The following is a 72,089-nucleotide window of genomic DNA, read 5'->3' as shown; positions in this document are numbered from 1 at the left end:
GCGGGGGCTGGACAGAGCAGGTAAAAACTAATACTGTATACTAAAAACCAGGGGGCCTCCAGCTGTTGTGAAACTACAACTACCAGCATGCCTGGACAGCCTTTGCCGGTCCGGGCATGCTGGGAGTTGTAGTTTCACAACAGCTGGAGGCACCCTGGTTTTTAGTATACAGTTATTAGTAATTCACTTGCCCGGTGCCCGGAACTGTATGTTCCAGGCGTAGGGCAATAAACATAGCCGGTGTGAGGTGAAAAATTCACTGGCGGTCATGAGGCTGCTGCGGGCGGGGAGCGGGTAGTCAGCGCTGTACCGCACCGCCGCAGCCTCTGTACTTCCCGCTGACTTCCCGCTCTCGCCCGCAGCAGCCTCGGGCGTATATTCGCCATATAAGACGCACCAACTTCCCTCCCCCCCCCGTTTTGGGGAAGAAAAAGTGCGTCTTATACGGCGAAAAATACGGTATATCATATATTTATCTGCTATTTCTGCAAATCACCTTATAAATCAGTTATAATAGCTTTGTTACAGTGTCTACTGTGAGTCCACTTCGTGCTCCATTATTGGTATAGGTTCTCTCCCTTCCTCCTGCATCCTTGCCTCTTCCAATTGGCTGCTGCCTATAAATACACACATACACATTGCACACATACATAAATGCTAATTAAACATATTCATGCAGTATATTCATACACATTACACAAAATACACACATGTAATTCTCCCAACACTCATACTTACTTATATTAGGCTAGGTTCGCACTTTACTTTTCTCCCCTACATGTACATTGGAAAATACTTGATAGACTTTTCCATTAGTCAAATGGAGGCGTAAAGTACCCTTTTGGGCCTCAATCTGGCAAGTATACATCAATATATCCCAAAAATGTTATACATAAAAGCATAGTGGACTATGTTATTTCAATAGATAATATAATTAAAAATAAATAAATAAAATGATCTATTACTGAATACTATATTAGCCTATGATGGTTGCCACTGTATGTATCCATTTAATAGATATAGCATTTGCTTTTCAATAGCTTTTCATGACTTATCCATTAAATATATATATCATTATAGCCATTGGGGGATGGATTCATTAAACAGATGCCTAACAGTGACATCGAATACCCATAGGTTGTAATGGCATCTGTTTAACAGATACATTGTTAAAAAGCTCACCATGTATGTGCTAAATGCATTCCATATTGGTCTATATGGGTGACAAATAGTACATCTAAGTTTCCATTTAACATATGTGATAGAAGCTGTTCCCGATATATATATGGAAAATGGAGGTCATTGTGAACTCGGCATTACTCTGACATACATACACATTGCCCACATATTTACAAACATTGCACATACTTACCTCTCCTGCAGAGCAGTTACATCCCAGGAGTGCAGTAGGAGCCCTGGTGAGCGGTGGATACAGCCTCTCTCCCTCTACTGTTAAAAGCCCCAGCTGCTGTAACATAAAGGAATACAGGCAACAATGGGAGGGAAAGACAGAAACTCCAGACACCCCTCCCCCCAGTTACACCGCTGCTACTGAATTCAAACTTAAAAGAAAATGTAATAAAAACACTAAATATTACCTTCCCTATAAAAACTATTAAAAAAATTGGTCATGTTTTTATAGCAACGAAGTTAGTCATGACCAGCAGTAGTAGCAATTCTTTTTGATGGCATACAAAGAAACAAGTGACTATCAGAGTATGAAAAACCTATAAAGGATAAAAATATCTTGATATCTGGCATTCACCAGTTAAAAGTAAAACAAATTACAATAAGAAAAAATAAGCCTTTTTGTAATACTATGTAGTTTTTTTCCCCCGTTTCCATAGTCTGATGCACTCTTTTCTCTTTGTAAACAACAAACAGAATTTTAGTATGAAATTGTTGAAACCACAGAAGAGATGAGCCCCAACTAGTGTGAGAGATACATCTAATTCTGCTTTAAATAGTATTCTGATTGTTTTGATATTATGCTGGAGCTGCTGTAAAATTTAAAAAAAAAAAAGGGATACTTACCTACCCCAGTCCCCCACAACTCCTGTTGCAGCTCCTTTCAGCCCCCCCACTGCTTGTCTTTTCTCCCTGCTCTGAGATGAGATGAGATGTTGGAGCAGGATCTGCCCGCTTAGCCACTTACTGTCCTTTTATGTTCTCCTATTACAAGCCACCTACTAAATGCTCCTCCTATTATATCTTCACTGGTGCAAAGTCTTTCCAAAATCTCTTTATAATGTTGCACTAGTATATTAAAGTCTGCAATTCCTTTAGGTATCAAAAGAACTCTTTTTAAGACTTTGCAAAAATGAAGATAGAAAAAAATCATTGCACTCACCACGTTTTAAATGTTGAAGTAAAGCAGGTTTTATTCATGCGTGCTGTACATACAGGTAGAATAGAAGGGAGGAGGGAGCGGACATCAGCTCTGTGGAGCTGATCTAGAGCGATGAATCGTTTCGCAGGAAGTCTGCTTGTTCACTCTGCTGGAAAGAGGATCGGCTCTGACTTATATATGCAGTGCCGATGACCTGGGAAGGAGTGCGCCGGTACCGGTTGATGACGTCAATGGACTAATGCGTCAAGGTGTGTGTGTGATGTGTACGTGAGAAGGTGATTAGGTAAGTGGGGGGAGGAGGAAAGAAGCTGCAGCTCGTGACACCGGTGGGCACGGCTGAGGATGCAATACAATCAAGTGAAATCCAAAGCCTGGATAATTCTAAGTGTAAACCAAAATTGGCAATGAGCTAAATATACTGGTATGCTATGCGCGCAATGCTATTTTAAGTGGTGCAGCACAGTAGAGTATCAGCACAGCGAGCAATCAATAAAGGAGGACAGTTGCGCATTATTGCACGCTATAAATTTGGAAAGGTATATAGAACAAGCAAATACGTGTGAGAACAATTCATAGGCAAGGGAGACAAAAATAAAGGAACATATGGGGAGAAAAGAATATGATTAGACTATGTAATGAAGATTAAAACTTTAAACACAAGCATTGAGTTCATTTTTTCGGTTCGTTTCTCAGTTTGGAGATCCAAATAGCTTCTTTCTGGCGTAAGGTATTGTCTTTAGTTTTTCCTGGAAAGGGGTATGTGACTCGCTCAATGTCTAGGAACTCCAGGCAAGTCGCTGGCATGTACGTCTCTGATGTGTTCTGCCAATTTGGGTACTCCGGTACCCAATTTTGATAGGCGTAGATGCTCTCTGAACCTTGTAAAGAGATTTCTGATCGTGGAGCCTATGTAAAGAGTCCGCAGGGGCAGATAATTATGTATACCACAAAGTCAGTTCTGCAAGTTATTAAATCTTTAACTCGTATGTTGACTCCTCCAACACTGTAATTCTCCTGTGAGAAGTTGAGGGCAGTACGAGCAATGACCGCACTTGTGGTTACCAGACGGGGAGGAGGCTGAGATCCAATTGTTATTATGGATGATGGAGGAGAATTTGCTACAAACTAAATGGTCTTTAATGGTTTTATTTTTCCTGTAGGCAAAGATAGGTTTGTTTTTGGCTGTGTCTCGAAGGTCCGGATCCTCCTCTAGTAGATGCCAATATTTTAGGAAAGTTTTTTAAAAGTGTCGGACATATTGCTGTGTTTAAACGAGAAGACAAAGCGTTTTTGTGCAACAGGATGGAGATCAACAGTGGTCTTGTTGATCAAAGAAAGACGTGGCTTTTTGTCTATACATCTTCGGGCAGCCTCAGTTACTTGTTTAGGATATTTTCTTTTATTCAGATGGTTAGTGAGTTGATCCGCTTGCTCCTGGAAGGTTGCGGAGTCACTGTTTATTTTTTTAATTCGTAATAACTGGCTGTACGGCAAAGCTGCTTTGGTGTGGTCCCGGTGGAAGCTGTCATGATGCAAATATAGCATTGGAGAAGACGGCTTTCTGTAGCCCTTGGTTACCACCTGGTTTTGGTCATGCCAGAAGAGAAATCCAAAAAGAAAAGCATTTCCTCTGTAGTACACAGCCCGTAAAAAGTACTGGAAGTAATTTACAAATCTGTTTAACATTCTGGCACCAGTTGAAACGTTTTTCATGAGAGTACCCCTTTAACGACCATGGACGTCTATGCTCGGCCATATGCCATTAACGGGGTATGACGTAGGCTCCTGACTCGAGCCCACATCAAACCGGCCAGCCCTCAACATGCGGGTGGCTATTAACCCTTTAGATCAGCTTTGACAGCGGTGTCCAAAGGTACCTTTATCCCGTCCCTGGTGGTCCAGTGGGGTGGGGTGGGGTGGGGGGGTGATCCACTGTGGAGGTAGCCGGAGGGCTTACATCTGCTCCTGTTCCTGCGCTCAGAATGATAAATCTTGGCAGGTCTAGGCTTTATCAATCGAGCGCAGAGCACACAGATCAGTGTGGTTCTATGGAACCACATTGATCTGTGTGAGGAATCAAATGATTTCTCCTAAAATTCCCCTAAGGGGACCCCTAAAAGTGTAAAAAAAAGTAAAAAAAAAGTTTAAAAACACACACATGAACCCCTTCCTTATTAAAAGTTAAAATCACCTCCCTACACGGTCAATGGCGTATGCGCAAAAAAATTCAAAACAGCGTATTTTGGTAACTTTTTATACCATAATAAAAGGAATAAAAAGCAATCAAAAAGTCTGATCAAAACAAAAATGGTACCAATTAAAACTTCAGATCACGGCACATAGCTCATACCACCCCGTATGCAGAAAAATTAAAAAGTTATAGGGGTCCGAATAGGACAATTTTAAAAGTACTACATAATCAAACCTGTAAAAGTAGGGTATCATTTTAATCGTATGAGCCTACAGAATAAAGATAAAGTGTAATTTTTACCGAAAAATTTACTGCGTAGAAACGGAAGCCCCCAAAATATAAAAACATTTTAGGTGAAAAATTGAAAGGGTTATGATTATAAAAAGGTAAGGATGAAAAACAAAAGTGCAAAAACAGAAAAACGCTTGGTCCTTAAGGGGTTTAAGTGCAACTCCGTATCCTGCTGATAAGTCTACGGATTTGCCACTGAAACTTCTGGCTAATTGGTAAATTGCTCACTTTAGCAGCAGTTAACTTCCAGGCTATGGAGTTGCCAGCAGTTTTAAACATGTACCCTTCAACCACAACATAATTCGAGTTGCCCTTTAAAGGGGTACGCCAGAGCTCCAGTGTTCTGAACATTTAGTTCAGAATGCTCGAAGCCAGAGGCCGTGATCGTGATGTCATGGCCAGATTCCCCTTGTAAAGTCACGCCCCCCACCAAGACCCTGTGGACATCAAATATGCATGATACGTATAGTAAAAAGGGGTATCCCAAGAATTAAAGGGTACCTTTCATCAAAAAAACTTTTGATATATTATAGATTAACCTCTTCAGGACACAGGGCGTATGGATACGCCCTGCATTCCGAGTCCTTAAGGACCGAGGGCGTATCCATACGCCCGTGGGAAATCCGGTCCCCACCGCTAGCCGGTTGGGGACCGGAGCCGGATGCCTGCTGAAATCATTCAGCAGGCACCCTGGCACATCGCCCAGGGGGGTCCTGAGACCCCCCCATGTCGGCGATCGGAGAAAATCGCATGTCAATTCAGACATGCGATTTTCTCCAATTCCGGGCTGATCGGGTCTCTGGTGACCCGATCACCCGGAAAAGAGGGCTGATCGGAGTTGTCAGCAACAGCCCCGATCAGCCTAAAGGATAGGAGTGAGGTCGCAAAGCTGTGATCTACTCCTATCCCCTGGCATTAGTCAGAACGGAGTTCTGACCAATGGCAGCGCAGGACAGGGGGTTGCCATTGCAACCCCCCGTTATGCCCGCCCCTGGATGTTGAGGGGCTCTGGAAAGAAGATGAAGGCCGTACCTGCAGAAGAAGATGCCTGGGGACACGGGATCTTTGCTGGAGCCTGCAGGATCCTGATTAGGTAGGGAATCGACAGTGGGGGGGGGGGGGGGGAATTGAAAGTGAAAGTAAATTGATCTTTACTGTGGCAACCACTAGGGGGACCAAACTGCAACTCCTAGCATGCCCAGAGAGCCAAAGGCTGTCTGGGCATGCTGGGAGTTGTAGTTTTGCAACATCTGGAGGGTCACAGTTTGGAGACCACTGTTACAGTGGTGCCCAAACAGTAGCCCTCCAGATGTTGCCAAACTACAACTCTCAGCATGCCTCGACTGCCCAGGCATGCTGGGACTTTTAGTTCTGTAACATCTGTCCCTTCAGATTTAGCAATTTTCATGACATTTTTGAAAATTGCTGCTCTACTTTGAAGCCCTCTAATTTTTTCAAAAAGCAAAAGTATGTCCATTTTATGATACCAACATAAAGTGGACATATTGTGTTTGTGAAGAAATATAAAATTTATTTGGAATATCCATTTTCCTTACAATTAGAGAGCTTCAAAGTCAGAAAAATGCTAAATTTTCAAAATTTTCATGAAATTTTGGGATTTTTCACCAAAAAAGGATGCAATTAACGCCAAAAATTTACCACCAAAATAAAGTAGAATATGCGTTATTAATTCGTAAAGTGACGGTGGTCATAATTGCGAAAAAGGGCTCAGTCCTTAAGGGGTATATATATGCAGAATAACTTTCCAATAGCATGTTATTAAAAAATATGCTTCTTTCTATTTAATTTTCCACTTTGAAAAAATGACCACTAAGGGTCTCCCTACTAGTCCTGGCCGCAAGCCTTTTTTTTTTTTTTTTGTTTATAGATTTCAGACTCATGCTGGAGTCCTAAATCTCAGACTGCAGCCCGGACACAGACAAGCTCATCACTGCTTCTTGCCAGGGAGCAGTGCTGAGCTTGTCTGTGTCCCGGCTGCAGCATATTTTTTAGTAACATGCTATTGGAAAGTTATTCTGCATACATTAATCTATAATATATCAAAAGTTTTTTTTGATGGAAGGTACCCTTTAAGTTTACTATGCCATATACTTTGCTGTATACAGCACAATGATTTTTTTTAATAACACGCTGCCAGCTACTGGATACAAAAATATACATATATTGGGCATAGCCTCCTGTCCAATTATTATCAAACAGTCCCAAATTTGTATTTTCTTTGAAAGTGTTCTTGTGCAGAAGAATGGATTGTCTGGGTCCTTCTTGTCTAATCTGTAAAATAATTTGAGAAAATGCGCCGGGAAAAGCCGAATGGGACAGAATTCTGATTGTCATCTTGAATCTTTGCAGTTGGATGTGGGCTTTATTTTTCTCTATCACATGCTAAAGTAAATAGATTGGTTATTGAAGTCTCCCTGCAGGCTTTATTTAAGCAATTGCAGGTGGAACAGGCAGGTAACATCACCAAAGGGAATTGATGTCAAATCCGCAACTTATATTCACAAATTATGTCAGCAATCAGTTGGCAAAATAAAGCAATTTCATGTGTATATTTAGTAAACCAACATGACAATGTCATATACAATTGGAGCTAATTAAGCAAACGATACCTTCCTATATAGAAGCCTTAAGGCTGCAGTACAGCACAATATCTCGGTAGCCAGTGACTGCATCTTTCTTAATCTGAATGATGGTTCTTCAGTCCCCACTTTTAAAAGAAATTTATGTCAAAATGTCATGTCAAAGTAGAGATGTGTTTTGCTAGTTAGTGTTTGATTGTTCTTTGCTCCTCCTGACAGAATCGTAGATGTGTATACTCCTTTTCTTGTGCACTTTCCCCCAATAGCATTGCACAGATAGCTGTAAATATCTAAAAAAGCAGCCCTGTTAGATGGTATTAATCTGGCACCGCAGTGACAACTGCTATCGACGCATGAAAAAAAAGACCCTTAATGAAGAAAATTGGAGAGGTGGAGCGGACGTGTTAGTTTGAATAATAGTGATGGTTAATTTAATGAGAAAGTTTATCCCAAAATTTAAACTGACTGTCAAAATAAAGCGTGAAAATGGTTATTTCAACTTGCTTAAAGATTATTGATAATTATCCTCCGGTAACTGGGTGACATTACTGCATCCGCGCCATTTAGATGGGAGTTTGCTGCAAGTCTAGCAGAAGTGTAATTAAAGCTGTGTTACATTAGGTTACATTACGCTCATTACTTGGAAGTTTCCCTGAGAATCTCAGGCACAGTAGTTATATTAGGGCCAGTAATAGAACATGATATTGAAAATAAATATGCTACACTGTGACAGCTGTGTTTGCAGGAACAAGGTTCTTTTAAAAACTATACTTGAACTAGGTGAACTATACATTAGGTGGCAGGCGCATTAAGCAGTGTAGATGTTGAGATTTGACCTTTATTTAAAGATATAATTGACTAAATGTCTCATAACGTGTATAGTTCAAATGGTAAGAATACATTGTGAAACCCAACTGGTATAGTTATGGTACAGATCTCAGGTTAGGCTACGCTCACTCCTGCATCAGAGATTCTGTAATAAAAGTTGGTAAATTTAGAGCAGAGTGCACATCTATTTTTTTATGGCCAGATGGATTTGGAGCCAAACTTGTGAGCTGCTGTATGCTCCACAGGAAGTTCTTTTCTTTTTGAATTTCCTTTCTCTCTGTCAGTGCTCTCTGCTGACACCTCTGTCCATGTCAGGAACTGTCCAGAGAAGGTTAGGTTTACTATGGGGATTTTCTCCTGCTCTGGACAGTTCCTGAAGGTGTCAGCAGAGAGCATTGTGGTCAGACTGGAAAAACATTCAAAAAGAAAAGAACTTCTTCTGTAGTATACAGCAGCTGATAAGTACTGGAGGGATTAAGTAGTTACTGATATCAGGCGCGGGGCGTGAGGAGGGTAGCCAGAGGGGATTACATTACCCTGGCTTTGATTGTCCAAGCAAGGAGTATGCCATTTTCTGTTTGTATAAACCTTTCTGTCACACAAAAGCTGTACCCCCTCTGCATTGTGTATTGAAGATCTTCGATGTACTGCTCCTCTTGTGCCATGACGCTACTATTGTTTATGTGTTAAAAAACTTAAATAAAGAATTGTTAATAAAAAAAAAAAAAAAAAAAAAAGATTTTTAAATAGAAGTTATTTACAAATCTTTTTAACTTTCTGGCACCAGTTGATTTAAAAAAAATAAAAAAAGTTTTCCGCTGGAGTACCCCTTTAACAGCCAGTCTGCGCTGGCAGATTGCGCAAGCACAGAACATGCCTACGGACACAGAGAGGAGAACATTTTCCTTCACATCCATGCTTGCTCTCCAGTAATTATTCCTGCTGCCCTGAGTGCCCAAATGCCATGCCATGTAATAATCTCAGTAAATTAGCACCGATCCAGGAGATCAGCGGTCATATCAGGCAGGGGTTGGCTCTGAAAAACAACCCTAAGACTCAAAATGTAAATTACACTATAGACCTGAACTCCATGTGCTAGAAGAAACAGGTATTAAAATATCAAATTAGACCCTATTATCACTGACATTCAATAAAAAGGTCATCATTGTTAAGGTGATGAATTATGCTTTTGCAACCCCCCCCCTATTCCAATACAGGTAAGACTGGAGTGGTACTGAGCCCCCAATCCACTTTGCTACTGGAATCAGGAATTGGTGTTTGAAGGGCCTGTTTGGATAGGAAAAAATTATTTCTTACTTCATTGATCCCCCCCCCCCCCCCCCCCACTTTTGCTCCAACACACTGCCTCCCTGTTTATTCCTACTTTTAGGTCCTGTCTCGACTCACAGGATCACTGGAAAGTCTGCTCTGCCATTCACTGGTTGACATGTGTTACGGTTGTGTCTTTTTTAAAAATAATTTTCCCACTGAATGACCCCTTTACTGGAGATCTCTGGCATAAATGAACTTATCCCCTATCCACAGGATTGAGGCTAAGTAGCTGATTGCGGGGGGTCTGAGCACTGGGACCCCCTGCAATCACCAGAATGTGACCCAGAGCTCAGTGAGGAGCACATGATGCAACTGGCACGGGCTCCATTCATTTCTATGGGAGTGCCGAAGAGACTCTCATAGACATGAATGGAGTGTGTGCCGTCTAACGGTAGATGACACACGCTCCTTACTGAGAGAGCCGGGGTCCGTTCCAGAGTTCACGACAAGCCTATTACAAGAGAAGCCTTTTAAAAGAGAAGACCCTGCTCTGTTCTGACGAGGGGCAACAAACCCGGAAACAGCGTTGTCTGCACTATCGTCGAATATGATAGCATTTGACAATATTATTTACTAAAGGGGCTCTCCAGGTTTCTAGAGTTAGCAGCAAATGACTGGCACAGCATGTTTTTCATCTTATAACTTGTTCTTCAATAAGGGAACCTCACAAGGGGCCACAAAAACAATGTACTTTAGGAAGTCAAAGACTGATCAACTCAAGCCCTTATCAATATAAAATGGGATAATGTCCTCAAAAACAAGAATACGGACACTAAATGGGAGACTTTTAAGAATATTTTGAATCCTCCCTGTAAGAGGTATATACCTTATAGGAATAAAAGAGTCAAGAATAAAAGAAAAACAATATGGATATATAAAAATGTTAAGCATTTAAAATTCTAAAACAGAACAGCAGTGAAGAAGCATTAAAAAGCTATAGAGAAAAATGTAAAAATATGTTAAAAAAAACACAGATTAAAGCCGCAAAAATAGAGACAGAAAGACTAATTGCCAAAGAGAGTAAAACTAACCCCAAAATGTTCTTTAACTATATAAATATCAAAAAGGTCAAAAATGAAAGTGTTGGCCCTTTAAAAAATGATGAGGAAGAAATTATAAACGGGGATCAGAAATAAGCAAATATATTAAACAAATTCTTCTCCACTGTATCCACTGAGGAAAATGAAATACCAGGTGAAATACAGCAAGATAAGGTAAACTCCCCAGTACAGGTCACCTGTTTAACTCAGGAAGAAGTACAGTGCCACCTACAAAAAATCAAAATATACAAATCGCCAGGTCCAGATGGCATTCACCACCGTGTTCTAAAGGAATTAAGTAATGTAATAGACAGACCCCTATTTTTAATATTCAGGGACTCTATAGTAACAGGGACTTTTCCCCAGGACTGGCGCATGGCAAATGTGGTGCCAATATTTAAAAAGGGGTCAAAAGGTGACCCCAGGAATTATAGGCCTGTTAGTTTAACCTTTGTTGTATGTAAATTGTTAGGGGTTTTCTAAGGGATGCTATTTTGGAGTATCTTGATAAAAATAAATGTATGACTTCATATCAGCATGGATTTATAAGGGATCGGTCCTGTCAAACTAACCTGATCAGCTTTTATGAGGAGGTGAGATCCAGACTAGACCAGGGGCAATCGCTGGATTTCGTCTGTATGTGGATTTTTCCAAAGCATTTGATATGGTGCCACATAATAAGTTGGGGCATAAAATGAGAATGCTTGGATTTGGGGGAAAATGTGTGCAAGTGGGTAAGTAACTGGCTCTGCGATAGAAAACAGAGGGTGGTTATTAATGGTACTTATTCAGGTTGGGTGGCTGTTACTAGTGGGGTACCACAGGGGGTCAGTCTTGGGTCCTATTCTATTTAATATATTTATTAATGACCTTGTAGAGGGGTTGAACAGTAAAGTAGCAATCTTTGCAGATGATACTAAACTCTGTAAAGCGGTAAACACTATAGAGGACAGTGCACTGTTACAAATGGATCTGGATAGGTTGGAGGTTTGGGCTGAGAAGTGGCAGATGAGGTTCAACATTGATAAATGTAAGGTAATGCACATGGGGAAGAAAAATCGTGCTGGGATTATGTATTAAATGGGAGAACACTTGGGACGACTGATGTGGAAAAGGATGCCCATGACAAGGAAATAATTCTACCTCTGTACAAATCACTAGTCAGACCACACATAGAATACTGTGTACAGTACTGGGCACCAGTGTATAAGAAAGATATAGTGGAGCTGGAGAGGGTTTAAAGATGTAATACGGGGAATGAGATGACTACAGTACCCAGAATGATTATCAGAATTAGGGTTATTTAGATTAGAAAAAGAAGACTTAGGGGAGACCTAATAACTATGTATAAATATATCAGGGGACCGTACAGAGATCTCTCCCATGATCTATTTATACCCAGGACTGTATCTATAAGAAGGGGGCATCCTCTACATCTAGAGGAAAGAAGGTTTCTACACCAGCACAGATGGGGTTCTTTACTGTAAGAGCAGTGAGACTGTGGAATTCTCTTCCGGAGGAGGTGGTCATGGTGAACTCTGTAAAAAAGTTCAAAAGGGGTCTGGATGCATTTTTGGAGAATAATAACATCACTGGTTATGTATACTGAATGGATAGGGACAGAACGTGGATCCAGGGATTTATTCTGATTCCATATTTGGAGTCAGGAAGGAATTTTTACCTCTAGTATGAGTTTTTTTTTTTTTTTTTTTTTGCCTTCCTCTAGATCAACTCAGTAGGGACTCATTAGGGTTATAGAATGAACTTGATAATCCCTGGTCTTTTTTCAACCTTATGAACTATGTCATACTACTTTATTTTTCACCTAGGTAGATACTGAAGTCTGAACTGTCTGTTCACAAAAAGGGCAGCCAAAATGCATTATTTACATGTAGACCCTAATTCCTTCAAGAAAGTAATACTCCATCTAGAAGTCTACAGTTTTAAAGTTTTACATCTAAGGGTTTTCCTTGAGGCATATTACTGGGTTAAACCTTGAGTCTTCTTATTTGATTAAAATGTGCAATATTTAAACATTAATATAACATAAAAAAGGATTTCAAGAATTCCGTGTAAGCTAAAAATAAAATGTTAAAGTAAGTAAGAAACAACGGAATCGAAAATAAAGCATAAAAATATTCATGATGGAGTGTATTTCACATCCCGCTGTGCAATTTCAAAGCACCAAACTGCATAGTCGTTCCGGATAGAAGGTAAAATAGTCCCCCCAGGGCGACCTCATGGTATGTTTGTTACTCCCAAAAGTAGAAAAAAAAAGCCTACTCTCTGCTAACTGATCAGGAGGTGTCATGTATATCCAGTCTGTTAGGATGCACATATTCTACAAGCCGTAGCTAAGTAGACAGGAGTAAATCAGGTCTGATTTATTGGTGACATGCTATCCTACTGCATCGATGTCTTGTCTTTGGTTTGCTGCAGAGCTCCTATTTAGGAAAGATTAATTTTGAATCTGTGTCACCCATGTGTCTCCACAGGTATAAGATCTGTCATCCAGACTGTCACTGGTAACATAAAGGAATCTTGCTTGGGAGTGCAGGATGCCATAAAGAATCTACAGCAAGAAGAAGAGGGAGCGAGACAGAGAGGGAGAACATGTGTTTTATTTTAAAGCCAAAGCACACAAGCAACAAGAAAATTGGTTTTGGCTCCGAACCTTGCTTATTTAGAGGTGAAAAACAGTCACACCGCTTATAAATATTTGCTCGCTTCCCACAGAATGTGGAAAGAGTTAAACAAAGATTGCCTGGCATTGATACATTAGGACCTCAGCGATCAGTCTTAATCTTGGCAGCTCTTATCAGCCGAGGAAGAGATTTTTAACAACCAAACCATAAGTAAGATAAAGTGTCAACAGTTTCCAGGAAGGGCTTTTCAATGAGCCAAGATGACTTGTCTTTGCTGCAGGCATTAGGACAACATATGTCATTGTGTTTGAGATTGAAGAGCAAAGAGATGTGCCATGTTGCTATGATAATGGTGCCAGTATTTTTAACTGTCTTAACTCTATCAGTGCCAAACATATGAGCTCTATAAGTGACATCTGTGCAGGTCATATGGTGCCCAGTGACCTCACTTGGGTAATTCATGGTACTCTTAGGGACTTATCACACTTCTTGTACTATACATATCAACTGCAGACTTCTTGCATCGTTCGTTTTGTATTTTGTGGGGTATTTATAATAGATATAAAGAAGAAAGTGTACCACAAAACCAAATTCAAAACATGGTTACCTACAAAGACTTGTGAAAAGTGTTGATCGGTTGGGGTCTGAGTGTTCAGACCCCCACCGATCGCTAGAACGAGAAGCTCTCAGCTGAGTGATTCTCTTTCTGGCCTTGTTGCTCTCCCTTTCTTCATTGCTGAAGATTCATTTTATAGTAAGTCTTAAGAGTGGCGAGATGGGGCTTGCAGCTGAGCTCTTCTCTCAGTTTGTTCTAGTGACAACAGACCTTGCCCAGTCAAGACTTTTGACATCTTTTTTTTTTTTATGATAGTGTGGTAATGGGGTGTGATGAGGGCAGATGTTTTTGACCTAGGGGAAGATGGCAGTAATCCCTTGTATTCATGATGCCAGGGCGTGGTTTATCTTCGATACCACCCGAAGGTATACCGGTAGATCCTGGGCTAGGCACGGGGGCAATAATGACTCTGACGCCAAGTTATAGATAAAGGTAGCTTTACTGAGGTTAGACAGGTGGAGAAGTCTATACAGTTCAGCCAGGGCCCACGGAAGTGACCAGTGACTCAGAGACTTTAAGGGCTTGCTGGGACTAGTAGATATGGTCAATTTAATGCAGGCCACGTTGACTTGACAAATGATGACTGTGACTGACTTGACTGATGACTGACAATGCTGAGACTGTGGTTACTTGTAGCTGCTTGTGGCTGCAGACTGGACTTGAGGCTCCTATGACTCTGGACACTCTCTAGGACTCGACTTGACCTCAGCAAAGACTTGTAAGGAAAGAGAGAGAGCTAGCTCCATCCAAGGCTTTTATGGGGGAAACTAGCAGGGAGCCCATAGGTCACCCCTGGGATCACCTGGTCACTGGTACCTCCTGGTACATGACAAGTCACATGGTAAACAGTCTTAAAGTGACAACGCTTTCTGAACACATTACATGGTATAATACATTAGAAACATATTTACATGGGGGGGACAGATGCAAGGGGGCCCAGGGGACACTGTAGCGAGGCTGCCTGACAGGGCAGCAAGGGTATGGGGTAGCACCTCCCGTAATGGGCAACCGAAATAGTAACACTATAATAATGAACAAATAATATCTTAAGCGATACTGGATGCCTTTTAAACACTTAGAAAATCACAATTTTCTTGTGTGGGTACAGTAGTAGAGGTGGTACTGTGCAGCAGCGATATGCCTCCTCTGTCCCAGGACTGATATATAGGGCTCTGCTTGTATTCTGAAGCTCTGTACATCAATCGGTGTATGCAGTTGAGCATGGGAGGGCCTGGTCTATCCGGTATTTGCGGACCTGCCCTGGTGGTATTATGCCGTTCCAATACAGTGGAAATATGTGGTTCTTCTGTGGTTTTGTTATTCAGATACTATGTGAAGGTGACATATAATTGCAATTAGGGGATAATATTTGGCCCTTGTATAGTAGTATTACATGGAATGGTATGACTGTATTTTTAGAGACTTTGTACAGTGCAGAGAAGGCACAGAATGCAGGTGTTTTTTGCATTGTTTCACTGCTCTGTATATAATCTGCTCTGTCCTAGTGCTGGGAGATCATCATTAAGGACAACTTGACAAAAAATCATGGAGGGCTCAAATTTGCATGGATATATGCTCTTTACTGTTTTTAAGCAACTCCCCCATGTACCCCCCCCCCCCCCATATAGTTTCTTTAAAACACTTCAAAATTTACATCCCCCTACTCCATTGAGATGTGACTGACATAGGAGTAGTTTACTAGTGACTAAAATAGGAGTAGTAGTATACTGGTGACTGACATAGGAGTAGTAGTACAGTGAGGTGACTGGTAGGAGTAATACTACAGTTAGGTGACTAATATAGAGCAGTCATACAGTGAGATGACTGATAGTAGCAGTAGTACAGTAAGGTAACTTACATAGGAGTAATAGTACAGTGAGGTGACTTACATAGGAGTAGTAGTACAGTGAGGTGACTGGTAGGAGTAATACTACAGTGAGGTGACTAATAAAGAGTAGTCATACAGTTAGATGACTGATAGTAGCAGTAGTACAGTAAGGTAACTTACATAGGAGTAATAGTGTTGTGAGTTGACTTACATAGGAGTAGTAGTACAGTACTGCACAGTGAGGTGACTGATAGGAGTGTTAATACATTGTGAAGCCTAACACAGAAGTAGTAGGAACGTGATGTGATTGATAGGAGTAGTAGTAATGTGAGGTAAGTGATAGGAGCTGTAGTACAGTGAGGTATCTGACAGTGGAGAGCAGTGAGTAGGTGCTATAGTAAGAGATACAACAAGAACACTATAAATATCATGCAAAACCTCTAGTCACACACAGCTCTACTACGCTGACTAAACCTCTCAGCTCTGCTTCCCCAGAGGTCACCTGCACTGACTCACCACCTCTGAACCTGACCTGTGAGCAATATGAAACTGTGGTGACCCACGGTGATGGCGGGACCACGAGTGTAGCGGTGTAGGTGGATGGGGCAAGATGGTATTAACCCCAGGGGCAAGGTGTTATTAACCCCTAATATTCATGACACCAGAGTGTTTTTTGGGTACCGGAACCACCCAAACGATATCTCTGCTATTCCAATGGCTAGGCAGTGAAAGGTGAGTCCACAACAAGGTTAAGGTTTAACAGAGGCTTTACTGAGTTAGGACAGGTTTTATTATCTTCACATCTAGGTCAGAATCCCAGAGAGTTGGCCAGGAACACAGAAGGACCTCACAGCTTGCTGAGACTAATTATACTTGTAATAGACTTTAGAATCTTGACTTTAGGCTGGACTTGACTAATGATAGTTGTGACAGCAGACATAGATGAGATGACTTACTGACAATGTGGCTGGTGTGCAGGCTTTATGGCCTCCAGATGTACTGGACACAGGGTCTGTGATGTCTGTGCTTTGCTGTCCTGAGCAGAAAGAGAGAGAATTGTAATGGCCACCCCCTTATATAGAGGGAGGCTGAGCCAAAGCCCATTGGTCAAGCTGCGGGTCATGTGTCAACCTGGTGCCCTCTGGGTAACATGTGATAACATACACAGGAGGACACCTGTACAGGGATTTTTTACTGCACTACCTCTGGTTCTTGCATTTCCCAGCTTCCTGTCTGTCATATCTGTGGATCAGGTTGTATACTTTATATTTGTACTTGACAGAGAGTTTTTGTGATAATACGGATATATTTGTGTTATTTGGATATATTCAGAGGTGGTGTTAGAACTTTACTATAGATACAGGTGTCCTGGGAGGAGTCCAAGGGGCTCCCCCCTGTTGTTGGAGGGCATGTTTATGCCTTTTTAAATGTTTTTATGGAGGTTGGTTTGTTGTCTGATTAGACATATTGTAAGTGTATTGTGTATTTTCTATTAAAGATTTTCTTGTACATTTATTCGCGTGTGATCTTTATGGTGTACTGTTTTGTTCTTTGTATATGTGATAACATAAACATAACATGTGACAACTCACAGGTCCTTTAGATGACCTCTCACAGGTCCTTTATACTAACTATACATTAATACACTGACTACAATTCTATGACAATTAATGACAGTATAGTAACAGCAGGGGAGACACGGCAGGAGAGCCCCAGGTCACTGAGGGACAAAACCTGACAGGGCCTAAGTGTAGTGCAGGACCATGTCCTGTACTGGGGCATCACAAAACCATCCAGCAACTGCTGTCAATTGTCCTCCTCAGAACTATGCTCTTTTTTCTTGCTTTTTCTGTCACATTCGGCACGTGTCATGCACTCATTGGGGAGTAAATAAAAATTCAGACAGTTTGGACACTATGAATGGCTGAAAAAAACACCATATTTTTTCCAACTGTCCATACATTTGCAAGAAGTTGACAACCCTGGAAATCCCATTTGTGGCCCACAACTAGTGTTATCTCTGGGGACAGCAGGACAGGTCGGGCATACTGTGCTGTACAGCAGATGTGGCTGACAGAGGATGTGGCTGCCAGTGTTCAGGGAGAAAGCATCTCAGTTTTCTGCTCAATCCACGTTTAGGATACGTTCACACGTGCGTATTTTTGCTGCAGATCAGCTGCAGATTTTGCTGACCATTGAATTCAATGGATAGTAAAATCTGCTACAGCAAATCTGCAGCAGAAAATATGCATGTGTGAATGCACCCTTAGGGTACGTCCACATGTGCATATTTTCTGCAGCAGATCTGCTGCAGATATTCCTCAGCAGATTTTGCTGCCCATTGAAGTCAATGGGCAGCTACATCTGTAGCAAAAATACACATGTGCCGTATTTTGCTGCTGCATATTTTTTTTTTATTGAAGTCAATGGGTAGCAAAATCAGCTGCATATTTTGCTAGCCATTGACTTCAATGGGAAAGAAAATACGCAGCAGCAAATACGCAGCAAAATATGGCATGTGGGAACATGCCCTTAGGTTTTTTTTCTGGCAGTTTTTGGATATCTGCCACTGCAGTTTTTGAGCCAAAGCCAGAAATGTATTCAAAAGGAAGAGGACATATAAAGGAAGGACTTACACTTCTCCTCCCTTATGGATCCACTTCTGACTTTGTGGAAACTTAGCCTTAGGGTGCGTTCACACATGCATATTTTTGCTGCAGATCTGCTGTAGATCTGCTGCTGCAGATTTTGCTGCCCATTGACTTCAATGGGCAGCAAAATCTGCTGAGGAGAATTTGCAGCAGGTCTGCTGCAGAAAATATGCACGCTAAAGGTACGTTCACACATACAGATCTGCTGGAAATGTGATACTGTGTTTAATAATTTAGTTACATTGAAATCTACAGTAGATCCTGTACTTGTAAATTTACCCTTAGGGATCTGTTGTGGATTTGAAGTTGCAGATGTTACGCCGAGCGCTCCGGGTCCCCGCTCCTCCCCGGAGCGCTCGCTACACTTCCCTCACTGCAGCGCCCCGGTCGGTTCCACGGACCCGGGGCGCTGCGTTACTACCTCCGGCCGGGATGCGATTCGCGATGCGGGTAGCGCCCGCTCGCGATGCGCACCCCGGCTCCCGTACCTTACTCGCTCCCCGTCAGTTCTGTCCCGGCGCGCGCGGCCCCGCTCCCTAGGGCGCGCGCGCGCCGGGTCTTTGCGATTTAAAGGGCCACTGCACCGCTGATTGGTGCAGTGGTTCCAATTAGTGTTTACACCTGTGCACTTCCCTATATCACCTCACTTCCCCTTCACTCCCTCGCCGGATCTTGTTGCCCTAGTGCCAGTGAAAGCGTTCCTTGTGTGTTCCTTGCCTGTGATTCCAGACCTTCTGCCGTTGCCCCTGACTACGATCCTTGCTGCCTGCCCCGACCTTCTGCTACGTCCGACCTTGCTTCTGTCTACTCCCTTGTACCGCGCCTATCTTCAGCAGCCAGAGAGGTTGAGCCGTTGCTAGGGGATACGACCTGGTCACTACCGCCGCAGCAAGACCATCCCGCTTTGCGGCGGGCTCTGGTGAAAACCAGTAGTGACTTAGAACCGATCCTCTAGCACGGTCCACGCCAATCCCTCTCTGGCACAGAGGATCCACTACCTGCCAGCCGGCATCGTGACAGTAGATCCGGCCATGGATCCCGCTGAAGTTCCTCTGCCAGTTGTCGCTGACCTCACCACGGTGGTCGCCCAGCAGTCACAACAGATTGCGCAACAAGGCCAACAGCTGTCTCAACTGACTGTTATGCTACAACAGTTACTACCACAGCTCCAGCAATCATCTCCTCCGCCAGCTCCTGTACCTCCTCCGCAGCGAGTGGCCGCTTCTGGAATACGACTATCCTTGCCGGATAAATTTGATGGGGACTCTAAGTTTTGCCGTGGCTTTCTTTCCCAATGTTCATTACACTTGGAGATGATGTCGGACCAGTTCCCCACTGAAAGGTCTAAGGTGGCTTTCGTAGTCAGCCTGCTGTCTGGAAAAGCCCTGGCTTGGGCCACACCGCTCTGGGACCGCAATGACCCCGTCACTGCCTCTGTACACTCCTTCTTCTCGGAAATTCGAAGTGTCTTTGAGGAACCTGCCCGAGCCTCTTCTGCTGAGACTGCCCTGTTGAACCTGGTCCAGGGTAATTCTTCCGTTGGCGAGTATGCCGTACAGTTCCGTACCCTTGCTTCAGAATTATCCTGGAATAATGAGGCACTCTGCGCGACCTTTAAAAAAGGCCTATCCAGCAACATTAAAGATGTTCTGGCCGCACGAGAAATCCCTGCTAACCTACATGAACTCATCCATCTTGCCACTCGCATTGACATGCGTTTTTCCGAACGGCGTCAGGAGCTCCGCCAGGATATGGACTCTGTTCGCACGAGGCGTTTCTTCTCCCCGGCTCCTCTCTCCTCTGGTCCCCTGCAATCTGTTCCTGTGCCTTCCGCCGTGGAGGCTATGCAGGTCGACCGGTCTCGCCTGACACCCCAAGAGAGGACACGACGCCGCATGGAGAATCTCTGCCTGTACTGTGCTAGTACCGAACACTTCCTGAAGGATTGTCCTATCCGTCCTCCCCGCCTGGAAAGACGTCCGCTGACTCCGCACAAAGGTGAGACAGTCCTTGATGTCTACTCTGCTTCTCCACGTCTTACTGTGCCTGTGCGGATGTCTGCCTCTGCCTTCTCCTTCTCTGCTGTGGCCTTCCTGGACTCTGGATCTGCAGGAAATTTCATCTTAGCCTCTCTCGTCAACAGGTTCAACATCCCGGTGACCAGTCTCGCCAGACCCCTCTACATCAATTGTGTAAACAATGAAAGATTGGACTGTACTATACGTTTCCGCACGGAGCCCCTTCTAATGTGCATCGGATCTCATCACGAGAGGATTGAACTGTTGGTCCTCCCCAATTGCACTTCTGAAATCCTTCTTGGACTTCCTTGGCTTCAACTCCATTCCCCAATCCTGGATTGGTCCACTGGGGAGATCAAGAGTTGGGGGCCCTCTTGTTCCAAGGACTGCTTAAAACCGGTTCCCAGTAAACCTTGCCGTGTCCCTGTGCTTCCTCATGTAACCGGTCTCCCTAAGGCCTATATGGACTTTGCGGACGTTTTTTGCAAAAAACAAGCTGAGACTCTACCTCCTCACAGGCCTTATGATTGTCCCATTGACCTCCTCCCGGGCACTACTCCACCCCGGGGCAGAATCTATCCTCTGTCCGTCCCAGAGACTCTTGCCATGTCTGAATACGTCCAAGAAAATTTAAAAAAGGGCTTTATCCGTAAATCCTCCTCTCCTGCCGGAGCCGGATTTTTCTTTGTGTCCAAAAAAGATGGCTCTCTACGTCCTTGCATTGACTACCGCGGTCTTAATAAAATCACGGTTAAGAACCGCTACCCCCTACCCCTCATCTCTGAACTCTTTGATCGTCTCCAAGGTGCCCATATTTTTACCAAACTGGACTTAAGAGGTGCTTATAATCTCATCCGCATCAGAGAGGGGGATGAATGGAAAACGGCATTTAACACCAGAGATGGACACTTTGAGTATCTGGTCATGCCCTTTGGTCTATGCAACGCCCCTGCCGTCTTCCAAGACTTTGTTAATGAAATTTTTCGTGATCTACTATACTCCTGTGTTGTTGTATATCTGGACGATATCCTGATTTTTTCTGCCAATCTTGAAGAACACCGCCAGCATGTCCGTATGGTTCTTCAGAGACTTCGTGATAATCAACTCTATGCCAAAATAGAGAAATGTCTGTTTGAATGCCAATCTCTTCCTTTTCTAGGATACTTGGTCTCTGGCCAGGGACTACAAATGGACCCAGATAAACTCTCTGCCGTCTTAGATTGGCCACGCCCCTCCGGACTCCGTGCCATCCAACGTTTTTTGGGGTTCGCCAATTATTACAGGCAATTTATTCCACATTTTTCTACCATTGTGGCTCCTATTGTGGCTTTAACAAAAAAAAATGCCGATCCCAAGTCTTGGCCTCCTCAAGCGGAAGACGCCTTTAAACGACTCAAGTCTGCCTTTTCTTCGGCTCCCGTGCTCTCCAGACCTGACCCATCTAAACCCTTCCTATTGGAGGTTGATGCCTCCTCAGTGGGAGCTGGAGCTGTCCTTCTACAAAAAAACTCTTCCGGGCATGCTGTTACTTGTGGTTTTTTTTCCAGGACCTTCTCTCCGGCGGAGAGGAACTACTCCATCGGGGATCGAGAGCTTCTAGCCATTAAATTAGCACTTGAGGAATGGAGGCATCTGCTGGAGGGATCAAGATTTCCAGTTATTATTTACACCGATCACAAGAACCTCTCCTACCTCCAGTCTGCCCAACGGCTGAATCCTCGTCAGGCCAGGTGGTCTCTGTTCTTTGCCCGATTTAATTTTGAAATTCACTTTCGGCCTGCTGATAAAAACATTAGGGCCGATGCTCTCTCTCGTTCCTCAGATGCCTCTGAAATTGAACTCTCTCCTCAACACATCATTCCTCCTGACTGCCTGATTTCCACTTCTCCAGCCTCCATCAGGCAAACTCCTCCAGGAAAGACCTTTGTTTCTCCACGCCAACGCCTTGGGATCCTCAAATGGGGTCACTCCTCCCATCTCGCAGGTCATGCGGGCATCAAGAAATCTGTGCAACTCATCTCTCGCTTCTATTGGTGGCCGACTCTAGAGACTGATGTGGTGGACTTTGTGCGAGCCTGCACTATCTGTGCCCGGGATAAGACTCCTCGCCAGAAGCCCGCTGGTTTTCTTCATCCTCTACCTGTCCCCGAACAACCTTGGTCTCTGATTGGTATGGATTTTATTACTGACTTACCCCCATCCCATGGCAACACTGTTATTTGGGTGGTCGTTGATCGATTCTCCAAAATGGCACATTTCATCCCTCTTCCTGGTCTTCCTTCAGCGCCTCAGTTGGCTAAACAATTTTTTGTACACATTTTTCGTCTTCACGGGTTGCCTACACAGATCGTCTCGGATAGAGGCGTCCAATTTGTGTCTAAATTCTGGAGGGCTCTCTGTAAACAACTCAAGATTAAATTAAATTTTTCTTCTGCATACCATCCTCAATCCAATGGACAAGTAGAGAGAATTAACCAGATCTTGGGTGACTATTTACGACATTTTGTTTCCTCCCGCCAGGATGACTGGGCAGATCTTCTACCTTGGGCCGAATTCTCGTATAATTTCAGAATCTCTGAATCTTCCTCCAAATCTCCGTTTTTCGTGGTGTACGGCCGTCACCCTCTTCCCCCCCTCCCTACCCCCTTGCCCTCTGGTCTGCCCGCTGTGGATGAAATTTCTCGTGATCTTTCCACCATATGGAAAGAGACCCAAAATTCTCTCTTACAGGCTTCTTCTCGCATGAAGAGATTCGCAGATAAGAAAAGAAGAGCTCCTCCCATTTTTTCCCCTGGAGACAAGGTATGGCTCTCCGCTAAATATGTCCGTTTCCGTGTCCCGAGCTATAAGTTGGGACCACGCTATCTTGGTCCTTTTAAAGTTTTGTGTCAAATTAATCCTGTCTCTTACAAACTTCTTCTTCCTCCTTCTCTTCGTATCCCTAATGCCTTTCACGTCTCTCTTCTTAAACCTCTCATCCTCAACCGTTTTTCTCCTAAATCTGTTCCTCCCACTCCTGTTTCCGGCTCCTCGGACATCTTCTCTGTCAAAGAGATTTTGGCCTCTAAAAAGGTCAGGGGAAGAACTTTTTTTTTAGTGGATTGGGAGGGTTGTGGTCCAGAAGAGAGGTCCTGGGAACCTGAGGACAATATCCTGGACAAAAGTCTGATCCTCAGGTTCTCAGGCCCCAAGAAGAGGGGGAGACCCAAGGGGGGGGGTACTGTTACGCCGAGCGCTCCGGGTCCCCGCTCCTCCCCGGAGCGCTCGCTACACTTCCCTCACTGCAGCGCCCCGGTCGGTTCCACGGACCCGGGGCGCTGCGTTACTACCTCCGGCCGGGATGCGATTCGCGATGCGGGTAGCGCCCGCTCGCGATGCGCACCCCGGCTCCCGTACCTTACTCGCTCCCCGTCAGTTCTGTCCCGGCGCGCGCGGCCCCGCTCCCTAGGGCGCGCGCGCGCCGGGTCTTTGCGATTTAAAGGGCCACTGCACCGCTGATTGGTGCAGTGGTTCCAATTAGTGTTTACACCTGTGCACTTCCCTATATCACCTCACTTCCCCTTCACTCCCTCGCCGGATCTTGTTGCCCTAGTGCCAGTGAAAGCGTTCCTTGTGTGTTCCTTGCCTGTGATTCCAGACCTTCTGCCGTTGCCCCTGACTACGATCCTTGCTGCCTGCCCCGACCTTCTGCTACGTCCGACCTTGCTTCTGTCTACTCCCTTGTACCGCGCCTATCTTCAGCAGCCAGAGAGGTTGAGCCGTTGCTAGGGGATACGACCTGGTCACTACCGCCGCAGCAAGACCATCCCGCTTTGCGGCGGGCTCTGGTGAAAACCAGTAGTGACTTAGAACCGATCCTCTAGCACGGTCCACGCCAATCCCTCTCTGGCACAGAGGATCCACTACCTGCCAGCCGGCATCGTGACAGCAGATTTTACAAGGCAAGCACTTTATTGACATGACAATCCAAAATGTGAAAGAATTGCCTTGTAATCCGCAAATTAAGATTTTACAACTTTAAATCTGCAGCAGATGCTGTACCTGTGAACGTACCCTAAGTTCACACTGTATTTTGCTGCGGTTTTCCACAGGCGATTTTGCTAGCTACTGCCTTTAGTGGGTAGCAAAATCTGCTTAATAAAATCTGCAACAAAATATGCACATATGAACGTACCGTTAGGGTACGTTTACACGAGCGGATCCCCAGCATATTTTACGATGTGGATCTGCCGCTGAAGGACCTCTGTATGGTGCCTTTACATGTGCCTGCTCTGAGTGGCAATACACTATGAGCAGACACACTGCCATGTGCAAGTCGCCACGTGCATGCGCAGTGTACTCGCCCATCGCAGCAGCTCTTGGCCTAGCTCATAGAGCAGGGGGAGCGGCAGCGATGTGTGCGAGTACACCATGCATGTGCGGCGACTCGCACATCGCTTCAGTGTGTGTGCGAGTACACCGCGCATGCTCGGCGACTCGCATATCGCTTCAGTGTGTCTGTTCGTAGTGGCGTATTGCTGCTCAGAGCAGGCACATGTAAAAGCGCCATACAGCAGTCCTTCAGCGGAGGATCCGCAGCGTAAAACGCGCTGGGCATCCGCTCGTGTGAATGTACCCTTAGAATATATTCACATGCATTTTCTGCGATTGTTTCACAGTTTTTCCATAATTTCGTACAAATCAGTTGTTGTGAAGCTGTATGTGAAATAGCTGGCATAACAGCCAGATGATCAGATTGTGTTTTATTATATATAGACACACACCAACACATGTATGCACACAAGCACATTTACAATTACAAGCACCCAAGTATTGACCTAAACAGCAAGATACATACACAGGCACATGTATACATGTATAAATACACACACATAACACATGTATATACCTACGGTCACATACACAACCACACAGGGATATATATATATATATATATATGGTAAAAAATCAAGTCAATGCAGCACTCCATTTAGGTGAAAAAGTGGCAAACCTTTTTATCCATGAAAAAAAGGTGATTTTTTTTACTAGTTAAAGGATACTAGAGGACCTTATCCTTATAATTGCCTGCCCCCGCCACCTTTTTCATGTCAATTATTGAGTGCTGCTGAACTGCATACATACAATATATGTATACTACACTACAAGCGGTGCTACGTTTCGGCAACCTCACGCATGACAATGGCAACGTGAGGGTGCCGAAACGTAGCACCGTTTGAAGTGAACAAAGACCACTTTTTTTACAACCTGTAGTGCCACTGCTCTTTCCATTGATATATAATATATATATATATATATATATATATATATATATATATTATAACAAATATGACAAAAACACTGACATAGGTACATGTATACACATACAACCTTGCAAAAATTATGGAAACCAGACAATTTACAGGTTGCTCCAGCTTTTTTTCATAGCAAATACAGAAATCCCATTTGGCAGACAAAACCATGTTTACAGCTTAACGTTCTGGCTTCATGAGATGTTCCTCAAATAAAGGGAAATTATTTTATTTAATGGTAGATATTTTTCCAAGTAAAGGAAAAAATATGGAATAAAAAACAATTGCCAGTATTAATGTCTTGCTCCTCTTTTGGCTTTTTACGATGCTTGAACTCTTTGAAGCCTGGACTTCACAGGGTTGTCCAGGGACTTCTTTTAAGGCCATATTCACACGATGGAATTTCAGAAGAAAAATTCAGTCTGGAGATTGTGCTGCACCATGCACAAAACAGAATTTTCATCTGCCACGGAAATTCCGATTCCAGCCTCCATCAAAAAACATTATCTTTTCAATAATTGATTTTTTCATGAAATGTATTTTCTGGAACCAATAATGTGTCCAAAATGTCTATGTCCAGTTTTGCATTGACTTGCGGAGGTAGATCCTATCTCAAGAAAACTCTTCTTCTAGACCATCTTGAACTATATTCACTGGTAAAGAACTTACAATATTGCAGATGCTTGTTATCTATTACTGTTTTTAGAAATCTTCTCTATCCCCCTCTCATTTTCAATGTCATTTTTAAAAATTTTTCAATTTGCATTCATGCCCATTTCCTCCGAACCTGGTGATGAATAATCGTGCCAGCGCTCTGCTTTCACGCTCTGTTTAACAAAACTAGTTTTTTCTCTTTTTCCCTTCTTCATACTAGGGTTGCACTTTTAAAATAATGGTAAACCCAAAGAAAATCATTTCTATAAAACTCCTCTATAAAAAGAGAAGCTATGCCTTAAAAATAATTAAACTTAAAAGTTATAAATCAGCTTGTTCTGTAGTCTCTGTCTCAAGCCTCCGGAGGCTTCTTCTCCGCTATCTAACCGTAGATGCGGCTTCTTATATTTTTGGGACAAAAGGCATTTTTATTACAGTAATTTATCACAGAAATAAAAGAGGCTCTTCTGAAACACTGAATAATTTTGAAAGAAATATGTTTTTAAAATTAAAAATGCAGGATGTGTGCACACCGGGGTCCCCCGGGAGGCATTTCTGCAAGTACTGTAACTGCGCAGATAGTTTTAATGCGGTTGCCTTCCATTATTTAAAGTGTGATTGTATTTCTCCTGCTCGCAGCTTTGTCAGCTATAAATAAAAAATAAGGGTTGAATTGTATTGAGTATCAGTAAGCACCTCTATTATTGATACTTAATGTGACTTTGAAAGAATATGGCATAAGCTTTATTTTGATCTTAAACCCTTTTGGCTGCAATGTGGGAAGGAAAAGCTGATTGTCAGAATCTGAATGTGTCTTGTTATTTGGAGTCCTCAGGTAATACACACTTAACCTGTGCGAAGCAACAGAACATCTAAAAAATGTTCAGTAACACGTATAGTAGTAAAGTCTATTGTTCTTTGGAAAAAAAAATGTGTAATGTACTTGTTCTGGATCAGACCCTGTTTAAAAAATCATACCTTTCCTTTCAGGTTACTTAATGATAAGCTGTCGTGTGTATACATGAGGAGTATCACTGCTTATGCCTATTATATAACTGGTATATGGCATTTTAACCAGGTTTCTGCTTTGCAGGCATCATTGCTAATTTCTATAAACCTATAAGTGCTACCTAACATAATTACAACTCCAGTATAACCCGAAAAAGGTACAATCTTTATTAAACAAGTATAAAAAAAAGAATAAAAAAGACATAGTATCCCTAACCTAAGAAAAAAGCACAAGGTGAATCCATATGACATAATCCATAAGTATTTGATGATATAGTTATGACCTTAGTACCGCTCCAGCATGATTAGTTAGACTGACCTCACAGTAGAATAATATCAAGCATAGAAATATAATATTATGGTAAAAGACCCATATCTGGAGCAGACATGGTACCATGTGTCATATGGGGACCCAGTGCCGCCTCGACACCATTTCGTAGTTTGCACTACTTCGTCAGGAGGTACTACCATGGTCAAGTATTTAACTGTAGCTCCTCCAATCAGTGCACGGACTGAGTCCCGGAATCAGAAGTCCCGATGCTGCCATGTCACCTATCATCCATGATCACATGACTGTGACCACTTCCGCCTTTAGTAGTCACCTTGGCGTCCGACTTCTGCCAGGGCACTTCGTGCATGTTAATGGGAACTATCCCATATTATATTATATTTTCTCAGTTCATTGCTAATATTCACTTCCCCTGAGCAAGTGGTTAGAGCCTAAACTCCATGATGTCTCACATACATTGCACAAACAGAAAAGGATATCCTTCAGTTAAATATAACCGGAACGCTAAATTATAACGCGGTCTGACCATGGAGAGAGTGAGCTCTTTGTTTCTATGAAAAACATACATTTATTTTAATCTTCTTGACATCATGTCAGACAGTACATAAAACAAGAAATCTTCATATAAAGCTCTTAGTCCTTAGCATAAGTAAATAATGTAGGAGGGTTATGTAAGCATGTCCATAAATCTTTTCTCACCAACTGGGATTTCTTCCTAAGTGCTTCCTCCAACATGGTGGATCCATCTTGAAATATCCTTTTAAGATGGCCTCCTCTGTTTGCTTCCTCTAGCTGTCATCCTCCTTGTGCTGGAGGGCTGTACAGGACTTCCTGGAGACCTTCATCCGTTACTCCCTGCATCCTGGCTTTCTCTGGAGCAACTTATGCTCAAATGATGGGTGTGTCCATCATGATTGAAGGTGTGTCCTTTATAAATGTGGGCATGTTTATCCTAATTGATCATGTGTCTACTATTCATAAATATACAAATATGGTTTATTAAAAGTATATATCTCCTCCTAGTGGGTTGGCTGAATTTATATATTTAACTTGTGGGTGTCATGGCTATGTTGTTATATGATTGGATACTACTAGCTCTACAAATATGGTACTTCTCTGATGTCTTGACATGACTATTCCCCTACTACATATATACTGAAATAATATATAGTGTGTCATGTTGTCTATCTTTATGATATCATGATATCCTTTGACAACTGGTGAGCACGTGGCATGTACTTGTGATATTGAAAAATAACATACTTTTTATCACCTTCTCCCCTGTATCTCTAGAACACACCTTCAGAAACAGCAGCAGCATGGGGACATTAAAGAAGAGTACTGAGAAGTGTATGCTGTAAATTAAGCTTTGAAGTGAGTTGTAATGCTCTCTGCAAGTTCTTGCATAGTCTTTTCCAGGTTCTGTGTGCTTCTGGCTCTCTTTAATTCCTCCATTCCCCTCCCCTCTTCATAGACTGGTTTTGACAGCATGTAATCTGTTCTCTCAGTGAGCTGACAGAGGAACAGGAAAAATGTGTTTAAAAGTTTCGTATATTCGCAGTACTATTTCTAAATTCAAAAGTTTGTTGAAACAACAGTGGCCTTTTAAATAATTTCAGAAGGTTTTACTGATAAAATAAATGAATTAAGCTTGAGGACAATTTTGCTTAGAGGTGGTGAAAAAAGGTCATTGGATCTTCTAAACAATGCTTGGATTGGCATAAACTTTTTTTTTTAATTGACTTGGTTGAAACTCGAATTGATCATGCACAAAATAGAGCCACATGTATGAAACATGTACAGAGCTTCTACAGCAATTTTAAACTACTTTGTTTAGTTTAAAATTGGGGAAATTGGGTATGTTATGAGCAACCCCTTAAAATGAATTTTTTTATTTTTATTTTATAAAACTAGTGGTTTCACAATAAAAAGTATTAGTATTATGCTGCACAATAAAAGTATTAGTATTATGCTGCTATACTGCTTCGAAATTATTATATTTTGTTCTTAATGACAATATTGCTTAGAAGTGGACGAAAATGTATCACTGGGAGAAAGCCATAGCAAGGTTGCAATTCATTTAACTGTGTAAACAATACTTGGTTTGGTATAATTATTGTTATTATTTTTTAAATCTATTTAACATGGCTGAAAGTCCTATTGCTCTTGTACAAAACAGCTCTGGGGGAGATTTATCAAAACCTGTGCAGAGGAAAAGTTGATCAGTTGCCCATAACAACCAATCAGATCGCTTCTTTTTTATTTTTGAAAGGGCCTATGAAAAATGAAAGAAGCGATTTGATTGGTTGCTATGGGCAACTGGGCAACTTTTCCTCAGCACAAGTTTTGATAAATCTCCCCCATATATAGAGGTTGTATGTAGGCAGAGTCCCTGTGACAATTCCAAACCTGATGTAGCCTTGGTGAGTGCTAAATAAAGAAATAAATAACTAAATGTATCACGTAAACAAGCATATTCTGCTTTTTTGGAGCTACAATTCTATCCGGTTTGTCTAAATACTGTTTCTCCATATGGTGGACATCATTGTAAGATTTAAAGATAATGGCAGTGACTACCCTGAACATGCGCAAAGTGCCCTATAGTGTTGGGCCTATTTTACAGCACAGCTTTTTTCATCTATTCAGCATTTACTATGTCTATGCGTTATTGTTCCATGCTGCTCTAACGCTACATCCTATTGTGTGACTGACAGGTATCAAAATAAATATAGGACAATAATGTTGAAAAATTAGGAAATGAAGAAATAAAACTACATGAAATCTACACAGTACCTACACAGTGATCTCTCAAGTAAAAATGGCAAATCATATAAATATGTGTCTATTGTTTACCTCAATTAAACATGACATGAAATGATCAAATGTAACTAATAACTAAGTGGTTGCTATGTGGCATAAAAAAGCCTGAGGTTTCCTTGCCCATATTGTTTAGCCTTTAATATTGAATATGAAAAAATTTATTTTCTTAGGGTTATGACCATGTCAAGGGGATCCAGCCTTCCTTTTTTATTTACATCATGTCCTTTATTACATAAACCATGTACAATATCTAGAAGCTGAGGGAGTCATTGGGCACGTTGCTCAGAGTGGCTTCAGGACCACGGACAGCAATGAGAATCTACTAGTTAAAATTACAATATACTGAAGGATCAAAAACACCAAGGACAATACAATGATGTTTATTTCAAATGCAAACATGTTCATAAAGGAAATTATTCTAAACAGAAACCATAAGATAATGAGCAACTTTGTCACTTTGCTTTTATACTTTAAAGGGGTACTCCGTTGCTTAGACATCTTATCCCCTATCCAAAGGATAAGATGCCTGATCGCGGGGGTCCCGCCGCTGGGGACCCCCGTGATCTTGCACGCAGCACCCTGTTAAAATCAGTCCCCGGAGCGTGTTCGCTCCGGGTCTGATTACTGTCGATCCCAGGGCCGGAGCGTTGTGACATCACGCCACCGCCCCCGTGTGACGTCACGCTCCACCCCCTCACGTATCTCTATGGGAGGTGGAGATGCAGTGTTTGTGTATCCCCGCCTCTCCCATAGAGCTGCATAGAGGGGACATGTTGTCGACCTCAGTGAGGTCTATGACACGCACATTATCTGCACAGAGCCACTGCAATGCCGGGTCCCTGTATCCTGCTATCAAGTCTTACTGTGTAATACAATGTGATTCTATATCTTAAAATTCTTTTGTCTTTTCTCACAGACCTCTTACAAAGACACAATTGGGGAGATTTATCAAAACCTGTGCAGAGGAACAGTGGAGCAGTTGCCTAGAGCAACCAATCGGATTGTTTCTAAAATATAAAAAAATGCATCTGAAATATAAAATAAGCAATCTATTTGGTTCCTATTTGCAACTGTTCCACTTTTCTTCTGCACAGGCCTTGATAATTTTCCCCCAATGTGTTTCTACAACTGCTTACTGTAAAGCTGTATGCACTGTGCATTCCGCCATATGCTGCCTCTATGTAAAACCATATATTCTAGAAGCAATGGTCCTAGGTAAACATACTTTTTATATGGCATCTGATGGAGCGTGCTACATGTTGTTATCAAGAATAATCCATTGCATTTCAGAATGGATTATATTCATACATCACAGACATCAGTCATCAAAAAATGAATGGTATAGTGTAAGGCCTCATCGACACTGAAGACATTTCCAAGAGGAAATTCCGAGGGGATCGCACTTGCAGCAGCCTCCCATTCATCTCAATGAGAGACTGCTGCTCAATTTACATGTCGGAAGTTCTGTAGTGATTCTTCAAAAATAAGGAACATATTCATTATTTTTTTCTCGGAATCCGCCTGGAAAAGCCCATCAGTCAACTGGACTTTGAATTTTAGGGGTTAACTCTAGTAGCAAAGTACGTGCAAAATTAGCACCGATTCAGCGCAGAATTTCCTCAGTGTGAACATACCATTGTACACTTCGCCCCAGGCCTCACCCATACCACAGGAGCGAGCTCTGCACTGGAGTAATGACCACAGATGGATGATTGTCAAGTATTTGCCAATACTTTTTTTTTGGTCAGATTCACATACATCTTGACTTATAAAGGAGATAAAAAGGCAACAAAAGGTGCGCACCTAGTGAGGACCGTTTAGGTAAATGGTGCAGGTAAAAAGAAAGATGGGTCCTTACCCTAAGGTTTTGCGCTTAGAGCACAACACCTACAGTAGCATCTGGAATGAATGGATAGCCGGGCAGCTGCCATGAGGAACTTCCCGGAGTGACGTCAGTCTAACCGGTAACGAGGCATGGGTAGAAATGTAAAAAGATGTTCCCCTCAATAACGGCGCTGGTCCATGGTAAGATGAATATGCATTTATGGGAACATAAAAGGCAATGCGTCTCCACCCCGGACAGGGGTCTTCATCAGGCATAATATACATTAGAAGAAGTACTCACTTTTATAAGATGACAAATTGGAACAATTCGTGGTCATTGCGTTCCAATTTGTCATCTTATAAAAGTGAGTACTTCTTCTAATGTATATTATGCCTGATGAAGACCCCTGTCCGGGGTTGAAACGCATTGCCTTTAATGTTCCAATAAATGCATATTCATCTTACCATGGACCAGCGCCGTTATTGAGGGGAACATCTTTTACATTTCTACCCATACATCTTGAGCCTTCACGCCTCCTCCCATAGACATGAATGGCGGGGGCATGGCGTGATGTCACGAGGGGGCGTGGCATGGTGTCATGTCTTCAGTCCTGGAAACACAGAGGTTTCCGAGACTGTAGCAGCCGGGCATAAAATGCGGGTGATGCACGGAGATCTCGGGGGGGTTTCAGCGATGGGCCTCCCGCGATCAGACATCTTATCCCCTATCCTTTGGATAGGAGATATGATATCTATGACCGGAATACCCTTTTCAAAAAATTCTATGGGAGCTGTACTACAGCTTTGTGTAATGTGAAGACTGTAGAGAGCAATAATGCAGTGTGTGCATGAGCCCTAAGAGATCCTCCTGAAGTTTCCAAATTGTATTCAATGCAACAGAAACACTATTTTTCCTGTGTCCGCCTTCTACTTGCTGTCACCTATTGTTCATCCCCTCCATTACATTATCCCATAAAAGCTTCTTGTTTTCTTACTTTTTGGAAGAACCGGCTCCTGTGAGCGTTTGCTACAAACAAGCATTACCACTGCCACCATCTGTTGGGCTTACATATATTAAAGGAAAATATCACCCATGGGTTTTCCATCTCCTGCACAAGTATTTGACTTTCAAATCACAGATAATCCTTCTTCTGGGCTGTGTGAACCTTTATTATCAACTGTATCTTGATATTTTTCATAATGATAAGATTGTAAAGCATTATATCTGTCTAGCTGTAACCCTTTAATTCCTAATATTGCAGCTGGTAATATTATTGTCCTGTTTTTGGAAATTCTTAGCCATGATACGAGCATTGTTAGCCTTATATTTTTGTTATGTTTTTTTTTTTTATTAAAACGTTATGAAAAAAATGTATATATATTGGATTGTATATCTGTTTTTTAAGATTCCTGCTTGTCAGAATTTACACTGTGTTTTTTCGTCTCCATTTCACTGTATCCTTCACGTAACGCTTACGCAGCGTATTTCACGCAAAATCATCTGCGCAGCAGGAAATACGCTGCGTATTCTTCGATGTTCATATACACAGGACTAGCCAGCGACAGTCCTATGTTTTCAGTGAAGATTGGCAGAGTACTGTGCCGGTGTGACTGTGACGCAGGGCTCTGCCTCCAAACATCACTGAACACACAGCGCTGGCGCATCGGAGAATATTCAGCATTATTTCCCGCTGCGCAGATGATTTTGCGCAGTGCGAAATACATTGTGTAAGCGGTAGGTGGGAAAGTACCCTTGCAGTATGTTTGACAAAAATTGTATACATTTCATTCCATTTTTTTAAAAATAATGTAAGTCAATGCAAATGGATTCTGCTGTATGGTGTACAGCAACATCCTTTGAATCCTTAGAATCCATTAATGTACAGTGACCCCCCGACCTACGATTGCCCCGACATACGATCATTTCAACATACGATGGCCTCTCAGAGGCCATCGCATGTTGAAGGCAGCATCAACATACGATGCTTTTGTATGTCGGGGCCATCGCATAAACGGCTATCCGGCAGCGCAGACTGCTTCAGCTGCCGCCGGATAGCCGTTTCCGGTGCCCTCGTGTGGTCCGCTGACAATCACTTACCTTTCCTCAGGGCTTCCTCTTTGGGATCCCCTGCATCGTCGGCGCTCTCCATCGTCGCCATCACGTCGCTGCGCACACCGTCCCGTCATCCAATAGGAGTGGCGTGCATAGCGACGTGATGGCGGCGACGGAAAGCGAGGATGCCGGGGAAGCAGAGGCCTTGCCGGAGTGTTGGGGACACCCCGGGGACGCAGCGACAGCGATGGAGGGCGACATCCAGGGAAGCGGTGACGGTCCGGAGCGGCGGGGATAGGTGAGTACAACTTCCTATACCAGTGGTCTTCAACCTGTGGACCTCCAGATGTTGCAAAACTACAACTCCCAGCATGCCCGGACAGCCGTTGGCTGTCCAGGCATGCTGGGTGTTGTAGTTTTGCAACATCTGAAGGTCCGCAGGTTGTAGGCCACTGTCCTATACTTTACATTGCACGGATCCCTCAACATGCGATGGTTTCAACAAACCATGGTTCCATTTGGAACGGATTACCATCATATGTTGAGGGACCACTGTATAAGTCTTTTCCTTTTCAAATGTATTAAACGGAAAATAAAAAACAGTGTGAGCCCACGCTGCCTAGGAACATTATTGTCTATGTCCAGTGGATGAAAATTTGTCCAAATTATAACTCAATGACACAGATACAATAAATAACTTGTTACAGTGAGGACATATTCAAAACTTAGTGTGAATGTCGCATGACTTTTTACAGCGTTTTGCATCAAATATGTGTCAGGAAACGCAGTAAAAAGTGGCATGAAAATAAATCTACATTTTCAAAGGAGTTTGCATCATCCAGCTTTGCATAAGTGGGGGTGGTGTCGGATTAAGTATAGTCTAGAGTACCCAGCATTGCTCAGTCTTCCTACCTAAACCTCATATTCGGTCCTAATATCCCATTCTTATATCCCTTCTTCTTATCCCGACCTCATATCCCGTCCTCATATCACATCCTCCTATCCCGACATCATATTTGGTCCTCATATCCTCACCTCATATCGCATCCTTATATCCTGTCCTCATATCCCGACCTTACAAAGTTTACACTACCTTTGTAGTGGTGTGAAAATGTTATAGAATTAGATTTTGTTATTTATTTATTTATATTTATTTATTTTTTTACATTTTTCCAATGTCATATAAATATATACCAAGCTGAGGATTTTAAATTGGCACAAAAATAAACAAACAAATAAATAAAAAGTGGGGGTGAAATTAAAATAAAGGGTCCACAACCGAAAGCTCACATATCTTCAAAGCAATACAAGTGAGTAATAATAATGTGATGAGGAAAAAAAAGTGTTATTAAAGGGGTTATCCAGGAAAAAAAACTTTTTTTTTATATATCAACTGGCTCCAGAAAGTTAAACAGATTTGTAAATTACTTATATTAAAAAATATTAATCCTTTCAGTACTTATGAGCTTCGGAAGTTAAGGTTGTTCTTTTCTGTCTAAGTGCTCTCTGATGACACGTGTCTCGGGAACCGCCCAGTTTAGAAGCAAATCCCCATAGCAATCCTCTTCTAAACTGGGCGTTTCCCGAGACAAGTGTCATCAGACAGCACTTAGACAGAAAAGAACAACCTTAAAGGGGTATTCCAGGAAAAAACTTTTTTTTTTTATATCAACTAGCTTCGGAAAGTTAAACAGATTTGTAAATTTCTTCTATGAAAAAATCTTAATCCTTTCAATAATTATCAGCTGCTAAAGATGAGTTGTTGTTTTCTGTCTGGCAACAGTGCTCTCTGCTGACATCTCTGCTTGTCTCGGGAACTGCATAGAGTAGAATAGGTTTGCTATGGGGATTTGCTTCAAAACTGGGCAGTTCCCGAGACACGTGTCATCAGAGAGAACTTAGACAGAAAAGAACAACTCAACTTCAGAAGCTCATAAGTACTGAAAGGATGAAGATTTTTTAATAGAAGTAATTTACAAATCTGTTTAACTTTCTGGAGCCAGTTGATATATATAAAAAAGTATTTTCCTGGATAACCCCTTTATACTTACTGTAACACAAATTACACAGGTTTTTGAATACAGTATGTCCCTTAGTGTTTCTCTCTTGTCACCAGTCATGAACCTGTGTCAGCTAGGGTTCGCTTACATCTGCGTTTTTTGGACCTTTTCTGGGAATATGTGATGGAACGGAATGCCCAACACAGATGTGAACATGGCCTTAGACACAATCAGTACATGGATAAAAACAAGAATATTTCAAGAGAAGAATATGTGACTGACCAATATCTTTCTAACACTTCTTTAAAGAGTGATTAATCTTTACTTACATAAAACGGGAAAATACTGGAATAATGTGTGCAGTGTTCATATATACCACATTCGTCTATATCAACATGATGTCTTCTAAAACACTGAAACAGGGGCCCGGCGATATTTCGCTGTTATCCACAAATGTGTTAAATATATGTATACGCGCACTGCAAACAGCTTTTATGCTATGCAAATATACATTTCTTCGAGAGCGCACAGCATGGAATGTAAAAAAAATACAACTTAATAGTAAATACACAAAACCACCTTCATGTAATGTTACATCAAACATAAACATGTCGTTGTACCTAAAAATTCTAATTCACAACTGAAATGCAATCTCAAGCAGAAATGTATGCAAACAATATGTAATCTGCAAAAAACTGCAACTACTACCATACATGTCTAAAGAAACAACAAAACCACAGAAATGTGTCACCCAATTTTTACTAGATGAATACCGTATTTATCGGCGTATAACACGCACTTTTTAGGCAAAAATTTTTAGCCTAAAGTCTATGTGCGTGTTATACGCCGATAAGCCGCTGCAGTTCAATGATTTAAAGTGGGCGCTTTAAATCAATGAACTGCAACGGCTTTGCAGGTGCAGAGACAGCCAGTGCTGCCGGCTTCTCTGCCCCTGCCTGCCCTGGGGTCTAGAGCCCTGCTGCCGGCCCTTCTCTCCCCCTGGCTATCGGTGCCGCTGCCCGTTCTCTCCCCTTGACTATCGGTGCCGATATATCCCCATTGCCGGCGCCGATAGCCAGGGGGAGAGAAGCGGCGCCGGAAATGGGGCAGCAGCGCCGACAGCCAGGGGGAGAGAAGGGGCAGCGGCACCCATTGCCGGCGCCGCGGCCACGTTTCCTCCCCCCATCCCTGGTTGCATCGGTTTCATCGGGGACTGCACCAGGGCTCCGCATCCAAGTAGTCATCATGGAGGCCACTTAGGTGTCCAGCTATGTCCTGCAGCTACCAATGTTGAGGCTGATGCGATTGCTCTGGGAGGTATTAAAGGATAAGCATCACCAAGAAAAACGTATCCCTTATGTGAAGGATAGGGGATAAGTTTCAGATCGCGGGAGGGTCCAGGCACTGGGGAAAGCTGAAGATTGCTGAATGGCTCTCCCATAGAGCTTTATGGAGGGGGCGTGGCGACCTCCGCTTCAGGCGGGGGTCGTTACGCGCTCCTGTGCTGGAGAACCGGCGCTCCGTTCATGAGATCACGGGGGGGTCCGGACCCTGCGATCGAAAACTTATCCCCTATCTTATCGTCTTTCCTTCAGATATAGCAGCAGAGTCCCGGTAAATTCAACGTGATTCTGCTCCGCTGTGCACACCTCGGAATTTCTGCACAAGATGTTTTTGGTGTCCGCAGAAAGAATGAACCTGTCTATTCTTTCTGCGGACTCCGCACAGAATGATTTGCCATATATGAGACAGCACATTCCCGTGCGTTCATATCGCCAGTGTCTGCAGTCTATGGAATGTCCATGTGGAGATTTTTTCGTGTGGACGTTTCAACGTGTGAACATAGCCTTATTCTGCTCCTAACTTGTTCTGTTCTGTGTATTCTGACCTCAGCTTGCTACATCTTTATGCTCTGCTTAGTTATTTGGTACCATATGAAACAATCTCAGTTTGGACCTGGCTTGTTAGGCTACTTCTTTTTCTCGTGTTTACTCCCTGTATTTTGTATCTTGTTCTGTGCTTGTTAACACTTTGTGTCCTGACCTGTTTCCCCGACCTCAATACAGTGCTGTTGTTTTGGACCTTGTTACGCCCCTGTACTTACTTAGAAAAGAGACGCCCGTCCAGCTAAGGATCCAGTGCTTAGGGCAGATAAGTAGGCAGAAAGAGTGGCTGTGAGTGAGCTTCTTTCCTTCACTGTATGATGGTGATAACATCTGTTATATATCTGAAAGACTTAAACAGTTTAATAATGGGGCAATTCTTGATTTCTGTTCATATATGGCAGTAGTAGGAACTGTCCTATTGTATTGTACTTTTGTATTGTAATAGATTTTTTCTAGACAAATAATTTACTTCTTATAAATATTTATATTGCATTTATTTTTCCGAAATATTGTGCAAGCTTTTTTTCAAGCACTCATAATTGACCTATCCCATTTTGAAATGGCAGGTATTATTTATACAAATTTATATATCTGTATATATATATATATATATATATATATATATATATATATATATATATACAAACATGTAAACAAAAAACAACTATCTTACACAAAATATAATACATTTGCAATTGATCTTTCCCAATTCATGTAGGTGGCAGTGCTGCACCACTGGGCTGGCCTAATGATATTTAACAATTATCTGAACAAACATATTTACATGTCAGAGAAGGTTTTTCAGCATGATGAGAATAATGTAACCTAATGAGACTTTTTACGGGTTTAACACCTTGTAGGTATTGTATCCTATGATATAAATGTTACATTGTTGTATCACATCATGTGCATACTAATCATCAATGTCCTTGTACTACCCCCAAAATAGTCAACTCTCTGTTAAGGCCAATAGGGGCCATAGTAATAGCCAACAGATTTACTTGTCACTTCTGATGTAAAAGGCTAGTAACAAAAGTTATTATCCTTTTTAAGTGGTCAGTGAGAAGAGCATTGACTGAAGCCATGTTTTCTGCTCAGCTCTATTCAGTTTGGTTAATGACAGGCTACGACTTAGAGATTATTGACACAAAGGGGGCGCTATTAACAATTGTTTTTTTAAGTTTGTAACAATAGAAAACATGACTGAAAGTAAAAAGTAAAGCTATATTGGAAGAAGCTAGACCTTGTGTTCTACTTAGGCTGGTGTCACAAATGGAGTTCTCCGTTAAAAAAAAAAAAAAAAAAAAAAAAAATTTCTGTGTCAATTTCCTAAAGTTTTTACCAGCATTTTTTTTTTTTTTGGAAGTCAATAGAGAAAAATAATTCGGAAGTCAGAAAGATCAATGCGTTTGATTTTTTTCATTTTTTTTTCTTCATTTTGAGTGTGCATTTTGGGTATGGCATTTTTTCAAGTAGTTTGTGTCCATTTTCTTCCATAGACCTCCACCAGACTTTCTCCAGCTTGAAAAACACATATTAAAGGGTTACTTTAGTGGAAAACAAGATTTTTCATATCAACTGGAGCCATATAGATTTGTAAATTTAAAAATCCCAACCTTTCCAGTACTTATCAGCTGCTCTATGCCCCAGAGGAAGTTGTGTAGGTCTTTCCAGTCTGACCACAATGCTCTCTGCTGCCATCTATGTCCATGTCAGGAACTGCCCAAGAAAAGCAAAAATTTCATGAATAGGGCACAGATTGGTGTTGTCAACTCCAATTTTCATGTATGTTTCAAATTCTGCAACAAATTCTCAACCAAACTTCTTCAACATAGTGGTGCACTACACCAAAAAAGTAAGAAGCACCTGACACTTTTACGGTACAATGAGGATATACAAAGATGAATTTATATATGTATTGCTCAAAAGGACATGTGGGTCTATTCACACAGCAGAATTTCCGCTTGCGGAATTCCGTTTGCGGAATTCCACCTCAAATTAAAGCCCATAGACTTTGATGGGAATCCGCATTCCCATTCACACTTCTGAATTTCCGCAAGCGGAAATTCAGAAGTGTGAATGGGAATGCGGAATCCCATAGAAGTCTATGGGCTTTAATTTGAAGCAGAATTTTGCAAGCGCAAATTCTGCCATGTGAATAGACCCCAACACTCCTAAGATCTGTACAAAGTGAAAGGCGCTACTTACACAATAAAAAAGGATGAAAGGAGACGTGCAAACAAAACACACATGTTGTTTGCCCTAATTAGCCGTGACACTGATCTAAGAACATATTAAAGTAGTCTAGAAAGGAACAGCTGTGCAGGTAAGGCAGAACTAGATCTTACATAACCAAAGTGTCATCTATTCAGCAAGATAATTGTTACTTCACTTTCAATAACAATCTATTCTGTGTTCTCGAGCTCCCGGGACAGTTTTGTTCTTGATTCATCTACCGAACGCTTTGATGGCTCTGTTCTTTGCTGTAAAACAAGCAAATAAGTGTCCTGAAACATGGACCTCACCGGTACAGTATGATTTAGCTTAGCGCCCAACTTTTTTAAAAACTACAGCAGTCAGACATTTAAGGAACACATTATGATGTAGATTTCAATGACAGTGCGTTCTGTTTGTGAAGGTGTTTTTGAGTTTTTATCCACTTTCAACGGTCACAATGGGGGGTGATTAATCAAATCCTGTCCAGAGGAGAAGTTGCTGAGTTGCCCATAGCAACCAATCAGATCGCTACTTTCATTTTTCAAAGGCCTTTTCAAAAATGAAAGAAGCATTCTGATTGGTTGCTATGGGCAACTCAGCAACTTCTCCTCTGGACAGGTTTTGATAAATTTCCCCTAATTGTGTTTAATTTTAGATAAATCAATAGTGAATATAGGAAAGTGAATATATCTAAGATAAAAATGTTTATCCACTTATTGTGCTCCTTTCCTCTTGTCCCATGAAGGGTATGTTCACACGGAGTAAAATGTGCAAAATGTCCGCCCGGAAAACACAGGAAGACATTCCACACATTTGATTAATCCTCTGGGTGCTAGGACGTAGAGAGCAAGTAGCCGACAAGTCTATTCTTACTGCGCACGTTGGAATCGGGATTTCTGCGGCGGAAACAAAAAAGAGAGAAAAAAGCGGATGTACTAAAGTGCAGTGCACACCTATCAGAAACAACAATACTGTGTATGAAATATTACTCTATATTAGCAAATGATATACAAAAATACATGGATACAAAAACACACAGTACAATTAAAAACAATTAACCAGAGTAATACCCTACGAAAGGATGTAACCATCCTCAAGAGGGCACATGTACATAAATAATAGTAGGCAGATAATACTGCTTAGTCCATCAAAAACCCCAAGCTCATGTGTAAACCATATATGTGGCAGAAAAAACAAGTACCTAGTGTACAGAAACAAGTTACACAGTATACCATCAAGGCAAAGTAATGCTGCCCTATACACTATACACAGGCTGGACTGGCTATCCTACCTGTATAGCAATGAATGTAAAAGTAAAACATGCAAAACTGTACAGAATACCAGACAGGGGATAAGACAGATGCCCGTGTAAACAGGTCACAACATGTGTCCCCCACAGAGCCCCACGTGTTTAGTTCTACATTATACAGTATATACTCAGTATACACCCCAAAGGTGGTTATATCCTCCTCTCATGTTTTTGAAGGAGGTTTCTCTGGTTAGAGCAATTCTAATTGTTTTTATTTGTACTGTGTTGTGTTATTTGTATCCATGTATTTTTGTATATCATTTGGTAATAAAGATTAATATTTCATACAGAATATTGTTGTTACTGATAGGTTTGCACTGCACTTTAGTATATCCGCTTTAGTCTCTCTTTTTTCGTGTATGGCTAATGGGATAGACTGCTTTGCACTCTCTGATATAGAGGTTGAGCTGCCATTTTCTTGTTTTTGGTAACAACCATATTGAGACATCTGCATTACTCCTGTGTGCAGTATTCAATACTTTGTGTTAAAGGGGTATTCCGGCCAAATACATCTTATCCCCTATCCAAAGGAAAGGGGATAAGATGCCTGATCATGGGTGGCCTACCGCTGGCACCCCCCACGATCTCCATGCAGCACCCACATTCTATGCGGCGCTGCGTTTCCAGTCTCGGAAACCTAGCCCCCTCATGATGTCCTGCCACACCTCCTCCATTCATGTCTATGGGAGGGGGGTGACAGTCATCACACCCCCTCCCATCAACATGAATGGAGTGGGCGTGGCGTGATGTCACGTCTCAAGTCCCAGAAACAAAGAGGTTTCCGCGACTGGAGACGCAGCCCCGCATAGAATGTGGGTGCTGCACGATCAATCATCTTATCCCCTATCCTTTGGATAGGGGATAAGATGTATTTGGCTGGAATACCCGTTTAAAGTCAACCTGCTTTGGACTCTCATTTAATATATGCCATTTCTGGGTTGGTTGTTGGCGGTGCCCTACACCATACAACCACATCCTGGCGTCACGAACACTACAAGGGATTATACTACCATCTGTCCCTGGGCTATTACCACCTGCCCCTACTACTACCTGCCCAAATTTACAAAACTGAAAGCAAGGATCTGAGAATGATTCATAGTGGTAAGATTCTGGTTGTGTGGAGCCCACACTGTGTACATTCCAGTGCATGGCTCCTGCTCTATACTCTGCCAGGACCTGCAGCCTCTACACTACCAACCTTTTTAAGCATGGGACTCTGGTGCTGCACTTGCTCATCTCTGGGGAAATGGATTCACTTATACTCAAATGGGGTGCAGCTGTAACCAAGTATCCACAGAACATATGACCCAGAATTCCAAGATAAAATATAACTTTTGTTTAGTCCATTAAAACATGAGATACACAGTAGCAGCTACTGGGATCTCACACTCCAGCTGATGCTAACATTGGCCATAAATACGAGTGTGTGACGCACCAGAAATATGACGGCCAGAGTGTGAGCTTCTGGTAGCTGCTACATATTTTATTGGACTAAATAAAAGTTATATTTTACTTTACTTAGGTCTTTACTTTTCTTAGGTTTGAGTAGGTCTTTCCAGTCTGATTGCAGGGCTCTCTGCTGCCACCTCTGTCCATGTCAGGAACTGTCTGCAACAGGAGAAGTTTACTATGGGAATTTACCCATGCTCTAGACAGTTCCTGGCATGGACAGATGTGTCAGCAGAGAGCACTGTGGTCAGACTTGAAAGAACTACACAACTTCCTCTGGAGCATACAGCAGCTAATAAAGTTCTTTACATTTAGATTGTGCATTTGTACATGACCTTTCTTTGGTACTGCAATTTCTCAAATTGAAGGTTAAATTCTGTTATCTGTAAAGGTATTTCCTTCTTCTATAGGTATTGTGATTACGATCACATAGCACAAGTGAAAGTATTCACAGAACAAAATACTGGATGTTTTCACTATGGCAGTAAAGGAGTCGGAGGTACGGAGTTGTCTTTGTGATTGCAATGTTCTGTTTTTCTGTGAAAATCGATGCGTACTGTGGCAGGGCACATTCACAGGCTCATCCCTTGGCTGCTATAAGAAGCAGACATCTCCTTTATTCGGAACTCAGTTGGGGCCTTGTTATTTTTATGGGTGCAGTGAGGCCGCTCTGCGGGAAGAATGGATTTGTTGAAATAAAATGGTAAAGTTAGTGATAAACACACCCTGCAGTGAGACAAGAGCATTCATATTCTCGCTATTCTTTGGCCATTTCTTGTCAGACATGCTGGGCCTGCTTTGCATTAATGATTTAATGTAGAAGGACATAGGCAGAAGAAAACTGCAAATGTCTACATGTTTGAGTAGTCAAGCAAGTAATCTGTAAGTCTAACAAATCTGCATCTCTCTGCTACCAAACTTAACTCTGTAAAATACATTGCTTTTATGTAATATCTCCCTCACTATTGAAAGCTTAGCATGGGGGAAAATAGGCCTTATTCGGGCGAGATTCGGGATGATGAGCCCTCACCCACCAAACCCAATTTGTCCCCTTTATACCTTGCCTTTTTAGAACCACCCAGAGGCCTACCTCTTTTGTTTTAATTCCCTTTATGACAATACCAGTCATCGTGCCAAAATACAGTGTCCCCGAGTAGTTCCTTTCTAGACAGAGGAATGCCCAGGCCAGCCAAAGGATCACCATAGGTGAAGCTGGTCCCAATGCATGTCTAGGTCAGAGGAAGTGCCTCAATTGTGCGAAACATCATCTGTGTGGCTGTTCATGCCTGCATCGGTGTACATAGATCCGCCATGGAAGTGTTCACCTTGATGTCCGAATAACGTTTCTGTTACTGTACAAAAAACTGTGAACCGACAACTCTTTCGTCTTTATGTACCCAATATATGTCTACCTTAGTCATTTGCTCCATCTCTGGCAGTAGTAGAATAGTAAAGTTTGGTGACTATGGCTAGGGCTATATGACAACATGAAGACCACAGCCAAAGATCTCTGTGTCTGTCTCCTGAATCGTGTCCTATCACAGCTAATGTAAGTTAGTAGGGTCATATTGCAACCTACAAATGACCAATGGTGGGTCATAATGTTACCCCCATTCACTTACATCAACTTTGACAAAATTCAGGGAGAGAGACACAACAATATCTGGCCACATGATCCATGTGGTAGCCAAAGTCGCCACATAGCCATAGCCTTAGATAGTCCTGGCAAAATCTTCAACCAGCTGGATGTCAACCAATATGGTGTTCATTGCTGCTCCTTTCCTGAATACTAAAGGGCAAACATGGCAATAGTATGCAGCTATATAACCAAACCCCCTGTACCAAGGTTCAATATTTTACAGTTATGCATTTACCTGGAAAAGCTGAAGTGACAACCAACATAGTATAAGTCAACCATTAATTGTAAACCAGTTTCTACAAAGAGAGATGTCACTAAGAAATGTATGGTTAAAACCTTTTCACAGGTATTTACTGGGAATTTATTTAGTAGCAATGTTCATTTCTGCCAAGCTGTAAGTTTCAGTGAGTAACAAATAGTCATTAATTAAACTTTAGTATTAGTGTTTTTTTCATGGTCACACTGTGGTGCCCGTTCCTGGAGTTCATATAAGGTGGATTTTTTCAGAGATTCACAATATTCTTGCAGGTCAAATACTTTTACTTTGGCTCCATTAGTTCTAGTAAATCTTTTTGCACTATTTGCCCGATTAGGCAGTCCTCAGATTAGGTCTCAGTAAGTGGAATGAGCATTACAGACTTCCCAGTTGATTTGCTTCATCGGACAGACATTTGGCAGCCAAACAGATATCCGGGAATCAGAACTTAACTCTTCACAAACACAAAATCTTTCACAACATCCTCTGAAAAGGATAAGCCTCTTAGCCGATACATGAGCTGCAGAATTTTACTCACACGCGCTGCCAGGTATTTGAAGGAAAGGTGATGGCCAATCTTACTATTATTCCTTTTACACTAGTAATGCTGAATTCTATGTATTCTATATATAATATTCATATATTTGGCACCAGACAGCTGCTGTAGTGATTTGGTACCAGGATCAGTCTGATCAACCACAGGATTTTCAAATGGTCCAGGTTCTAAAAAAAATAATGATCCCTAAATTTAACCCCTTAAGGACCGGAGGTTTTTCCGTTTTTGCATTTTCGTTTTTTGCTCCTTGCCTTTAAAAAATCATAACTCTTTCAAATTTACACCTAAAAATCCATATGATGGCTTATTTTTTGCGCCACCAATTCTACTTTGTAATGACGTCAGTCATTTTGCCCAAAAATCTATGGTGAAGCGGGAAAAAAAATCATTGTGCGACAAAATTGAAAAAAAAATGCTGTTTTGTAACTTTTGGGGGCTTCCGTTTCTACGTAGTACATTTTTCGGTAAAAATGACACCTGATATGTATTCTGTAGGTCCATACGATTAAAATGATACCCTACTTATATAGGTTTGATTTTGTCGGACTTCTGGAAAAAATCATAACTACATGCAGGAAAATTAATACGTTTAAAATTGTCATCTTCTGACCCCTATAACTTTTTTATTTTTCCGTGTATGGGGCGGTATGAGGGCTCATTTTTTGCGCCGTGATCTGAAGTTTTTAACGGTACCATTTTTGCATTGATAGGACTTATTGATCACTTTTTATTCATTTTTAAATGATATAAAAAGTGACCAAAAATGCACTATTTTGGACTTTGGAATTTTTTTGCGCGCACGCCATTGACCGAGCGGTTTAATTAATGATATATTTTTATAATTCGGACATTTCCGCACGCGGTGATACCACATATGTTTATTTTTATTTTTATTTACACTGTGTTTTTTTTTTTATTGGAAAAGGGGGGTGATTCAAACTTTTAATAGGGGAGGAGTTAAATGATGTTTATTCACTTTTTTTTTTCACTTTTTTTTTGCAGTGTTATAGGTCCCATAGGGACCTATAACACTGCACACACTGATCTTCTATGTTGATCACTGGTTTCTCATAAGAAACCAGTGATCAACGATTCTGCCGGATGACTGCTCATGCCTGGATCTCAGGCACTGAGCAGTCATTCGGCGATCGGACAGCGAGGAGGCAGGTAGGGGCCCTCCCGCTGTCCTGTCAGCTGTTCGGGATGCCGCGATTTCACCGCGGCTATCCCGAACAGCCCACTGAGCTAGCCGGGATGCTTTCGGTTTCACTTTAGACGCGGCGTTCAACTTTGAACGCCGCGTCTAAAGGGTTAATAGCGCGCGGCACAGCGATCAATGCCGCGCGCTATTAGCCACGGGTCCCGGCCGTTGTTAGAGGCCGGGCCCGACCCGCTATGACGCGGGGCCACGCCGTGGCCCCGCGTTATAGATCGGGAGTGGACACATGACGTTCCAGTACGTCATGTGTCCTTAAGGGGTTAAAGGGGTTGATCAGCATTAAATGGGCACTGTTATTTCAGACAACTCTCCTCCATGTGATGCCATAAGCCAATGTGATTTCTAATATGTTTGTAAATCTCATCAATGAGAGACTCATTACCCCAGAAAAAAAGCTCTAATGTCTTGTCTAGTTATGAGCGAATTTTTGAAAAATTCGATTGGGCCGATTTGCCCAATTTTCCGAAAAAATTTGGTTTGGTCCGAATTTATTTGTGGTGAATCGCTATTAAAAACCACTATTTCAAGGCTACAGAGAGCCTCAATAGGGGTGTAAAACACTTTTGCCTTGCCATAACACGCATAGGGAGTGTGCTGTGTTAGTGAAATAATACTGTTATTCAGTATGACATGCAGATAAGAGGTGTCGCTATTAGAATAACTGTTGCAGAGTGGCACAATGACAGAGCCTGGAGGTGGCATCAGTATCAGGAAACTATACAGTGGCTGAATGACACAGCGTGGAGGTCGCATTAACATGAGGAGAACATATAGTGGCTGAATGACAGCCTGGAGGTGGCAAAAGCATGAGGAAACCATAAAGTGGCTTAATGACACATCCTGGAGGTGGTGGAAGCATGAGGAGACCATAATCCGGCAGAATGACACAGCCTGGAGTTTGCATCAGCAAGAGGAGACCATATAGTGCCTGAATGACACAGCATGGAGGTGGCGGTAGCATGAGGAGACCATAGAGTGGCTGAATGACCAAGCCCGGAGGTGGCAACAGCCTGATGAGACAATAAGGCCTCACAATTTAAATTAAAGATATTTTTTTTAACATTTTAATTGAAGATTTTTAATATATGAACCTAAAAAGTTTTATTTAATATGCCAGCAGCATGAGGAGACCACATGGTGGCACAGTGACACAGCCAGAGGTGGAAGCAGCATGAGGAGACCATATAGTGGCTGGATGACACAGCCTGGAGCTGGCCTCAGCATGAGGTGAACATATGGTGGCTGAATGAGACAGCCTGGAGGTGGCATCAGCATGAGGAGAACATATGGTGGGAGTATGAGACAGCCTGGAGCTGGCATCAACATGAGGTGGACATATGGTGGCAGAATGAGACAGCCTGGAGCTGGCATCAGCATTAGGAGAACATATGGTGGCAGAATGAGACAGCCTGGAGCTGGCATCAGCATGAGAAGAACATATGGTGGCAGTATGAGACAGCCTGGAGGTGGCATCAGCACAAGGAGAACATATGGTGGCAGAATGAGACAGCCTGGAGCTGGCATTAGCATGAGGAGAACATATGGTGGCAGTATGAGACAGCCCGGAGGTGGCATCAGCATAAGGAGAACATATGGTGACAGTATGAGACAGCCTGGAGCTGGCATCAGCATGAGGAGAACATATGGTGGCAGAATGAGACAGCCTGGAGGTGGCATCAGCATAAGGAGAACATATGGTGGCAGTATGAGACAGGCTGGAGGCGGCATCAGCAGGAAGAGAACATATGGTGGCAGTATGAGACAGCCTGGAGCTGGCACCAGCATGAGGAGAACATATGGTAGCCGTATGAGACAGCCTGGAGGTGGCATCAGCATGAGGAGAACATATAGTGGCAGAATGAGACAGCCTGGAGGTGGCATCAGCATAAAGAGAACATATGGTGGCAGAATGAGACAGCCTGGAGGTGGCATGTGGAACAGATGTGCACCATGAAGGTGGCCCTCAGGGGCTGAAAATTTGTAGTGAGAACAATCAAATCAGTTTGTCACCAGTTTGAAGAGTTAGGTTTAACAAGACAAAGCAAGTTGTTAAAAATATTTTGAAATGACAAGTAAGCTTTAAGATTAGGAAACCGTGCCATATTCTGTGTCAAAAATGACAGTTTCACTTTTCTAAAAAATTCCTGTTGACTTCAGTGGGAGTTGGAAAACCCTGCTTAAAAGAGACATGCCACTTGCAGTTATCGTGCAGTTGTACTCTGAAGCTCCCATTTAAATCAGGGGGAGCTGCAGGGCAGGGGTCGCCCAGCGCTGTCCATGGCTAAGAGAAGCTATGGCGTGCTGGTTAAAATGGTTATGGATTTTACCCATGTGCACGTACCCTTATAAAACCATGGCTGCCTACTTTGCAGCCCATCTGCCCATGAGTATTCTGTCTGGTATTGTAGCTCAATTCTATTAAAGTACAGTAAATCAGGCTGGACACTTTTGGGGCTGTTTATGGAAGAAAGCAGCCATGTATTTTTTTTTTTACCGGGACAAAGGCTGTAACAAGGAACCATGAGGTGCAACAGATGATAACTCCATCAGAAGCTGAAATTAAAGGGGTACTCCGGTGGAAAACTTTTAATTTTTTTTAAATCTACTGGTGCAAGAAAAATCTTAATCCTTCTAGTACTTATTAGCTGCTGAATACTACAGAGGAACACAGAGCTGTCTGCTGATATTATGACCACAGTGCTCTCTGCTGACATCTCTGTCCATTTTAGGAACTGTCCAGAGCAGCATATGTTTGCTATGGGGATTATTTTTTTCTACTCTGGACAGTTCTTAAAATGGACAGAGATGTCAGCAGAGAGCTCTGTGTTCCAAAAAGAAAACCATTTGCTTTGTAGTATTCAGCAGCTAATAGGTACTGGAAGGATTAAGATTTTTTAATAGAAGTAATTTTCATATCTGTTTAACTTTCTGGCACCAGTTGATTTAAAAAAATTTAAAAAAAGTTTTCCACTGGAATACCCCTTTAAGGAGAATCATAGCTTTCACCTGCTAACCAAACATGAGGGCTTTTTAGTGGTAAAGCCCCAGGTCACGGTCTTCTGAATAGTCTAAGATTGGGGGCAAGAGTGAAGCAGATGTAGTCAGGAGCATGCCAAGGTGGCCAGCCAAAGCTGCTTTGACACTATCCGTTACAATGACCCATTAACAAAACCATTAAAAACGGCTGTTAAACAGTTCATGCACTATTTCTCCCCTTACTTTCTCCCATCACAAAATAACATCTGTTATTAATAACGGGTTATGATGGGTTAAAACGGGTAATGTAAAAATCCCATAGACTATAATGGGATTTTGTAACGGCCGTTTAATGGCCGTTGCTAATGGTTTTGTTAACAGGTCATTTTAACAGATCTTTAAAACAGAGAATTCTATAGGGTGAAAGACGCCTTACTGGCCTATAATTCCCGGTATCACCTTTTGGCCCCTTTTTAAATATTGGCACCACTTTTAACATGAGCCAGTCCTGGGGAACAGTCCCTGTTACTATAGAGTCCCTGAATATTAAAAAATGTGAAGAGTGAAGTGTCATAAAATGTGTACCTTCACAAAATGTATCAAATGTCCTGCGACTATTGGATAAATCTGGTGCTCCTACCAGCACACAAAAAAAAAATTTGTAGAAAAATGCTTCACTTACACCTACAATGATAAATGAGTTCCCCATTAATAACCGATCTGGGATCATATAAATAGTATTTAGGGACATTTTTTTTTTTACCTATATAGAGCACTTTATGGTGAAAATGTTCTTTGATAATACAGGATTTCTCGGTTAAAATAAAATCATTTTCAACTCCCCATGGCCATAATGTTTGTTGGATAAGAGTCATCTCGTGCTGAAGTGTCTTTTTCTCCAAGGACCACAGATTTTAATCCACCTGGCATAGAAGAGGGTTAAACATGCCCTCTCTTGTTTTCTTTTCCCATTTACAAGGGCCAATAAAAAGTAGTGGACTGTTCTCACTCTTCAGTTATGTGCAGCCTTGTACGTACTTGCCAGCTATTGTCCATTTGCAAAGGACCCCAGTCTATTTGAATGGTCAGACGGGACAATGGGCAAGTTTTCTTATTCACTGCTGATGGCCTAGAGAATATTTCCTACTCAGTGAGCAGCGCCTTTCAGTGCCCCTTTGCCTGCCTCTGAGTGACAGCTGAATCACAGAGGAACTTTCCAACAGCAAAACCTCAGAGCAAGTGCCAAGAGAGGCCTTGTTGTATTCAGAGCTCGGCACAGCTGCGGTCAGTGGGAGGTCCCCCCATTGTCCTCCCAACACAATGACAACTGCAGAAAAAGATGCTTCTGTACAGGCCTCTATCACCCAATAAGGCAGACAAGATGAATGAAAATGTCAGAAATAGGGAACAAGCAGATGTGAAGCTATTTAGAGGGACTGACACAAGTACACTGAACATGCCGTCCCCGGCTCCGCTAAAGCCACAGTCCAAAAAGAAAGCACTTCACTTGTGTTGAAGAGACGCACTCATGGGTTCCCAGTGCTGCTGCTGTACTATTGAGAAATCATCCTTACCTCTGATTACTTCTTGCTTTTTATAACTCCCCCCCCCCCCTCCTGGTGACAATGAAACCCTGTAAAGTCTTGCAAAAGTCTTTTTTTTTTAAAGACTAGACTTTTTGGTGAATGGTGCTCCCTGAGAAGTTTGCTTGTTTGTCAGCATTAAATGTTTATGATAGAAGAATCCATGACAAAAATAGAAGTAACCCTTATGTTGCTAGGTGAGCTAGGGATCCTTGGCAAAGAAGACCTCTGGATATTTAGAAAAGCCTCTATGCAATCGAAAAACTCAATAAAAGCTCTTTTAAATGAGTGTATCTTAAGAAAATATATGACAAATTGTTCAAAATCTAGAACAAAACAAGTAAAAATAAACATTTTATCAGCTCAGAGCTGCAGACACGGGCAGATACTGGGGAGATAAATCTAATGATACCTGTTTCTATACTGATGGCTGTTTGCAAATTTATAAAATCATGTTTTCCTTCCAAGCTCAAGTGTTATAGTCACTGTGCTGCAGCATACACACCTCCCTGCCCTATATAATTAATGTGCAAAGCTTACTGGTGGAAGTTAAACCTTGCACACCAACTATGCAGGACAGAGAGGGGTTGGAGAGGGAGAGGGCATATATGCTACAGTTCAGACCAGTCTCTATGACTCTTGAGCTTAGAAGATTTTTTTTTTTTTATGCAAACGGCCTTCAGCTCTCAAGCAGGTATCATTTGTTTTATCTCTCTATCAGCTATCTGCCTATGTCTGCAGCTCTGAGCATGATATTGCGCTGACAGTTTATTTTTAAAGAAGAACTCTGGATTTGTTTTCGTTTAGTTTTTTCCATGTCATGCACCCTCACCATCACTAGTTGTACAGCACAATTTTTATTTTCAGTACAGCAGCATCCACGTTTTTTATTTCCCCAACATGTTCATGTGATGACCAGTCTGACTATCACAAACTTACCATGCTTATAAAAAACAAGAGGACTTCAGTCTTGGGTTAGACTGCTAGCTACTAGCTCCAGACCTCTCCCTATCCAGATCTGTCTGTTGCTGCTATTTGGGATCAGAAGATAAAGTAGTTATATACCTACCCTGAACAAATCACTGTAAAACAAAAGTGTATTTTTGACTACAAATTTCATAAGCCTTAATATTTGTAATGTAGAATAACCTACTGTAGAGGGGGATTAAAATGTATCAAAAATGCATAAAATGACACAGGGTGTTGGTGCAAATATTATTAATCCCTTAAAGGGGTACTCCTGCGCTTAGACATCTTATCCCCTATTCAAAGGATAGGGGATAAGATGCCTGATCACGGGGGCCCGCCGCTGGGGACCCCCGTGATCTTACACGCCGCACCCTGTTAAAAACAGTCTGTCACGCCCCCTCCCATAGGCTTACTGTGACATCACAATGCTCCGGCCCCGTGATCGACAGTAATCAGACCCGCAGCGAACACACTCCGGGGACTGATTTTAACGGGGTGCGGTGTGCAAGATCATGGGGGTCCCCAGCGGCGGGACCCCGTGATCAGGCATCTTATCCCCTATCCTTTGAATAGGGGATAAGATGTCTAAGCGCCGGAGTACCCCTTTAAGGACTAAGCTCATTTTGGCCTTAAAGGGGTACTCCCCTGGAAAATATATTTTTTTTAATCAACTGGTGCCAGAAAGTTAAACAGATTTGTAAATTTCTTCTATTTTAAAATCTTAATCCTTCCAGTACTTATCAGTTGCTATATGCTCCACAGGAAGTTTTTTCTTTTTGAATTTCTTTTCAGTCTGACCACAGTGCTCTCTGCTGCCACCTCTGTCCATTTTGGGAACTGTCTGGAGCAGGATAGGTTTGCTATGGGGATTTGCTCCTACTCTGGACAGTTCCTAAAATGGACAGAGGTGTCAGCAGAGAGCACTGTGGTCAGACAAAAAAGAAATTCAAGAAGAAAAGAACTTCCTCTGGAACATACAGCAGCTGATAAGTACTGAAGGATTAAGATTTTTAAATAGAAGTAATTTACAAATCTTTTTAACTTTCTGGCACCAGTTGATTTAAAATAAATAAATAAAATAGTTTTCCAGTAAAGTACCCCTTTAAGGACCTGGACAATTTTTATTTTTGCATTTTGTTTTTTCCTCCTTCCCTTCTAAAAATCATAAAGATTTCAATTTTGCACCTACAGACCCATATAAGTGCTTGTTATTTTGCATTACCAATTGTACTTTGTAATGACATAATTTATTTTTAACATAAATTGTGGTGAAACAAAAAAAAAAAAACTTATTTGAAGGGTGGAATAAAAAAAACCACACCATTTTGGAAATTTTGCGCTCTTACGTTTCTACGCAGTGCACTTTTCATAAAAAATTACAACTTATCTTTATTCTGTAGGTCCATACAGTTACAAGGATACGTAATTTATGTAGGTTTTCTTTTACTACATGCACCAAAATTAGAATGTTTAAAATTGGCATCTTCTGACCCACATAACTTTTTTATTTTTATGCATACTGGGCTATATGAGTTCTCATTTTTTCCGCCGTGGTCTGTAGATTTTATCTTTACCATTTTTGTTTTGATGGGACTTTTTGATCGCTTTGTATTATTATTTTTTTTCGGTATACAAAGTGACCAAAAATGCTAAATCTTGGACTTTGCTATGAGTATTCCATTGACTGTGTGGTTTAACTAACCTTATATTTTAATAGTTCAGACATTTATGCATGTGGCGATACCACACAGGTTAATGTTTATTTTTGATTACATTATTTTATTAAAAAATATGGGAATGGAGGGGGATTCAAACTTTTATTAGGGGAGCAGTGGCGTTGCTAAGGTTGGTGTCACCTGGTGCAATATAAAATGGTGTCACCCCATACCTACCCCCCCCCCCAGTAAGTTTTTAGCCTGTCGTGACAGGTGCCACTGATGTAGAGCAGTGTGAAAAATTCCAGTATAATAATCAAATATACCAATTGCCAAAGAATGGGAAAGCGCTAAAAAAGGTTTCACCAATTAAAACTACAGCTCCCAGTATGACCTAAGCAGTGGTGAGGTTATGCTGGGAGCAGGCCCGGTGCTGTCATAAGGCAAACCATGCGTCCGCTTGAGGGTGCATGGACTCGCAGCTGATGGGGGCAGAAAAATGAAGACTTTTTTTTATACTAAGACCCCCACCTGTGCGCCCCGCCGCCGCACAGCAGAGGTCACTGACACCACTCCACCCTCTCTGGTTTTATTGCTGCGGCCCACCGAGATTCCCGAAATGGAGCTTCGCTTGTGTAGGCAGAAATCCTTGCACCGGCCCTGGCTGGGAGTTGTAGTTTTACTCATCACAACTGCAGAACTTACAAGTGACAACAGCTCTGATGGGACATAATGAGGAAAATACACAATAATATCAGTGACTACAGGTGACTTCTCTATAGTCTTTCCTTATGCACCCTCATCATACATAAGGAGGATCATCCTCCTGCCAGTGGCACCCCCATCATCCAGGATGGTAGGGGTGCTACTGGCAGAAGGATGATCCTCCCAATGGATTATGAGGGTGCTATGGCCAGGATGATGGGGGTGCTACATCTGCAGGAGCATCCTCCTGCCAGTAGCACCCCCATCATCCCGGAGGATGATCTGCTGATGGATGATGGGGGTGCAGCACCCCCATAATTCATCAGTAGCACCCTCATCATACATAAGGAGGATCATCCTCCTGCCAGGGGCACCCCCCATCATCCAGGAGGATGATCCTGCTGATGGATGATGGGGGTGCAGCACCCCCATCATTCATCAGTAGCACCCCCATCATACATAAGGAGGATCATCCTCCTGGCAATGGCACCCCCCAGAGCCTCTCAGCACCCCCTTTCTCCCTGTTACATTAAAACATTAAATCAGTGTTTCCCAACCAGGGTGCTTCCAGCTGTTCAAAACTACAACTCCCAGCATGCCCGGACAGCCAAAGGCTGTCTGGGCATGCTGGGAGTAATAGTTTTGCAACAGCTGGAGGCACCCTGGTTGGGAAACACTGCATTAAATACACAGTTTTGCAGAGAGGTCTTACAAGCTCACCAGTCTCTTGTCTTCACTTTCTCCTCTCCCCGGGCGGCTCCAGGTCCAGGAATGTCCGGGGGTTGGGGAGGAATTTATCACCCATACAGACGCGGAGCACATGAGGCAGGGACACGTCGGGGGAGGGAGCAGACGTGCGCACGGCACTTCTGTTCCCAGAAAGCATTGCAGGTCTTAAAGAGGCAGCTTCCTGGGGCTGGGGGATAGGATTTCGTGTCGGGGGCTGAAACTGGAGTGCGGCAGCCTGCAGGTCATGAAAGAAGCCTCTTCTGTCTGGGGATGCTGCAAATACCGGCTGAGTTGAGTGACGGTGTGCAGATGCGGGCGGTGCTGCCGGCCGTGGTGTCACCCCTCCAGGCTGGTGTCACCCGGTGCGCTCCGCACCCCCCGCACCCGGGTCGCAACGCCACTGTAGGGGAGGGGCTTATTCACATTTATTAACTTTTTTCTTTTTGACACTTAAAAAAATAATGTTTTATCCCCATAGGGGGCTATACCATGCAATCTTTTGATTGCATACACTGTTCAATGCTATGATCAGTGTTATGGGTGCTCTGTTGCATCAGCCTACATGGCTGGCTGGGAGTATCAGAGGACCAATCGGATGGCAAGGAAGCAGTTAAGGGCCCTCCCGCCGTCCTCTCAGCTGATTGGGACATTGTAATTTCACTGCAATGGTCCGGATCAGCACCGCTGAGCTGCCAGGATCGTTTCACTTCCATTTTAGACGCCGTGATCACCTTTGATCACAGTGTCTACAGGGTTAATATCAGACATCGGTCTGATCAGTGATGCCCAGCATTAACCCTGGGTCCTGGCTTCTGATAGCAGTTAGGACCAACCAGGTTTGAAGCGTGCTCAGCTCGTGCGCACACTTTAAACCCAGGTAACGGAATCAGGGTGTAGAGCAGTGATGGCGAACCTTTTTGAGCCCGAGTGCCCAAACCGTAATGCACGCCAACTTTTTTTCCCTCAAAGTGCCAGCACAGCAATTAAATCAAAATCCACATTAGAGTTGGCAGTATAGTTCCTTCACATTAGGGTTGGCAGTATAGTTCCCCCACATTAGGGTTGGCAGTATAGCCCCCCCACATTAGGTTGGCACTATAGTCCCCCCACATTAGGGTTGGCAGTATAGTTCCCCCACATTAGGGTTGGCAGTATAGTTCCCCCACATTAGGGTTGGCAGTATAGTTCCTTCACAATAGGGTTGGCAGTATAGTTCCCCTACATTAGGGTTGGCAGTATAGTTCCCCCACATTAGGGTTGGCAGTATAGTTCCCCCCACATTAGGTTGGCAGTATAGTCCCCCCCACATTAGGTGGGCAGTATAGTCCCCCCACATTAGGGTTGGCAGTATAGTTCCCCCACTTTAGGGTTGGCAGTATAGTTCCCCCACATTTGGGTTGGCAGTATAGTTCCCCCACATTAGGGTTGGCAGTATAGTTCCCCCACATTAGGGTGGCAGTATAGTTCCCCCACATTAGGTTGGCAGTATAGTCCCCCCCCCCACATTAGGTTGGCAGTATAGTTTCCCCCACATTAGGTTGGCAATATAGTCCCCCCCACACATTAGGTTGGCAGTATAGTTCCTCCCCACATTAGGTTGGCAGTATAGTTCCCCCCACATTAGGTTGGCAGTATAGTTCCCCCCACATTAGGTTAGCAGTATAGTTCCCTCCACATTAAGTTGGCAGTATAGTTCCCCCCGCATTAGGTTGGCAGTGTTCCCGCACATTAGGTTGGCAGTGTTCCCCCACATTAGGTTGGCACTGTTCCCCCACATTAGGTTGGCACTGTTCCCCCACATTAGGTTGGCACAGTTCCCCCACATTAGGTTGTCACTGTTCCTCACATTAGGTAGGCAGTGTTCCCCCACATTAGGTAGGAAGTATAGTCCCCCCACATTAGGTGCAGTATAGTTCCCCTACAGACATACAGCCTCCAGCCATATACAGTGTATGGCTGGAGGCTGTATGTCTGGGTACTGCCCCACTTCAGTGTCCCGACCACCCCTCCTCCGGTCTGGCCATAGCAGTAGGTCCCGAGAGCGGGGGAGTGGTAGTTGGAAAACCGAATATCACGTCCTGTTGGTCACTTACCATGCGCGCGTCATCCTGGGTCCTCCTCCTTCTCCTCGATGCTCCGCTCTGCTTTTGGGGGCATGCACGGAGGGGCAGGGGGGAATGGGGGGGGGCATTATATGTGAGGGGCACATAATGGGGGGCATTATATGTGAGGGGCACAAGACGGGGGGGGCATTAAAAGTCAGGAGCACATGTTAGGGGGGCATTATATGTGGGGGGCACATGACAGGGGAGCATTATAAGTTGGGAGCCTATGTCAGGGGGGCATTATATGTGGGGGGCACATGACAGGGGGCATTATAAGAAAGGAGCCTATGTCAGGGGGGTATTATATGTGGGGGCATTATAAGTTAGGAGCCTATGTCAGGGGGGCATTATATGAGGGGGGCATTATAAGTTAGGAGCCTATGTCAGGGGGGCATTATATGTGGGGGGCACATGACAGGGGGCAACTGTCATGTGCCCCTCACATGTAATGTCCCCCTAACATAGGCTCCTAACTTATAATGCCCCCCTGTCATGTGCCACCCTGTCATGTGCTCCTAACTTAAAATCCCCCTCGTTATGTGCCCTTTTATGTGCCCTTTTCTGTGCATTCCCGCCCGAGCAGCTCTCTCTGTTTTTACCTCTTATCACAGGCAGCTCTATTCTTGCAGAGTGTGCGCCTCGGGGACGTGATCTCCGGGCGCCAGCATGATGATGTGATGTCATCGCGCCGGCCTGCCATGGATGGCTTCCCCGCGGCGCACACTCTGCAAGAATAGAGTACCTACTCACCACTGCTGGTAAGACCTGACCCCGGGCACTTTTTGCGGGTGGCTCCCGTTGGCTCCCCTGCTCCTGCCGCCCCAAGCTCGGGAGGAGCATAGCGGAAGTTCAGGGAAGTCCAGCGCACGGAGCGCATCAAATGGCAACCATGGCCGCGTGCCCACAGAGGGGGCTCGGCGTGCCACCTGTGGCACGCATGCCATGGGTTCGCCATCACTGGTGTAGAGGTACGCCTTGCATCCTTAACAGGTTAAAGAGAATGCATATTTGAACTTACCTTTCTCATATTGTCCTTTACCTATCAGCTGCATTATGTAGCAGCATATTGTCGACTACTGGACATCAGACTAAAAACCAACATAAAACCAGCATTACATTGAGGTCGGAAATACCATAATAGATTTCACAATTTGCTTTTTCCAGGTCAGTGGGGGAGATTTATCAAAACCTGTCTAGAGGAACCGTTGCTGAGTTGCCCATAGCAACCAATAAGATCATTGCTTTCATTTTTGAAAAGGCCTCTGAAAAATGAAAGAAGCGATCTGATTGGTTGCTATGGACAACTCAGCAACTTTGCCTCTGGGCAGATTTTGATAAATCTCCCCCAGTGTGATTATCCTGATCCTTTAAAAAAAAAAAAAAAAAAAAACATTTACAAACTTTGATAAGTGGGAAGAATCAATATTAGCCGATCAGCTAGAATATAAAGTCCCCCTGACTAGTTAAAAAAAAATTAAATAGATTATCAGTTGACAGGGGCACCTGTCATAGGGAGGGATATATACTGCTCAAAAGAATAAAGGGAACACTAAGATAACACATCCTAGATCTGAATGAATTAACTAATCGTATGAAATACTTCCGTCTTTACATGCTTTAGAATATGCTGACAACAAAATCACACAAAAATTATCAATGGAAATCAAATATATCAACCCATGGAGGTCTGGATATGGAGTCACACTCAAAATCAAAGTGGAAAACCACAGGCTGATCCAACTTTGATGTAATGTCCTTAAAACAAGTCAAAGTGAGGCTCAGTAGTGTGTGTGGCCTCCACGTGCCCGTATGACCTCCCTACAATGCCTGGGCATGCTCCTGATGAGGTGGAGGATGGTCTCCTGAGGGATGTCCTCCCAGACCTGGACTAAAGCATCCACCAACTCCTGGACAGTCTGTGGTGCAATGTGGCATTGATGGATGGACATGATGTCCCAAATGTGCTCAACCAGATTCAGGTCTGGGGAATGGGTGGGCCAGTCCATAGCATCAACGTCTTCCTCTTGCAGGAACTGCTGACACACACCAGCCACATGAGATCTAGCATTGTCTTGCATTATGAGGAGCCCAGGGCCAACAGCACCAGAATATGGTCTCACAAGGGGTCTGAGGATCTCATCTCGGCACCTAATGTCAGTCAGGCTACCTCTGGCAAGCACATGGAGGGCTGTGCGGCCCCCAAAGAAATGCTATCCCACACCATTGCTGACCCACCACCAAACCGGTCATGCTGGAGGATATTGCAGGCAGCAGAACATTCTCCACGGCATCTCCAGACTCTGTCACATCTGTCATATGTGCTTAGTGTGAACCTGCTTTCATCTGTGAAGAGTACAGGGCGACAGTGGCAAATTTGCCAATCTTTGTGTTCTCTGGCAAATGCCAAACGTCCTGCATGGTGTTGGGCTGTAAGCACAACCTCCACCTGTGGATGTCAGGCCCTCATACCACCCTCAAGGAGTCAGTTTCTGACCGTTTGAATGGACACATGCACATTTGTGGCCTGCTGGACGTCATTTGGCAGGGTTCAGGCAGTGCTTCTCCTGCTCCTCCTTGCACAAATGCAGAGGTAGCGATCCTGCTGCTGGGTTCTTACCCTCCTACGGCCTCCTCCATGTCTCCTGATGTACTGGCCTGTCTCCTGATAGCATCTCCATGCTCTGGACACTACGCTGACAGACACAGCAAACCTTTTTGACACAGCTCGCATTGATGGGCCATCCAGGATGGGCTGCACTACCTGAGCCACTTGTGTTGGTTGTATACTCTGTCTCATGCTACCACTAGAGTGAAAAGACCTCCAACATTCAAAAGTGACCAAAACATCAACCAGGAAGCATAGGAACTGAGATGTGGTCTATGGTCACCACCTGCAGAACCACTCCTTTATTGGGGGTGTCTTGCTAATTGGCTATAATTTCCACCTGTTGTCTGTTCCATTTGCACAACAGCATGTGAAATTGATTGTCAATCAGTGTTGCTTCCTGAGTGGACAGTGTGATTTAACAGAAGTGTGATTGACTTGGAGCTACATTGTGTTGTTTAAGTGTTCCCTTTATTTGGGGGACAGGAGGCAAAAAGGGCAGGTGTTGTGAGGTGAGTCTCTTACAAATGGTAAATACCGATATACAAAAGTGGTCCAAGGAAGGGCAACAGGTTAACTGACAAAAAGGTCAAGGCTTATTGATGTGTGTGGAAAGCAAAGGCTAGCCATTCTAGAATAATCTGAAAGGGCCTACACTGGGTTCACTGAGCATTATAATAGAACCATGGAGCAATGGAAGAAAGAAGCCTGGTCTAAAAAATCATATTTTTTTACAAAATGTAGACAGGGAATAGATGGATGTTGCTTACCTGCGATAAACATGGCACCATAATGCATTATTGGAAGAATACTAGCCAGTGCAGGCAGTGTATTGCTCTGAGAAATGTTCTGCTGGAAAACCTTGGGTCCTGGCATTCATGAGGATGTTACTGTGACACATACCACCTGCCTAAATATTTTTGTGTACTAAGTACTCCATCACAGTATGATCTTATGGCAGTGGCCTCTGTCAGCAAGATAATGCCCCGACCACACTGCAAAGAATATTCAGGAATGGTTTGAGGAATATAATAAAAGGTTCAAGTTGCTGACTTTGCCTCCAGATTCCCCAGATGTAAATTTGACCATGCATTTTTGAGATGTGCTGGAAAAACAAGTCCAATCAATAAATATCAAAATGTTTGACATGCCATAGTGATATTCGAAATGTTGGTCAATATAGGTCAATATAAGTCTGGGTACTGTGCAACTTTGTTTCTAATTAATCCAATTATGTTCAACTCTTAGGAAACCAGAATACCTCTCGCAGAGTCAATAAAAAATAAAGAGGCCCAGCACCAAGGTCAATGCTTCTACCTCATTGTAGGGATCAGTAGGGATCTTAGCGCCTGGTCTCCCACAAGTAATGCATTTTATGGAATATTTTTCTATCAAGGGGGGGGGGATGGTTTGGGGATCGTGGCTTATGTCCATTAATATCAATGGATCAGCTGCAGGATTGAGTCAAGGTCAGTGCTGTCTAGTTCGTAAAGAAACATTGTATTAAACAAAATCCCCATGTGCAGGGGCAGGGGTGTAAAAGTCAGGTTTTTCAACAATAATTGTAGAATAACAAGATATTTAATTTTTATTTTACATTTTGAGTCCATATGCAATATCATCCATATTTACTCTTCTCTATTATCTTAAAATGAAAATACAGAACCTATTAACTAAATTCTCCCATTTCTGTACAGCTCCTCTTGCAAAGGTTGGTCCTACACAGGAGATTTTGTTTTCAACCAACAGTTTCATTGTCCTGATCCCATTGTCCATTGTCAATAGCAGACATGGAAATGTAGTGTTAAGGCAGAACGGACTACTTAGCCAACAAATATCTTATCTTTATGCCATCTTAACATGTGACACCATAGGCTTGTGCCTAGTTACTTTTTACACAGGGGATTCAACAAATGTAAGAATTTCAATGTTGACCTCAAATTCTCCTGTTCAAAACCCAAATTTCAATCCTGGTTTTCGTTAAAAATACTGAGCAAAATACTGAATATATATATATATATATATATATGTATATATATATATGTGTGTATGTGTGTGTGTGTGTGTGTATGTGTGTGTGTGTGTGTGTGTGTGTGTGTGTGTGTGTGTGTATGTAGCCATAATGGGTATGTGCCTTTTATTTAATTTAATTTCAAATTCAGATTGTTAAAAATATTATTGGGAAATGTTTTCATTTACAGGTTATCATTATTCTTATACTATGTGTTCATCAATTATTTGGGAATTTGTAATACAATAAATTGAAATATTTATACCATAGTAAAAACCTGTGTACAGTATGCTCTTAGCAATGATAACGGACTGGTAAATTTATTGCAGTTCTTTTTATTCAGATTAACCAAAGTGAAAGTGTTTAAACTTTTCACACAAAAGGCTGCTCTTTACAATAAAAGGGCCCCAATGAGCCCTATGAGTTTTTGCTTATCAATGGCTCATTCATAATGCAATGTCCTTAATAATTTTGGTAAATATAACATGCTGTACCTATACAGTCAATAATGTTGATAAAATAAATGAACATGATCATAAATGAATAAATGAATAAAATAAATTAATATGATCAAATCAAGTCCTACAAAAAATGTTTGTAAAAACTAGTGATGAGGTTTCGGTAGAAGATTGTGTCTGACATATTTTTCATCAAGGAAGTACCAGTATGAATTGAAATAAATACTTTCATTGTATACAGTACTTAAGGGGTTATCTCAAGATTTTAACGTTATTACCTATCCACAGGACAGGGGATTAGTAGTTGATTCATGGAGGCTTAAAGGGGTACTCTGGTGGCAAAAAATGTTTTTTTTAAATAGACAGATTTGTAAATGACCTCTATGTAAAAAAACTTAATCCTTCCAGTATTTATCAGCTGCTGTATGATACAGAGGTAGATGAGTTGTTATTTTCTGTCTGACCACAGTGCTCTCTGCTGACACCTCTGTCCATATCAGGAACTGTCCAGAGCAGGATAGGTTTGCTCTGGGGGTTTGCTCCTACTCTGTACCGTTCCTGACATGGTCAGAGGTGTCAGCAGAGAGCACTGATGTCAGATAGAAAAGAAATTCAAAAAGAAAAGAACTAACTGTGGAGTATACATCATCTAATAAGTACTGGAAGGATTAAGATTTTTAAATAGAAGTCGTTTACAAATCTGTTTAACTTTGTGGCACCAGTTGATTTAAAAAACATTTTTTTTTTCCACTGGAGTACCCCGTTGACCTCTGGCAAGCCCGCTGGTCAAAGAACCGAAGTCAATATTCTGTCCGCTTGGCTGCTGCTCAATTAATTCTCTACAGGACTTCCATAGACTGTGAATGGAGTGTTAGCCAAGCCTGTGCACTGCCCCCCCCCATTCAGTAAAGAGACAATTGACCTCCATTCTCATGATTGATGCGGGGATTGATGCTGATTGATATGCATTGAACCAGCCTTTCAGAAGACTCAAAATTGCATTGAAAAGTGGTCTTCATGGTGTGTTCTTCTCAAAGAAAATGTCCATGTTGCTTCAAGGGGTACTTTCAAATCAACTGGTGCCAGAAAATTATAAAGATTTGTAAATTACTACCAAACCTGGGAGAGTTTTTAATGGGAGAGGGTTGTCCCATGTATGTTTTGATAATCAATAAAGACATTTTGAATTTGGACATTTAGTGTCAGTTTTTGTATGTTTTGTTATATTTGTAAATTATGTCTATTTAGCAATCTTAAGCCTTCAAGTACTTATCAGCTGCTGTATGCTCTAGTAGAAGTTGAGTAGTTCTTTCCAGTCTGACCACAGTGCTCTCTGCTGACACCTCTGTCCTTGTCAGAAACTGTCCAGAGCAGGATAGGTTTGCTATGGGGATTTGCTCCTACTCTGGACAGTTCCTGACACAGCCAGAGGTGTCAGCAGAGAGCACTGTGGTCAGACAGAAAAGAACTATACAACTTCCTGTGCAGCATACAGCAGCTGATAAGTACTAGAATGGTTAAGATTTTTATATAAAAGTTAATTACAAATCTTTAACTTTCTGGTACAAGTTGATTTAAAAAATTTTTTTTTTCTTTTGTCGTACCCCTTTAATGTACGGTGTATACATCATTTGTAATTTAGTCTGGATAAGGGGACATTCTTCTCAAAGAGGTAGTCTTTTGGAGAGGTTTCTCTGTATTTCTCAGAGCTATTCCATTATTAGAGAGAGTGTGTGAAGTCATCATCAAATTGTATTTCTATGATAATATCACGAAAAAGTGCAATACCTAGATATTTTCTATTATATGTATACAAAAATCGGATTCACAGCTTGGAACAAAATGACCTGAGGACTAGAGGAACAGAAACAGCAAAAGAACAACCGCGGAAACTGTAAGATGATGTCCGAAAATGAACATACCCTTTAAAAGAACTCAACAAGCCAACATCTTTTATACATTTCTTTGTTTTTTCCTTTTTTCTTCCCTGCATTTACATGACCAAAAGCGCAACATGTCCTCACAATGGGGGTATGACATACATCCTCAGCTTCATCATCTTTTTTTTTGTTGATAGCTTCTGTTTCCAGTCTGTCTCATGTCTCCATGTCCTCAGGCATATCCAGTATTTGTGAACTTCAATGGAACATTTCCATGATAAAGCTGAGGCTTACAACTCGTCCTTCTGGCAGAGGTCATGTCACTGAGGTCATGGCTCCTCATCTCTTCCACGCTTAGGTAACCTTCTCAAATCTAAAGGAGAGTTCTTCCTACCAGATATTTTGGGCAGATGAACAAAGCCCTCATCTGCATATTTTGCTGGATTTTTGTACCTGGAACGACTGACTTTATAAATACTACATATAAGTATTAGACGCCTCCAAATATAACAGTTTCCTTTAAGTAGGTGGCTAAGTGGTTAAAACTTTGTGGCCTCCACTCCACCCTTCTTACCTGCCGAGCAGATTCTTTGCCGCTGGCCAGCATTTTGCACCCCTACACTTATTATTTTAACTTCAATAAAGACAGGATTAAAGAGAATGAAAGACATACTTCAAAAGAGGGAAGAGCATTCCCAAATGATTTTTTTTTCTCTTGCCTCGGTGAGATAACTCATGTTTAAACACCAGATTCCTATTTAAAAAGGGATCAAAGTCGGATCACTTACTAAAGAAAGCGTTACAAAAGAGCAAAATAGCTGCGGGTGAAAAATACTCAGTCAAAGGAAGCAAGTTACTTCATTCAGGAGATGGGCATGTATGTGATAAATTAACACACGTATTGACTGTCAAGAAAGATAGTGCCAAATATTCGAAACAATGTAATAGAACATCTGGTACCTGCCTTGTTCATGCTTAGTGTCGGAAATAATGTACAAAAACCAGAGCTGATCTGCAACTATCAATAATGCATTGCTTTAAAGGAAACCGCAAAATAGAGATTATGGATCATTGATTCAGTCTGTAAGGGCACATGTAGTTTTATAGAGGAGACACTAAGACCATGGTCATATGTTCTATTAAGACATAGAGTTGTCGCAGAGGTGGGTCACCTGCCTGGAATCACCCACCCCCTCTCCTATGTGCCACAGTGGACAGCCACAAAAAATGGCTTACATGTTAAATAAAATTTATTGAGATTGAAGGCTATTTTGGAGGCTTTTAAACGGTTGGGAAAGATGGACCAAAAAAATGTAAATAGTCAGGCTAAAACAACTTTTAACTAAAAATGTACATATCTCTCTTTGATCACAGTATAGCAGTATAATAAACTTGGTGGTTACAGCTTTATTGCTGCACTCATGCTTATTGGTTACACATCACTCTAAGTGGTGCTGTTACTTGAACCTTCCCGAACACTCTGGAATAGTTGGATTTTAAATGCTATACCTCACTGAATGTTAACTTGGCTTATGTTGCCTTTACACCAAACTTCAGTATGGGCAGTGTTGACTTTCCCCAGAGCTTCAGAAATTTGCAGATGGAACCATTATTTCAACAAATCTGTGACACAATTTTCAGCACATACAAAAGAGGTGAGTTACTCCCATTTTACCACTACTTAAAGGGGCCCTTCTTCGCCAGCCCCTTTTTATGCCTTAAAGTGTACCTGTCGTCAACAAAAACTTTTTATATAATGTGGATAGTACCATTATAAGTATATTTGTAATACACATCGGTTATTAAATGTGTATATTTTTGTCTCTACAGCTATTGCCTGTGTGTCTCTATGAGGAGTCCAAATACAGGAAGTGAGGTTGAACAAGCAGGGCTCTGTACACTAAGAAAAAGCAGGACAGTGTGCACTGAGGGTCTATAACATGCTCCTGGTTCATACATCAGGATGATTGACAAGCCAGGAGTCTGCACTGCCTTCCCTTACTTCCTGTTTTTGGACTCATCATAGAGACAAACAGACAATAGCTGCAGGGACAGCATTTTTTCACCCAAAAATAAACACAATTTTTAACCAATGTATATTACAAATATACATATAATGGTATTATCTACATTATATAAAAAGTTTTTGTTGATGACAGGTACACTTTAAGACAGAACGAACTAGGCAATATTACAAGCCTCACAGCAGCCCTTAGGCTACACAGTACTCACCAACCTCTCCCAGTTTAATGTCTCACAAGATCTCTTCTAAAGTTGGCTGTAGCATTCCCTGGGCTTGAGTCTAGAATTACGTATCCCACCTTGTTACAGTCCCAGTAGATTACCCAGAACTGATCCTCCCGTCATAATATCTCAGAGATCTGCCAGCTGCTGACTTCTCAGATCTTCTCATTGACTCTACTGGACTCAATCGGTGACATCCAGATGAAGTTTTAGCACTGGGTCCCCATATGTGCCAAGTGACCCACCGTGCAGAGTATTACAGGCCCGGTCTCACACACTTTGGGCCTCCAGTACTCTGCCTCCTCGGCAATGAATGAGAAACACTAGCCTCTTAGTCTACCTAATTTCTGTCTTCTTCATCAGCAAAGAAGCCCACACTGGTCCACAGTTCACTCATGCTTCCACATCGAACAGAACAATTGCTTAACAACTTGATTTACATGCAGATAAGCCATGCTCAGCACTTGGTGCCAATATGTGTCACGATGCCGGCTGGCAGGTAGTGGATCCTCTGTGCCAGAGAGGGATTGGCGTGGACCGTGCTAGTGGATCGGTTCTAAGTCACTACTGGTTTTCACCAGAGCCCGCCGCAAAGCGGGATGGTCTTGCTGCGGCGGTAGTGACCAGGTCGTATCCACTAGCAACGGCTCAACCTCTCTGGCTGCTGAAGATAGGCGCGGTACAAGGGAGTAGACAGAAGCAAGGTCGGACGTAGCAGAAGGTCGGGGCAGGCAGCAAGGATCGTAGTCAGGGGCAACGGCAGGAGGTCTGGAACACAGGCTAGGAACACACAAGGAAACGCTTTCACTGGCACGATGGCAACAAGATCCGGCAAGGGAGTGCAGGGGAAGTGAGGTGATATAGGGAAGTGCACAGGTGAACACACTAATTGGAACCACTGCGCCAATCAGCGGCGCAGTGGCCCTTTAACCCCTTAAGGACACATGACGTACTGGAACGTCATGTGTCCACTCCCGATCTATAACGCGGGGCCACGGCGTGGCCCCGCGTCATAGCGGGTCGGGCCCGGCCTCTAACAACGGCCGGGACCCGTGGCTAATAGCGCGCGGCATTGATCGCTGTGCCGCGCGCTATTAACCCTTTAGACGCGGCGTTCAAAGTTGAACGCCGCGTCTAAAGTGAAACCGAAAGCATGCCGGCTAGCTCAGTGGGCTGTTCGGGATAGCCGCGGTGAAATCGCGGCATCCCGAACAGCTGACAGGACAGCGGGAGGGCCCCCACCTGCCTCCTCGCTGTCCGATCGCCGAATGACAGCTCAGTGCCTGAGATCCAGGCATGAGCAGTCATGCGGCAGAATCATCGATCACTGGTTTCTTATGAGAAACCAGTGATCAATGTAAAAGATCAGTGTGTGCAGTGTTATAGGTCCCTATGGGACCTATAACACTGCAAAAAAAAAGTGCAAAAAAAAAGTGAATAAACATCATTTAACCCCTTCCCTATTAAAAGTTTGAATCACCCCCCTTTTCCCATAAAAGAAAAAACACAGTGTAAATAAAAATAAAAATAAACATAAATGGTATCGCCGCGTGCGGAAATGTCCGAATTATAAAAATATATCGTTAATTAAACCGCACGGTCAATGGCGTGCGCGCAAAAAAATTCCAAAGTCCAAAATAGTGCATTTTTGGTCACTTTTTATATCATGAAAAAATGAATAAAAAGCGATCAATAAGTCCTATCAATGCAAAAATGGTACCGTTAAAAACTTCAGATCACGGCGCAAAAAATGAGCCCTCATACCGCCCCATACACGGAAAAATAAAAAAGTTATAGGGGTCAGAAGATGACAATTTTAAACGTATTAATTTTCCTGCATGTAGTTATGATTTTTTCCAGAAGTCCGACAAAATCAAACCTATATAAGTAGGGTATAATTTTAATCGTATGGACCTACAGAATACATATCAGGTGTCATTTTTACCGAAAAATGTACTACGTAGAAACGGAAGCCCCCAAAAGTTACAAAACAGCGTTTTTTTTAAAATTTTGTCGCACAATGATTTTTTTTCCCGCTTCACCATAGATTTTTGGGCAAAATGACTGACGTCATTACAAAGTAGAATTGGTGGAGCAAAAAATAAGCCATCATATGGATTTTTAGGTGTAAATTTGAAAGAGTTATGATTTTTTAAAGGCAAGGAGCAAAAAACGAAAATGCAAAAACGGAAAAACCTCCGGTCCTTAAGGGGTTAAATCGCAAAGACCCGGCGCGCGCGCGCCCTAGGGAGCGGGGCCGCGCGCGCCGGGACAGGACCGACGGAGAGCGAGTCAGGTACGGGAGCCGAAGTGCGCATCGCGAGCGGGCGCTACCCGCATCGCGAATCGCATCCCGGCTGGAGGCGGTATCGCAGCGCCCCGGGTCAGTGGATCTGACCGGAGCGCTGCAGTGAGGAGAGTGTAGCGAGCGCTCCGGGGAGGAGCGGGGACCCGGAGCGCTCGGCGTAACAGTACCCCCCCCCTTGGGTCTCCCCCTCTTCTTAGAGCCTGAAAACCTGAGGAGCAGACTTTTGTCTAGGATATTGTCCTCAGGTTCCCAGGATCTCTCTTCTGGACCACAACCCTCCCAATCAACTAAAAAAAAGGTTTTCCCTCTGACCTTTTTAGATGCCAGAATCTCTTTGACGGAGAAGATGTCCGAGGAGCCGGAAACAGGAGTGGGGGGGACAGATTTGGGAGAGAAACGGTTGATGATAAGTGGTTTAAGAAGAGAAACGTGAAAGGCATTAGGAATACGAAGAGAAGGAGGAAGAAGAAGTTTGTAAGAGACAGGATTAATCTGGCACAAAATTTTGAAAGGACCAAGATAGCGTGGTCCCAACTTGTAGCTAGGGACACGGAAGCGGACATATTTAGCGGAGAGCCATACCTTGTCTCCAGGAGAAAAAATGGGAGGAGCTCTTCTTTTCTTATCCGCGAACTTCTTCATGCGTGATGAAGCCTGTAAGAGAGAATTTTGGGTCTCTCTCCATATGATGGAAAGATCACGAGAAATTTCATCCACAGCGGGCAGACCAGAGGGCAAGGGGGTAGGGAGGGGGGGAAGAGGGTGACGGCCGTACACCACGAAAAATGGGGATTTGGAGGAAGATTCAGAGACTCTGAAGTTATACGAGAATTCGGCCCATGGTAGAAGATCTGCCCAGTCATCCTGGCGGGAGGAAACAAAATGTCGTAAATAATCACCCAAGACCTGGTTAATTCTTTCTACTTGTCCATTGGATTGAGGATGATATGCAGAAGAAAAGTTTAATTTAATCTTGAGTTGTTTACAGAGAGCCCTCCAGAATTTAGACACGAATTGGACGCCTCTATCCGAGACGATCTGCGTAGGCAACCCGTGAAGACGAAAAATGTGTACAAAAAATTGTTTAGCCAACTGAGGCGCTGAAGGAAGACCAGGAAGAGGGATGAAATGTGCCATTTTGGAGAATCGATCAACGACCACCCAAATAACAGTGTTGCCACGGGAAGGGGGTAAGTCAGTAATAAAATCCATACCAATCAGAGACCAAGGCTGTTCGGGGACAGGCAGAGGATGAAGAAAACCAGCGGGCTTCTGGCGAGGAGTCTTATCCCGGGCACAGATAGTGCAGGCTCGCACAAAGTCCACAACATCCGTCTCCAGAGTCGGCCACCAATAGAAGCGAGAGATGAGTTGCACAGATTTCTTGATGCCTGCATGACCTGCGAGATGGGAGGAGTGACCCCATTTGAGGATTCCGAGGCGTTGGCGTGGAGAAACGAAGGTCTTTCCTGGAGGAGTTTGCCTGATGGAGGCTGGAGAAGTGGAAATCAGGCAGTCAGGAGGAATGATGTGTTGCGGAGAGAGTTCAACTTCCGAAGCATCCGAGGAACGAGAGAGAGCATCGGCCCTAATGTTCTTATCGGCAGGCCGAAAGTGAATTTCAAAATTAAATCGGGCAAAGAACAGAGACCACCTGGCCTGGCGAGGATTCAGTCGTTGGGCAGACTGGAGGTAGGAGAGGTTCTTGTGATCGGTGTAAATAATAACTGGAAATCTTGATCCCTCCAGCAGATGCCTCCATTCCTCAAGTGCTAATTTAATGGCAAGAAGCTCTCGATCCCCGATGGAGTAGTTCCTCTCCGCCGGAGAGAAGGTCCTAGAAAAAAAACCACAAGTAACAGCATGCCCGGAAGAATTTTTTTGTAGAAGGACAGCTCCAGCTCCCACTGAGGAGGCATCAACCTCCAATAGGAAGGGTTTAGATGGGTCAGGTCTGGAGAGCACAGGAGCCGAAGAAAAGGCAGACTTGAGCCGTTTAAAGGCGTCTTCCGCTTGAGGAGGCCAAGACTTGGGATCGGCATTTTTTTTGGTTAAAGCCACGATAGGAGCCACAACGGTAGAAAAATGTGGAATAAATTGCCTGTAATAATTGGCGAACCCCAAAAAACGTTGGATAGCACGGAGTCCGGAGGGGCGTGGCCAATCTAAAACGGCAGAGAGTTTGTCTGGATCCATTTGTAGTCCCTGGCCAGAGACCAAGTATCCTAGAAAAGGAAGAGATTGGCATTCAAACAGACATTTCTCTATTTTGGCATAGAGTTGATTGTCACGAAGTCTCTGAAGAACCATACGGACATGCTGGCGGTGTTCTTCTAGATTGGCAGAAAAAATCAGGATATCGTCCAGATATACAACAACACAGGAGTATAAGAGATCACGAAAAATTTCATTAACAAAGTCTTGGAAGACGGCAGGGGCGTTGCACAGGCCAAAGGGCATGACCAGATACTCAAAGTGTCCATCTCTAGTGTTAAATGCCGTTTTCCATTCATCCCCCTCTCTGATGCGGATGAGATTATAAGCACCTCTTAAGTCCAGTTTGGTAAAGATGTGGGCACCTTGGAGGCGATCAAAGAGTTCAGAGATGAGGGGTAGGGGGTAGCGGTTCTTAACCGTGATTTTATTAAGACCGCGGTAGTCAATGCAAGGACGTAGAGAGCCATCTTTTTTGGACACAAAGAAAAATCCGGCTCCGGCAGGAGAGGAGGACTTACGGATAAAGCCATTTTTTAAATTTTCCTGGACGTATTCAGACATGGCAAGAGTCTCTGGGGCGGACAGAGGATAAATTCTGCCCCGGGGTGGAGTAGTGCCCGGGAGGAGGTCGATAGGACAATCATAAGGCCTGTGAGGAGGTAGAGTCTCAGCTTGTTTTTTGCAAAAAACATCCGCGAAGTCCATATAGGCCTTAGGGAGACCGGTTACAGGAGGAACCACAGAGTCACGGCAAGGGTTACTGGGAACCGGTTTTAGGCAGTCCTTG

At 42.9% G+C, this 72,089-nt stretch overlaps 1 long non-coding RNA gene across 1 annotated transcript; it reads right to left on the bottom strand.

Annotated features, from left to right (window-relative positions):
• Window positions 1-39,832: 39,832 nt before the first annotated feature.
• LOC130344240 (uncharacterized) lies at window positions 39,833-58,742 on the bottom strand. The gene is made up of 4 exons (XR_008883215.1): window positions 58,598-58,742; window positions 52,356-52,447; window positions 40,561-40,695; window positions 39,833-39,931 (listed from the first exon to the last, which is right to left on the bottom strand). It is a non-coding gene; the product is annotated as an uncharacterized LOC130344240 (long non-coding RNA).
• Between the last annotated feature and the right edge of the window lie 13,347 nt (window positions 58,743-72,089).

The sequence above is a fragment of the Hyla sarda genome, unplaced genomic scaffold (assembly GCF_029499605.1).
Source record: "Hyla sarda isolate aHylSar1 unplaced genomic scaffold, aHylSar1.hap1 scaffold_71, whole genome shotgun sequence".
NCBI classification, from domain to species: domain Eukaryota; kingdom Metazoa; phylum Chordata; class Amphibia; order Anura; family Hylidae; genus Hyla; species Hyla sarda.
The sequence above is the reverse complement of the archived record's forward strand: the minus strand, read 5'-3'. Positions and strand labels throughout refer to the sequence as shown.